Below are 60043 nucleotides of genomic sequence, written 5' to 3'. Positions count from 1 at the left end.
TTTCTGCACTTTTCATTCCCCCCGAGGAGCACCTTTTCACTCAGGAGCCTCCAAAGCTTAGTCCTCAGATCTCTACCCTGTGTTATCATTAGGCTCCTGGAGCTTCTGTTGGAATGACATGGGTCAGAACATTGTGTTCATGGTGCGTTGAACTGTAGAGATTGGTTAAGGATTCCACCAAAACACTGGAATCTTGATCTCCATAGGCTGGCTTAGGCTCACAGATATATTTTGTTTGTCCAACTAAATGTGGTATTACTTTTACATTTACAAATTTCTATATAAGTACTGTGGGAAGAATAATATCTCCTTAACTTGATACTGATCCACTCTTTCAGTGGCTTTCAACTTTATCTTCAAGCCTTTTTCCAATCAGCCTTAAAGGCATCAAGCTGTAACTGGTATAGGGTTTAGCACTTAGCCATGTGTCAACACTGAGTTAGCAGCTGTACTGGAACTTAATACTCAGTCTACCTTGGTAATCACTCAAAGAAAAGCTGGAAGACTAGAAATAATTTTGGATACAAATGCATTTAAAATTTTAATCCATTGAAGCAACACCTACCAAATACTATTGAATTGTGAATTCGTAAATATTTTAACATGAGTAGATAAATGAAGGTGTGATATTATTTTATTGATTTATAAAGAAACTATATATTTAAATAATATTTTATTAGTCATTTGTGGAAAACTACAGTTATGTGTTAAGTTACATCTCATGGAAACTTTACATTTAAACTAAACTGACTTTCTTAAATCTACTACTTTCTATCTATTGGCAAAATAGACTCTTGTTTCATTTAGGTTTTGTAACTAGTCTTATTGTCTCAGTTAGGAAAGGTGGTTTTTTTTTATTGTGAAATTGGATATAGGAATAAAATGAAATATGGATTTAATAAGCCAGATTTGATTTTGTAAATTTCCCAAAACGTATAATTTTTATAGTCATTGCAAGATAACTTGGAATGGTGATGTAATTTTTACTTTTTGAGGTAAATGTGATTCTGACAATGTAGACTTCAACATTTTAGGATCTAATAGTACCAATTTGGAAATTCGTCAAATGATGCAGTAAGTTACATTCTTTAATATAGCTACTGAATATTCTATGAGCAGTTACAATTATTAGCTTAACAATAGTTTATACGTGTTGTTTGTCTTCTTTTTGCTCTTATACTTACTGAATTATAGATGAGAAAATTTGTGTCTAAATTAAAAAGTACAATTGATATCCACGGTGTATTTCTCATTTATCAAGAGAAGTTTCCCTGAAGTATCAGAAGAGTGGATATTAGAAAGTGTGGAAAATTAATCTGTATTAAGCAGTTTTAGCTATTTCAAATATTTTCAAGGCATTATTAAAACTTACCTCAGAGGAATTATATTTATTGTTGGCTTTATTTAGGCAACTCTGAGTAATTCTCTTTTTGTATCAAAATTTAAATATTAATTATATGATGAATTAAATCTCTGAAACCCTACCAGACTACAAATTTAGTTTGCTAATAAAGTACTGTATTTCATACAAATTTTGAGTTACTTGTTGATTTAATAAATTAGTAGTTTGAAGTGTTTTCTATATTTCAACATATATGAGGGCCATACAATCCAGTTATTTGTCTTTTTGATTTAGGCTTCAAATATTTCATGAGGAAACAATCCCATGTTAGGATCAGGAGAGACCAGATGATGCATTTCCTTTGAGCAAGCTTCCTCCAACACGCCCTAACATATTGCATTTTAATTCCCAATGTTTAAAAAGTATTGCACAAAACTTGAAGCCCATGTGTACATTTCCTTGTAGAAATGTCCTTTGAAAAAAGATGGAAACAGGTGTTTTAGATGCGAGGAGCTTTATTTTCCCTTTTGTAGTTTACCAGTCTAAGTGGCATTTGGAAATCCTAAATGAGATGACAGTCATGGAGCGGTCGGTCCATAGCGGGGCATTGACCCAGCCTGTCATCTGATCCTCTAATGAGTCTATGGGAACACTGTATGCCACCAGATACCATGTTTGTCTTTCTACTTAGGGAGGAATGGTTAAGTATAGAAGGAGAAAGCTTTCTAAGAATGGATAGACTCACACATTGTGTAGGGGCTAATCAAATACGTGAACATATAATATATGAATAATATGAAATAGATATTATCTGCATAAAAGGTAAAAGCTATGCTATGTTACTTCAAATCCTTTAAACCAATAACAATAGCCATTAAATATATATGAGTATGTGTGTCTGAGAATCAGTATGAAAACCCTCTGACATACCCCCTTGTGTTTCTGATGTATTCATAATATATGTTGTGTAAAGATAAATTGTTTAAAAATCTGCATTACTTCAGTTATTAATGAATGGAAAAAAGGTACCTTTTGATAAACAATCTACAGTTACAAGTCTTTCACTGACTTCAGGGCTTGGGGAAGCAAGAGCAAGCCCTTCCTTTGGTCAACATTGGGGCCAAGAATATGAATACATAGTATTTGAAATTTGTCTCCAGTTGTCAATGTGCAGCAGCCCATACCTGGAACTGAGTAATTTTATTTCTGATATTTAGGAACTTAAACCGCATAATGTGACACTGTGAATTCCAAAATTAGGGGTTGGGGATTTAGCTATCCTACAACAGGTGTGGAGCCACCTTACATGCCATCTTTGCTCTCCTTGCTCATCTGGGAGACCAGCACCAACGGCATTACCTGAAGTTACACTGGAGGCTCTGACTTTAGGTACCCTTGGCCCTCCACTGTCCTTCACCTCAGTGTCCTGTGGTCCCAGAAACATGGCCATTGCCAGACAGTCTGTCAGGGCAGGGGCATCTCAGACGCAACCCAGCAGTATTGATTTAGAATCTGCATTTTAGGAAGAGCACCAAATGTGCATGCACAGGAAACTTTGAGAACTTCCATGTACATAATGAGGTGGAAGGAAAGACAGAACCCACAAGCAAGAAAGCCAAGCCATTAACTGATTAAAATGAACAGGGCAGTTATCCTTGTGGAGTGGATGAGGCACATTCAAAACCATCTCACATTACTTATAAAGTATCAGCCTCTCCCCTCTTTATGGAAAACTAACTTTTTGAGGACTTTGTACCTCAATGAGACCATATATTGTAAGGGACATAGGGACATACAAAATACTTACATTTTAATAAGGGACATTTCATTGCCACATAATAAATTGTTTTTTTTTCCCACCCAAGATTAGAGGAAATCACATCTAACAAAATCCTGCATGTTTTGATAGGTCTGATCAAAACAATGTATATAGTTTTATCTAATCACAAAGTCGAACAGCCCCGATGACTGGCACGGCACTGCCAGCGTCGCTTTCATGAGCAAGTGCATTGCTGCAGTCCTTTTTGTTCACTTTGTCGTTGTGCATGTTCTTAAAGTTTCATTTTGTTGGAGGTGGCTGATTCAGATTGTCAGAGGTGTGACTAAGACACTGTCCAAACCAGTCTTTTGTGTCAAGTAGTCACTTTTTGTCAAGGTAGCTCTCATTATTACTGTTGTTGTTTTGAGAAACTATGCAGAAATATACCAAGACAAACAAGGTCTAGGAAGATGACTCAGTTGGTAAAATACCTTCTGTGCAAGCCTGAAAACCTGACTTCAAATCCCCATGCCCCATCTAAAAGTGGGATGCCTACACTCCTACAACATAGATGAAAGATAGAGAAAGGAGAATTCCCACAAAACAATGTGAGACCCGTCTCACACAAGGTAGAAAGTGAGGGATGAAATCTGAGACTGTCTTCTGATCTCCACTTGTGAGTGCCTGCATTAATACACAGAAGTGTGTATACACACATTCACACACACACACACTCAGACATATATACTCATACATACACACATGTACTCACACACATAGACACATATTCTCACACACTCACATACACTCACATAGTCTTACACACTCCTACACTACATATATTCACACAACTCATATCATATGGATATTCACTCATATACAGACATACACTCACATATACATTCACATTCATGTTCTTTCTCTCTCTGTCTCTCTGTCTCTCTCTGTCTCTCTTTCTCTCTCTCTCTCTCTCTCTCTCTCACACACACACACACACACACACACACACACACACACGTGCACACATGCTTACATACTCAAATTCCACACACACATACATATACAGACAAGTTTTTAATAGTTAATCTAAACATTTAGGAGCAGTGAGAACTCATTGTATAAAGGAGCCGTGTTTAAGCCTCACAACTAAATGCAGTCTCTGGGGCCCTCATAGCAGAAGGAAAGACTGACTCCTCCACATATGATCCTTTGCTGTGCACACACAGGTGACAAAACATATGAAAAATTAGCAGTCAGATGCAAAGTTAATAAATTTAATACTGTTTAAAATGTGTGCATAACATAAACAAACTACTTAATTAAATGAGAATTATTAAAATATAATACAATTATTACTATTACATGTTAAGTTTACTTTGTGTTTTAGTGTAGTTATATTGAAAGCTGAGCAACAAGAAGAGACTTGTCACTGGTCAGCATACGCCTGCTGCCATTCACCGCAGTTGTGGCAGCGATTCCAGGGCATGGAGCATCCATCTCCTACGATCTATTTCTGAGTCTAATTTTACTGAGTGGATATGTGCCTAGCTGAGACACCATCATTTCCCAACCTCCTAAACTAAATGTGATACTGTCTTAAATTCTGACCAACGAGAAGTGAAAGTATTATGCACGAGGCTTCTGGATAGGAGTCTAAAAAGAATTAATTCTCCTGAAAGGAGCATTTTTCTACCCCTTTTACTATATTTAATATGTGATAAGATGTCTGGTACTGAGGAAGCCACATGATGTACATCAGATCAGAGACTAAGCACCAAGAGTGGCAGAAGTAAGGACCAAGAAATACTAAAGCAAAGAACAGTGGTGTATACTTTTAATTCCATCAGTCAGGAGGCAGGAGGGTCTTCAGTTAGAGATGAACCACACTACAAAAGGAGAACCTGTTTGTAAATAAATAAATAATGGAAGAAGGATGGATAAATAGATGATAAAGATAAGTAGAAAGATGATAAGTAGGTGATAGATGATAGGTAGATATATGATAGATACATGTTAGATAGATAGATAGATAGATAGATAGATAGATAGATAGATAGATAGATAGAATGAATAAAGCCTCCCTTGGTAGCTTGGTAGCACCTTGGCCATGCTGCTAAGTATGTTAATGAATTTCTGTATATCACAGACATAAAATCTTAGTTTTTTGCTATGATGCAGCTGATCTTTAGCTGCTACAGATAACAAAGATGGGTTCCAATTTATTTTACCTAAATTATGATTCAACAAAGTTAAATTTATAGACTACTCCTTTCCTCTTCCTTTGCCTCCTCCCATTCTGTCTTTGTGCCAGGGTCTCATGCAGCCCAGGCTGGCCTGGAGCTTTCTGTGTAACCACAGATGACCTTGACCTTGGGGTTCACCTTCCTCGCTCTCCCTGGTGGTAAGGTCAGAAAAGTGAGCACCATGTTGGTAAAAAACTCATTTTCTTTTGATTCAGAGCTCAAATCAAGGAGACCTGGTGACATTTTAGGGTTCTTTCAATCAATCCCAAATCAAAGTGCAGGGAAGAATTAGTCACTTACTGGAAATAAGACCAGGATCATAATAGTCAGCTAGAATGTACTGTCTTCCTGTCCTACTAAACCCAGAAGCACAAATTTGGAGGATTTAGGAGAGCTGGAGTTTTATAATAAGCTGCTGTGTGATTCTGTCAGATCCTTGAACCTCATCACTTTGACCCTTCGACTTTAAGAATAATCTTGTGGTTGATTTTCTCAACCAAATTACCATGCTCTCGAATTGAAGGACCTGTGTTTTCCTTGCTGTAAGGTAGCCCTTCACAACTAACTGGGCTCAGCAAGGTTTTACTCTTTTTTTTTTTAAAAAAAAAAAAAAAACAAACAACTTTTTGCTGGGGATAGAATCGATTTCATGCATGCTAGCCACAACTCTGCCCCAGAGCTCTATCCCAGGCCTGAGGTTTTGTTTTTACATTGTTGATCAACATGGTATTGAATATTTAATTGTTGCAATAAGTGAATCCCCTAAGTGTGAACAACTTCTTTCAGTGTACACTGTTTGAAATGCAGCATATTATATTTGCAGTGCTTTATTCTCTGCTCTTTTTATAGTATTTTTATTTTATAATTAACTTAATTTCACATATCAGCCCCAGATTCCCCCATCCTCCCTTTCCCACCCCCCAGCCCTCTCCCCAATTCACCCCCCAGCCCCACCTCTTCCAAGGCAAGGTCTCATGAACACTCCAGCTGAATGTACTGCTCTAGCTGCCTTCAGTCGGACAGACTCAGTACTCACTTGCAACTTCATAGCCCGAGGCAGGATTTTACTTTTCAATTCATTAAAAATCTGTCTCTTTCTTTCCATTACAATCCCAAACCATTTTCTGTGCTTCCTTGAACAGACTTGTAGAGTCAGTAAAGGTGAGCTTGACAGGGATAATGGCAGTTTCAGTCTGTGACAAGACAATTTTATGGTTTTGCTGTATGACCAATGCTTATTACAGCTTCCAATGAACTGCATTGGAATTCTGCTGTTCTGTGCTACAGACTATATAAAACATCTTATTTATCGAATGGAATGGCTAGGCTTTGTATTAGTCTGTAATGACAGGTAGACAGTGCCTTAAACAAAGTAAAGTTAATTTTTCTCTACTGCAAAGCAAGGCGAGCATTGGGCTCATACAGAGTCAACTTAATCAGTGTTCTTGAAATCATTCTTTTTGTTTACTTTCTTTTATACAAATTACTTCAGAAACACAAAATGATCAATGTGACTTCAGCTACGTTGATCATTTCTCTCTGAAGTGATGGTCAGGACATACTGCTACTCTATAAGACTACAATTGTCTGAGTGTATAAAGACTGGAAGATTTGAGACGGGAGATGGATTTACAAGTCTAATCATTACAGTTCTTTGGCTGGTTGTAATGAAAGAAGCAGACAAAACAAACAAACAAAAAAACCCGAAAACGTCAGACAGAAGAGTCAGGGTCTTTTTCCTCTTTGGAAAAGTGAGGCATGGCTCAAGCAAGGCAGGAGATAACATTTTGTTGATAGAGTGAAGACCAGAGCCAAGGAAAAAGCCGAAACAATAAAAAACAACTGTAGAAACAAACAATCAAGAAGCAAAAGAGCCCCAAAGAGCAGCTAGGAAAGCGGTGTCAAGAGAACGGGTGAGATGGTTGAGCTGGGAGACCAGGGGAGATGGTTACCTAAGGCGTGGAGAGTCCAGCACACGCATGATCCGGGAGCTTGGCAGAAGGCCCAGGAGAGAAGAGAGGCTGAATTCTATGACTCCAGGTTCCTGACCAAGGGGAAAGATGACAAAGTCATTAGCTTCACCCAGGAAAACAGCAGAGCTCATTTTATTTTGGAGTGATGATGGTTTTTGATTAGATATTTTGAACATGAGCTGTTTATTGGAGTTTCAGGTAAATCTTTCCTGTCTTTAACTTAGTCATGAAGGATGCACTAAATGTGCCTTTTTGCTACTACTCAGTATCTGTGTAATCTATTCCCAAGGGTTAGAAATGCATTCAGGACTGAGGCCACTTTTTATATAGCTATAAAAGTGACTATAGTGGTGTGACATATTTTCACTGTGTGGATATTCAACTGTGTGTTTTTATTCTCAAGGGCATGCTAAGAATTTTGCCCCTTGTCTGTTTCTTTCCACTCACCTAAGTTTTCCTATCCTGATTCTAGGTGCTAAGGTTCTGTTGGGAAAGTCAAGATAATATGTTCATCATCATCATCATCATCATCATCATCATCATCATCATCATCATCTCTTATATCCAAGACTAGTTTTAGACTTTACATGTAGCTGAGAATAGCTTTGAAATTCTAATCTTTCTGCCTCCACATATCTGAGTGCTGGGATTATAGACATACACCACCATGCTCCATTTATGAGATTCTGTCTACCAAATTTAGGGCTTTTGAGCTACAGCCCTAGTCCTGAGGCTGCTTTCTAGTGAAATGTAATTAACATGAGAGGGAACAAGTTGAGTTCTATCTCAGTAAAACTATCACAGAAAGAAAAACAAAGTGAGAAAAACCAAAGAGCCCAATGACCAAGAGGTGGCTTATTTTCTACTAGGTGGATGTGGTTGAGTAGAGATTGCATGGTTGGAGAGGTACATTTCAACTTCCAGGAAGCAGTAACAGGCTGTGGAAAGCCTCTTGTAGTGAGCCTCAAGATAGGACTTTCATGCTTTCTGAACACACTGGAATAGCTACATCACACTTGCCCTTCCAAATCCTGAAGATTATTGGAGATATTTGACATTTGGTGTCACTGGTATAAGAAACCTCTCTGGGATTTTTGTTTATTTGTTTTTTTTTTAATTTGAAAGAATTTTAGAACTTAGTACAATAAAATAACAATCCAAACTATTTACATTTATTTAATTCTTAGTGATTTATTGAGGAAGGTACTCTCTATGTAGTCCAAGCTAATCTTGAACTCTTGATCTTTTTGCCTCATTCTTTTGAGGGTTGGGATTACAGGAGTGTGCTGTTAGATTCAGCCCTAAATTATTTAATGACATAGACAACAAAGTTGCTTGGTTGAAAACAAATTAAAGTTAAGACAAAAAAGCCAACTAAGAATGTTTTGGCACAATCTTGAGAGATGATGGCAGTTGGAAGCAGAACAGTATTGATGGAGATGGTGAGAACTAGGTGAAGTCCAGGTATTTTTTCCGGGGTACCTTTGGTAGGATTTGCTGATTGCACCTAGAATGTAAGAAAAAAAGAACCAAAAAGTTGCCTAACTACTGGAAAGAGGGTGTTGGTCTTGACTGAAAGCAGAAAAATGAATTTTGCAAGACCTTGGAGGTACCAGAGTTAAGACTTTAATGTGCAGTTCGAACCTAAACCTGGAGAGAGATCTGTAACAGATTTAGAGAGGCTGGTCTCAGCATCCTGCCAAGATTTAAAGTTAGAGGGTGGATGAGACCAACATTGGAGTGAGGATACTGGGAACCATGATGCAGGACCCGCACTAAGTCCCACAGCACTGCAGTATTGAGAGGCTATACAAGAAAAGACATCAATTAATGATATGAAGAGAGAAAAACAGAAGTCAAGAGACAGATATGTTTCAATGATGGGTGGACCAGCTTCTTACAATTCAGATATTAAAACAAAGCTGAGAAAAAAGTCTATTCCACTCAGCTGTAAGAATATCCCTTTATTATTGGGAAGTGGTAACTGGCAGAAGAAATGGGGTGGAGCCAGGTAGGGGCTTCCCTTGTTTTTCTCACAGGTGATTGGGAAGATACAGGTGGTTTAGTGGATGAGGTGGGAAAGAAGAGGCAGAATTTTTCCTTGACCTTGAGCAGGACGGAGTAGAATGATGGCACAAGAAGAAAGTCTGACTTTAGTCATGAATGGGGTGGTGCTTACAAGGAATGGAAGAAGAGACCATACATCTGGCCCAGGTGCCCAGAGGTGTTTAATTGGAGAGAAACTTCTAGAAATTCTCTATAATTTCCAAGTGCTCTGTGAAACAGAAAGCAGATCAGTAGTGGGCCAGGCAGGTGTTCTGAAGTTAGAACAGGGGAGTGGTATACAAAGATTTCTAACGAAAAGCTCTGGGGAGATGACTTCAAACACGATAATAGTGGCAACACACACTCGGGAGGCACAGGCAGGAGGATCTCTGTGAGTTCGAGGCCAGCGTGGTCTACAAAGAGAGTTCCAGGAAAGGCACAAAGCTACACAGAGAAACCCTGTCTTGAAAAACCAAAAAAAAAAAAAAACCAAAAAACAAAAAACAAAACCAAAAAACCAAAACCAAAACAAAAAAATAGTGGCAACACAGAAGGAAGAGGGCCTGGAGGCCGAGCCCATCGACAATTACTGTTTCCACTTCCGTCTTTTCCATATGCCACTGAATGTCCTCTAGGCACAGCGACAGCTGCTTCTTTCTTCTGTCTGTCATCTGCTTCATCACACACTCTGAAACCCCACTGTTGAGGGCCTCTTCATCCACACATACTTGAAGATTAAAATATTTACATTTTATTAACAAAATTTCAAAGAACAATTTTCCTTCAGCATGTGGAAACTGATCATAAAGATTACCAGTTAAGGTTATTTAAATAATATAAGCTGTAGTTGAACTGATTGTTCATCAAAAAGTTAATATTTTAAATATTAGAATTACATAAATAAAATAATTTCAAAATATATTACTGGGTTCTTCCAGCCTATCAATTCTATTCATCAGTTTCTTCATTCTGAGTTGTTTTTATTGTTTTAGGATCACTTATCCATTCATCTGCTTAGAATTTCAGTAAGATTTTTTTTTTTTTTTTTTACTTATTATGGGGTTATAATACTCCTAAAAAGCCCTAACAAATTAGAGTTTCAGATAGGTAGTGATTATGGAATCTATCTACTGAACAACTTCTTGCTGGGCACAGAATTTAGTGGCTCCCTCTGGGTGGCTGGTTAGCATTTCAGGCATGCACCATCAAGATTATTTACCTTCTATTACATTTTTTCCAGTAAATAAAATGTTTTATGCTCAATCTTTTCATATGGATATTTACTACTTGTGACTTGAAATGTTCTTTGCACACCTCATGTAAAACATTACAATTTCCTGATTTGGTTGACCTACCTAATTTGTAGCTTGAATTCTCAGTTGCTTCTGCTATAACTACAGGCCACCTAGTATTTTAATTTTTTGTTAGTAGATTATGACAAATTGAATCTGGTCCACCTCGAGGACATGAGGTCTCTTTATCATTTGGGATATTCTGTTGAACATCTGGACTATAGGATTATGTGTGATAAAGTAACAGCCATACATATATACTACCTCCCACTGGGTCAATGTTGACGTCTTCTCTACTCACTAGGCTTATTAGTAGTTCATTTCATTATTATTCCTCATTACAGGATAGAAACAAGTCTATACTACTAACAAAAAGACATATAATAAAAAGTAATATACTCTTCAATTTTCCCATATAACAATTTTCCCATAAAACACTCCTCTTAAAACACAGTAAAATATATTAATTTCTCTTCCTCTTTGTTAGCCCCTTTTCTCTTGCCCCTATCTTGCACATCTGTGTTTCTCATGTTTTACTTCCAAGAGGAGTTTTTTAGAATATCTTTTTTTTGCATAAAAACATGTTATTGTTGTAAAGTTTTTGTTTGCTTACATTTACATTTAATTCAGAAATATTCTATTTCAGCTGTTCAACTGGATTCTGTTTTTAAGAACCATTCATGATGCCACATGGAGCCTGGTGTTTCTCACTTGGGATCAATGGGAGGTATCATAAACTGTGATTTATCTATTTGCTTTCTGAAGATGGTGGTGCAGATTGTTCCTAACTTCCTCATAACAAACGACCTTCTATAGAAAACAATGAGAATCTCTTGTAATTGTGCAATAAGAGAATGATTGCTCAATCAAAAGGATATGAGGGCATTCTTTTAAATTTGTAATTCTACCAGGGTTCTCAAATTGTTCATAACTTATCAGCTTTTACAATTATTTGGCCAAAGGATAATTTAATATTTTAGGAACTATTCTCTGATTTCTTGACACACACACTGGTAGCCTTTGAGATGTCTCTGTTTTAAAATGCTTGGTCCCTTTCTTGTTCATTTGTCTTTTGGAGCTGTTACCTTCTTGCATATGTGTTGAAGTCCCCAGTCTATCTAGATGTTTTGTTTGTTTGTGTCACAAAACATGTCTTCTCTCCATTGAAGAACTGTTACGGTGTCTTTTGTTAAGCCGAAATCTTGAATTTAAATGGATCCAAAGTTCTTCAAGATTTCTTTTTCTAGAAAGAAGAGCAAAGAAATGGGTTGTGGTAGCCAGCAGGGGAAACATAGTAGAGAGAGGTGGAGATTTCTTTTGACTTCCCACATGTGTTATTGAGAGGACTGAGATGGGTTTAGTGAATGATGTAGGAGAGAAGTGCTCCCAAAATGACCTTGAGCAGGTGGGAGCAGATGGGATGATGGCATAAGAGGAGAAGATGAGCTTAACTGTGAAAAAGGTGATGTTTCCATGGGCCAGATTTGGACTTATTTTGAAAATCCCTTTCTACCCCTTGAGACACAATTGTTTATTTGGCATTGTCTTCCAGTAACTGTGGATCTACAGCCACTGCACAGATTGGCCAATCTAGAAGCTACTTGGCATGTGGGGTTGAGTAAGGGCCCAGTTTTATTTTTATATAACCATGAGTCTGTTCTCTCAATCCCATCACTCAATGATTTCTTCTTTTCTTCATGACGACTATATCAGGCAAGATCATCCAGAAGGACAGAACTAACAGAATGCATCTATATTACCAAAGAGCAGAACTCACTAGAATAGTTTACATTCTTAGATAGTCCAGCAGTGGTTGTCTGCATGCCTGAGAAGCCAATGACCCTATAATCAGTCAGTCTATGGGGCTGGATTCCTCAATTGTCCTAACTGACACTGAGGGATGGCAGCTCTTGGAGAGTTACTGGTCTTCACTTCTCATTGCAAGGTCAAAGAAGCTGGAATCTGAAAAGAGGGGGGTAGGGCAGCTGCACAGAGAACAGATGCCCTCACCAGCCAGAGGCAAAGCTACCTGCACTGTCCCCTAAAGGTTCTTCTTGTCATCTGGGGGAGAATCATCTTTATTATGGAATTTCTCTCAGGTGACAATTGAGATTAGCCATTGTAGGGTCTGCTGTCTCCTTTATTTTTAAGATACTAAGTTCTTATTATACATTCATCTCTCTTAACTTATAAATTAAAATCAATCAGTATATTTGTCTACACTTTTACAGAAACAGTGGTTATTCTCTGTCAGCTCATCTTTATAGATTAAACATGTTCAGTATGTTTGATAAGTATTAGGAATTCCTGACCTAATAAATGTGACCCATGACATCAATCTAATATGTCAATATAGATGGAGAGTAGAAAAAGGAAAGAATTACTTGTCAAAAATCTGTCTAAATGTTCTGTGTTTTTGTCAACCTTCCATTTGCTCATTTGCTCATTCATTCCACAAATACTCACCTGTTAACTGTTTGGGAAGTGTGCTAGTGTGGGAGACACAAGGGTGAACCAAAAACAAAAAAGGTATAGTCTTTAAATGTAATCTTTGGTGAGAAAGAAATATTAACTAAAAGTTAATTAATTCATTAATGAAGTTATCATGATAATTGTGACAAGTGCTCTGAACTAGTTTAGTGAAGAGGATTCTACCTAGTTAGGGGATAAATGAAAGCCGACATTTGTAGAGTAGACAGGAGTAACCCCCCCAGGAGCACAGGAGGAGTCTCCAAGCAAAAGAAACCACACACCATAGCACTTACAGCAAAAGAAACCTATAAGTGCAAAGACCTGAAAACACAGGTGTGTGTGTGTATGTGTGTTGTGTGTGTGTGTGTGTGTGTGTGTGTGCGTGCGTGCGCGTGCATCAACACTTAGAGTGCAGCCATACTTCTAAGTCAGATAAGGACAAAGGACAGCCTATATACAATCAGAAGAGAATACACAGGCACAGCCAATAAGAAAGAAGAAATCCAGGACAGGCAATCTTGGCTTGTTTGACCTGGGATTTAAACTCAAACACACTCTTTGTCATGGCTCCTGTGCATATATTCCACTTCACAGACATTAATTTTGAAAAGCAAACTTGAAGTATGTGGAACAGTAGGAAGTAAACAGTTTATTTAACAGAAATTCAAAAATGCATTTCTTGTGTTATGAAAAAATTCATTTTTTAAAATTGGTGCAAATTTTGAAGAAGTACACAAACCTCCTATAGTCTCATTTTAGTTTCACATAATTAAGTCATAGACGCCAATGGAAGGAAGTCTTTGTGTGCTGTTGAGAAGGGACTGAAGGATTAGAAGTGATGGGTGAATCAGCACTAGAACTAAGTTCTAGACAAAATGGAGAGGCCAGAGATGGGCCTTCACAGTGGAGAAGAGGTGTGCCCATAATAACAGACACTGGAGGACTTAAGGAACATTTTGATCATTAATTTCGAGTGCATCCTACACCGTATCATTTAATCTGTAAGACAAGTCTGGGCAGTGTGCCCTTGTTGTTATCATTGGGTTGACTCTATTCCACCTCTGAGATCTGAGCAGTGCATTTCCATTTTGTTTAATTTTCTATCTTTAATTTGTGTCATAGTTGTTCTCTTGTCAATGCTATGTTAGGGACACACCTTGGATAAATAGAGTTCTCCCAAAAGCCACATTCTTTCATGAGTGTCTCTTTCATGGGCTCTGGTAATTGTGGGAGGTGGAGGTGGGATCTACCACAAATTAACCTGCTCAGTGTCAGGTGTCTTTGTGCCCACATCTGTGTAAGTGGGATTTTGGTTTGCTTGCTTGTTTACTTCAGCATATTTAGTTTCTGGCTTCTGAAATTAGAAGTCTGTGAAACTATTGGGTAGGATTGGCCCCTGGAATTCGAGATGTACATTGTTCATCTCTTTAGGGAGCCTTTGCTTCTGACTCTCTGTGATATCTATACAACTAACCTCTGTCTCCATCTATCTCTTATGATCAGTTCAGCAGTTTAGTTTTAGATAGAAGAGGTGTCATAGGATTGTTTTTCTAATCAAATGTGAGTGCTGATGACTGAGATGTTCTCAAAGCAGGGCAAGATGGTCAGGAAGCTGATCCTGACTTTTGATTCTGTTAGAGTAACAGAAAGCTGGCTTATGTGTGCAGTGTTAGTGTTCACAGCTAAATGACAGTCTTAAAAAGAGTCGCATCTCTCTGTACTTCTCATACTTTCATGGTAGGATGTTTCAAAACTGGTTTGAGGAGGAATTTACAATGTTCAGCTAGTCTAATCTATTAAAGTGGAACATTTACTTAGAATATGTAAATTTTATCTAATTCCTTGAGTAAATTTTCATGAAGAAACAAACAAAAGTTGCCATTTTATAAGCTTCAGTTATCTGGTATCTCTGAGATGAATTGTCAAATTGCTCTCACCCCTTTCTGGAATGAGAAAGAGCATGAGCCATCCCAAAGGCATTGGAAGCTGAAGGTAGGCAAGAGTTTGGCAATGTCCTATTGTCAAGAGCTGTGATGCTGAAACCAGTTGGCTTCTGTGTTATCTGGAAAGCTTGCAGCTGGACACTGTGATGCCATCACCAATGAGTTGATAGGCATTTATGAAATCATCACTGGGCAAACATGAATGAGGTTTAAGAAGTAAGAAAACAAAAGCATGACACTCGGACTCGTGACCCAGGCTTATTTTACTAGCAATGGCTGATAATTTTATGGCTATGGAGACAACAGAACACCCACTTGTGTAGCATTCATTAATAGAAAACAACAGACATTTACCATTAGACACTAATGTTCAATTTAACATGTGACTGCTATTACCACCAACCTGGGTCTGCTCATAGCAGGAAAACATTTTCAGTAATTGAAATGGCATTGAGTGTTGTGGTCATCTCTTCAAACTTGTTTTCTGCAGCTTCCCTTAAGCCAGGTGACAGGGAAGGGACACCTTTGTCTTCCTGGTGAAACTTCCCTGGTGTCTTTGAAAAGAGGTGCAGAAGGGTGAGTCAGAAAGCCCATTCTGAGGAGTGCAAAGCACACAGCTCTCAAGCTTCATCTTCCTGGTTAAGTGCTGTTGTAATTCATAGGCTTACGCACATGTCAAGTCAGAAAGCAAATTCTCCTGTTCTTCTTCACTTTTCACCATGAACTCTAATCCTGATGACAGCACAGAGAAAAATAATTGGTACCAGGATGTCTGGGACTCCCATGAGGAAGATGCTCAAGGAGAAAATCACAAGAAAACATGTTCCGATATGACAAGGTTCTTAGAGAAAATCAGTAGCACGCATTTAGCTGATGGCGGGACCTCAGTTGATGCCTTTTCTGTAGTAACTTTGTTTTTGTTATTTCCCTTTCCCTTCCTTCCTTCCTTCCTTCCTTCCTTCCTTCCTTCCTTCTTCCTTCCTTCTTCGTTCCTTCCTTCGTTCCTTCCTTCCTGGATCCTTCCTTCCTTCCTTCCTTCGTTCCTTCCTTCCTTCCTTCGTTCCTTCGTTCCTTCCTTCCTTCCTTCCTTCTTCCTTCTTTCCTGGATCCTTCCTTCCTTCCTGGATCCATCCATCCATCCTTCCTTCCTTCCTTCCTTCCTTCCTTCCTTCCTCCCTCCCTCCCTCCCTCCCTCTCACTTCCTCCCTTCCTCCCTCCGTCCCTCCCTCCCTCCTTCTCTCCCTCCCTCCCCACTTTCCTTTCTTTTCTTTTCTCCCTAAATTATCCAGGCTGTGTCACTGCCAAACTACGCAATTTCTGAACCTTGAGACCCTCTAGGAGAGAACTCCTGTTGGATACACGTCTGTCTGTCCGATTTTGATTTACATAATAGAATCTCCCTTGAGTCCACCTCTTATCAGGCTGGCCTCAGGCAGCTGTGAGTAACTCAGCGGGTTGATCCAGGGCAGTTGTGGGTCTGGGAGTTACCCCCCAGGGCAGGGACCTCCACCAGCAATGGGCAGTGCGCTGGGCGGGGCCAGGGCCAGAGTGCTGCGGTGATTATTACAATAGTCAGGGCTTCCGCTGGGCAGGGCCGGCTGCTAATCCTGCCAGACGGCCACCGGGGCGGGGTGGGTGGTGGGGGTGACAAGGGACATATAGGTGGCGTCTGCTGGTGAGAATCACCTAGTCCAGGTGAAAGGGTGGCGGTGAGAGGGAGTTCCCACCGGTTGAGTTCTTAAAGCCATGAAGACACAAGAAAAATAAGAGGGGCCTATTGGAGTCTTTTGGACTTGCCTGGAGCTCCACCCTCGGCCAGAGGAAAAGGCCCTGGGGATCAAGGCGGGAGCATCAGACTAGCTCAAGAAAAGCACTTGTGCGCGCTCCACCTCTGCGCAGCGGGTGCGGGGCGGCGACCTGTCCTTTGGGTTGGCCATGGCGGCTGCAGGACGTGCGCGCTCCGGGAGCCCAGCCCGTGGCCTTCCGCACCTACTGACCCTAGCGGTGAGCTCCGGGCACCATCCCAGGGACCCGGAGAGGGACATCGGGGCGGGGCGGCTGGCCCGGGTGGGGGTCACCCGGCCTCGAGACCTCTTAAACTGCAGTTGTTGGAGGTGTGGGAGGGCGGCCGGAAGCTGAGCGACCCGGGCGCCAAGGTCCCGCAGGGGAAGGAGTGTGGCTGCGAGCTGGAGTCGGCACGCGCGGTTGGAGACGGGGGCGGATCGCGAACGCCTAGCCAAAACCCTGGCCTCAGGGTTCCCTGGGCAGAGCGGGGTGCGCCGGGCTGTGCCAGGTTGGGAGCACGGTCCCTGGAGCCCTGGGTGCCGGCCATCCTGACTGAGGGGAGCTCCCCAGGGGACGACACCAAAAGCCAGCGTGGTGTCCTTGGTGTCAAAAAAAAGGACTCCTTGCTCTAGAGGGTTCTGTGCTAGGGTTGGGATTCGAGAGAGAAGAGTTGGAGCGAAGGAGAGAGTGAGAGAGTCTGGACTTGCTCCCAAAATTAGGAGATGGGGAACAGAGATGACCGCTGATCCCATAAAACTCGGAAATGAACTTTCTGCCCCTGAGATTTGTCCTGGGAGGAGTCTCAACTCTGCTCGGATTCATTCTCCTTTAAGAAGGAAAACAGCCCTCCCTGAGTGGGAGCCAAAAAAAGTGACTTTATTAAGGATCTGACTGATCTCCCTAGGGAGCCAGAAGACTCCAGAATTCACCCGGGGAGTAGGCCTTCGGGGAGTCAGGGATAAGAATGCCCTAGCTTGTAGTTTTATGTGGATCCCTTGGACAAGGAAAAAGCTCATTGAGTTAGGTGACCAACTTGATATGGTGTCCTTTCGCCCTTAGCCTGCAGCAGTAAGCCCAAGCTGTCCCTGAAGGAAGCCTGGAGGAACCCAGGGAACTTAGTGTGGTGTGTGTGTGTGTGTGTGTGTGTGTGTGTGTGTGTGTGTGTGTGTGTGTTTTACAAGGGATTCCTATGTTTTTAGTTATTGAAAAATCTGGCTGGTTACTGGACTTAGAATGTCAGTTTCAAGGAATGAATGGACTTTAAACTTTTGACCATGATTCCCAGGGGCTATGCATAAGCACAGGTAGGGACAGGTATTTCACAGTCAAGATTTTATGGCTGAAGAAACAGCCTAGGGCAAACAATGGTCACAAAACACATTGCTGATGACAAAGAACGAACTTTGGTTGGTATCTAGTGAGGGAAGTTGCCACTTCATTTTATAGCACAGGGCCTTATTCTTGGAAAGAAAAAGCATGCTTAGTCTTCGTTATATAGCATTGCCCAGTGCAAACCTGCACACTTAAATACACATGTCTTGGATCATTTTAAGAGAAGTGAATGCTAGGAGAGAATCAGCTGAAGTAGAACCCTCACTCCTAGATCTCTCTTAGTTTCTGAGTCTAGGGATAGGCACTGGGAAGGGGATGGGGCGTTCTGGTTACTGGCATTTTGCTTTCAAGCAGCAAAGTGTAGTGTGAGTCCCCTCAGGGTGTTTAAACACCAGTGTGGTGCATGTGAACAGAGCTTTGCCAGCCTCAGAAGGGCGTGAGAAGTACAAGGTCTACTGAAGAAGAAGAACTTTTTTGGGGTGCGGCTCCCTCCTATTTCTCATATACTCAGGTAATCCCTTGACATTCCACAAGTCAGCTTCTCTCCACTTCCTAGTACTGCCCCACCCGGTAGGGTCTGAATCACTGGAGCTTTCTTCCTGAATGCCCCAATGGCGCTTTCTTCTCTCAGCCTTCCAAGCTCTCCCTTGACAAGTTCAAGTGATGTGCTCTATTCTTCACATAAGTCTACCCTGTGATTGAGTCTTTATTCTGGAATTAACACCTTAGAAAAAACTCTTTGACCCTTAGAATCTGACTCCTTACCCAGTTTCTTCACACACACCCCATCCTCCCTTTTTCTGTGTATGATTTAAAGGCATAACCTAAGACCTTCCCTTTTGACAGGGTTTAAGGTACAGTAACAGAAAATTAGCTACAGGCACAATGCTGTGCAGCAGCTGTCTGGACACCTGTGTTTTACATGACATAAACTATGTAGCTGTTACGCAGTGGACCCTCCTCTTCCTCTGCCACGTGACCTGGCCACCGCCTTCTGTTTATTACTTTTGTTTGGCCACTGTTTTCCTCACATGCAAATGCTGATTTTCTCTGGAGCTTTGTTCTAAGTCTTGTTTTCTGGAGTGTGTGTGTCTCTGTGTGTGTGTCTGTGTGTGTGTGTGTGTGTTTTTCTGGAGGTAATGTCGTTTACGTTATGTTTTAAAATATCACATTATCCTAAGTTAATATTGCTGTTTCAGACATCCCTTTAAACAACAAGCCTTTATATTTCTACAGATATACTCTGTAGCATACCATTTTTTATGTTCTCAAATAATGTTTTTCTTTTGGTGTCAGAGATTTCAGTATATAGAATGTGTGTGTACCTTGTTGCTCCTCATGGGAAAGTCTAGAAGCTTCTTTTTCCTCATTACTCCTCTTCATCCTTTATTGTCAAAATAACTTCATCTTCAAAGATACTGCATGGGTCTGTTTACTGGTATCACTTCTGTTGCTGGCTTTTGCTGTTGCTAATAATGTCTCAGTGGATAAATCTGGCTGTATGCTGATCATCTATGAGCAGGCATATTTATGGATAGGAGCACCAAAGTTATAGAGGATGAATATAAGCCAATGACTTTGATTTTTGGAGATGTTGTCCTCTTTGAACAGGTTTTATATGGCTAGACAGAAAGCTATTTAATAGTTGAAGTTATGTTACATCAGTGATTCTCAACCTGTGGGTCAAGACCCCTGAGACAATGGAAAACACATATTTTACGTTATGATTCACCACAGTAGCAAAATTGGTATGAAGTATCAATGATAATAATTTTATGTTGGGGTGGGGCCACCACAACATGAACTGTATTAAAGGGTTATAGCATTAGAAAGGTTGAGACCCACTGTGTCATATCTTTAAGGATAGCATCAATATAAGAATTATTGAGATTGACTTTGAGGCTACTGGAGTTGGGCAGAGGTTTTTGCAAAAGATAAAATTGAACCCATGCTTTATGCAGAACACCACAGGAAACTCCAAGTAGATGAACTATTAAAATACAAGAAGACACCATGCGAATTACAGGAGAAACATGATGAATCCTGTAAATTTTCAGTTAAGAAAGCCTGCCTATGACCAAGATTTCAACTTTTTCAAGTTGAGAAAAGCAAAGGTATAAAAACAATCAGAATTCCCATAGAAAAAAAACACAAAAATAAAACCAAGTCAAACCAAACAACAGCATAAGCTATGTTAAAAGGTAAATATATTTGCCTTTTAACACAGATATGTTTTAAAGCCCAGCATAATACATTAAAAAGTTTTTATAAGTTGTGAAGAAAAATAATAGTGTGAACAAGGACAAGACAAATTCTAGAAATAAAAAAATCATTAAAATATAAAAATGAAGAAAAGTGAGTTAAAAGGAACATTGAAATGCCTCTTCACACTTAATGGTGTTTGACAACATGCTATGTAGGCAAGCATGTGACGAATAGAAAACTCACAAATTATTAGTGACAACAGTTCTGTATGTCCTTTGTGGACTGTGACTAGAGCAGGTGAAGGCAGACATGGCCTTTGTCCTTTGTAAATCATGTAATTAATACTTTTGTATCCACATTCTGATACATAGTCTTGTTTTACTTAGTAGGACTTCATATGCTCCTTTAACAACTACATAACCCTTTGTTGCTCTTCTTTTTCATATTTTTTCCCATGACCTTTTGAACCAGCTCGTTTAGCTCCAGGAAACACTGTGTTGATATTTTATGGGAATCATAAAGTTATAGCTTAATTGAGGATTAATGTATGTATGTTGCTGATTTCTCTTACGGCAGAGCGGATCCACTTTTCTTTCTGTGTAAATGCAGTAATGTGTTTAGGTTTGTCTGAAAGAGTCTTTCATGGGGACATCATGGCAGGGGGAGAGCAAGGCGTTTGGTGCCCACAGTCAGGAAGCGGACAGCATAATGCTGCCACCCCTCAGCCTTGTAGGCTTCTTACTGAATTTCCTCCCTGGCATTTCCACACATTTGATCGCTTTAGAAAACAACTTCCACTCTGTGGGACTGGTTTCATTCATGGACCGGAAGAGTAGTGATAACTGTGTTTTAGCAGTTGCTTCCCTCATGGGAATTCATTGGTTGGTTTGCTTGAGGTTTGTAGCTAATGTCAAAGCAGATGCAAATAGAGATATTTCCACCTCTTTGCAAGCTCTACCTAGCTCTTTTGTCTAAGATGTCTTCAATGTGGCATGAAGCATCTACGATGACCTTGGAAAACCTGTTATGGTTCTAGTTGAATGATGAGGTCATTGACTTTTCCTGTTGCTGTGAACAAATACCTGAGTAGAAGCAAATAAAAAGGGAAGCGTTTATTTTGGCTCTAGTTGGAGGCTACGGTCTCCTTTGGTGGGAAAGCCGTGGCAGAAGAGTGAGGCATCCGTTCCCATTGGACAGACAGTCAGGAAGTAGCAAGCAGGGTGCTGGCACTCAGTGTGTTTCCTCCTTGTTACTCAGTCCGGCACCCCTGCCCTTGGGGTGGTGTCACCCACATTCAGGATGGGTCTTCTCTCTTCATTTAAACCTCTTGGAAATATCTTCATAGGCATGTAAGAGGTGTGTTCCCACTAAATCTCCTAAGAGGAACCATCATGGTGGGGTTGCTTCCAAAGCTATCCCTGTGGCACTGTGCTTATAATATACAAGAGCTTTTTTTTTTCCCCCACTCAAACCATGGATTTGAATGAATCTCAAATCAATGCAAAGGCAGCTTAACTGTGGTGGGATCACATATGAAGGTGTAATGGAGCGAGCGTAGCTTCCTATACATTGTAGGTGTGTCCCGTGTTTCATTTCCCTCCATCTCTATTGAGGCCAGCAAACCGGAATCAATCTTGGCAGGTCAGAAGTTCTGTCTATAACTTAGTCTAGGTTTCAGCTTTATCTGCAGACCATGGCCTTCAATTCTTTGCTATTTTTGTTCGTTCTTGAATGTTGTAGGGTATTTCAAAATCATGTTATTCAGCATTGCTAGTTTATTTTTTCATACACTCTCCTAGTTTTCTTACATGTCTTCATTCAATAAAAGTTCTTTCTCCTGATTTATTTCTCCACAATATTCAGACTTACCATACTCGAATATAAACCTGCTTAGGTGATTCATTTACTGGAGACAAATCTTTGCTTTTTTGTTGGTCAGTTTTTTTTTTTTTTCAATGCTCTGAGAAATACCTGAGAAAGAGATGTTAAAGGAGAGAAGATATATTCTGGCTCAGAATTTTAAAAGTTTTAGTCCATGGTTAACTGATGCCATTGCTTTTAGGATCAGGCAAGGCATATACATCATGGATGAAGATCATGATTGAGGAAAGCTATTTATCTCATGGTAAATATTAAGCAAAAAGGAATAACAGGAAAGAGGCATTACAGGATCCATCATTCATGGCCTCACCTTCAGTGACTTCCTTACATGAATCGGGAGCCAACACAAACTTCCCACCACCTTCTAACAATGCCATCAAATGAAACATTCACCTATAGCCATTGACTAAGTCAAGCCCACACCATCCAGTTGCATTCCAGTGATGGGATATAGCACCCAGAATTCATGCCTTTGAGGTCCCAACTTATTTGTAAATCATAGCAGCTCCTTATAGTGTGTAGAAGAAAGTGCACATAGGTTGTTGACACTATTCAGAAACTGCTCCAAACTTATTCTTCAAAATCACTTTATTTTTTTTTCTCTTTGTACTATACACATCAGTCACTATACTAGTGGTTCTCAAACTTGCTAATGCTGTGACCTTTCCTCATATGGTGAACCCCAAGTGTAAAATTATGTTCAGCACTACTTCATAACTGTAATTTTGCTTCTGTGATGAATTGCAATGTAAATATCTGTGTTTTCTGATGATCTTAGGCAACCACTATGAAAGGGTTGTTCAGCCCCTGAAGGGGTCAGGACCCACAGGTTGAGAACCACTGTATGATAGATGTCTATTTAGGTTTCTGTCATCTGTCTTTCGGTACCTTTACAGTTTAAACCTTGCCTTCTCCTATCATGACTGACTCATGGCCACGCCTCAGTTGACCTCATCTGGCTCCTAGGTGAGGCTGGCTCTCCCTTCTCTCCCCTACCATCCTGTACTTCCCTACCACGGCATTTCGGTACCCTATTGAGCCTACAAATACATCTTATCATCCTGGGGTTGAATTTTCATTCAGATCATGTTTGTCTACTATATAGTAGACATTCAGTGAAATTTGTTGAATGTATGAATGAATGGATGTCAGGAACATTGTTTCCAAAAGCAGTTGTCTTAATTGGGCCATTCAACTCCTCTACCACTGAGACTTCAGTGCAAGTACCATGACCCTACCTTAAAACACTGCTACGCGGTTGGAGTTGCTCTCCTGGCTCCAGTTCCCACGTGTCTGCAGTCTTGTTGATTGACTGCTTGTGAACCCTAGATAAGGCCACTCTGCAGCTCCATGCATTGTTGCTTTCCTTTGCTCTCTGAACAAAACCTGCACTTCTCACCATGACATTATAGATCCTAAGTAACATGTTCCAGACTGTTCTGTAAGTATGGAACTGGCTTCCCCCTCAGTCCAGCTAGACTCCAGCCTTCTCTGCATTCTCTGCTTCATTTCTCCCATAACTGCTATCTGTCTTAGTGGGGTGTGACATTTGTGCACTTGTCTGTTTGTTTACTGGCGCATTGCACCGTGATCTGTAGAGGGCAAGGTCTTTGCTTTGCTCCCTGCTGGAGCCTGTGACTCAGCTTAGCACCTCCTTATCACCGAGTGTTGGTTGAATGGATAAGTGTTGGCTAAGTGAATGAGATAATCTATGTCAGGCTCCTTGAGCCACAGTCCTTAAAACACCTGGCTGTGTCCCAGCTCCCTTGGCTAGGCAGCCTGTGAAAATTCCCTTCTTCCCCTGTAAGCACCATACGCAGGGCCCTGTCCCTTAAGTCTTGAATTCTTGTTCTAGTCCTAAAGATTCGCTTACTGTCTATACATTAGATGGGGGTGGAGGGGAAAGCTAGTGCAGTTTCCAGCTACAGTGGGAACTCCGGGCTTCTTGGGTTGAGTGAGAACACTTGAGAAGTGGTTTTGGGTCGTCAGTCTCAGCCAGAGTTAAACTTTTAAATTTATTTTATGTGTATATCTGCAGCATGAGCACGCAGAATTCAGATGAAGGCATCAGATCCCCTGGATGGGAGTGTTTGAAAATGAACCAAGGTCCTATTATACTGAGCTACCTCCCCAATCCCCAGCATCCACTTTTAATCCCAATGTTAGAAAGTCAGTTTTTAAAATCCTCATGTTTAGTTGGCAATTTGGGGTTGCCACATTAACTTTGTAAAGATCAATTAAGTCTTACTTTCTTGGCAAAAAGGAAAGAAAGAAAGAAAGAAAGAAAGAAAGAAAGAAAGAAAGAAAGGAAGGAAGGAAGGAAGGAAGGAAGGAAGGAAGGAAGGAAGGAAGAAAGAAAGAAAGAAAGAAAGAAAGAAAGAAGAAAGAAAAAGATAAAGGAAAATTCCCTTCTTTTACTTTCAATTTAAAAATCTTTTTTGGGGAGAGGTATTTCAATTTTGCAATTAAAATGTAATCTCTGCCTTATTGGATAATTCCTATATAGTTTAAATTGGATATTATAGGTGCTTTAAGAAAGATTGGAAATTAAAAATTTCATCCAAATCTAGCTGATTTTAGCTTATGCTAAAGGACTTCATACTTCATAGATGCTGACTGGTTTTCTTGCTTTGGGCCTACCATTTTGGTGAACTAAAGAAAATGGAGCACACATATTTTAGAGGCATCCGCAGAAAAAGTTCACAACATAATAAAATTTAGGTTTTCAAATGCATGGATCAGTTGAAATTGGCTCACGGTAGATTACTAAATAGTTTAAAATATTTGAAGTCAAGTGTTTTCTGTCAGTGAGAAGATGTGTCTTCAGAATAAGGTTCCATGCTCACATAGACTCATACCTAGATATTGCCCACCCCTCCCATGGCAGCCACAGTGCCTTTCAGGTTTGGATCAGAAGACTGTTGCTTTGGCTCTGTAGCTCCTGGGATATTGAACATTTATGGAAACAGTGTGATGGGATGGTGAATTTATTTTTTCTCTTTTCTATGTATGTTTGGTACAGTCTAACACATATTGCTCCTGGATCCTCATTCTACTATCCCAGTCAGTGAAGATACTAGTAAATTCATTTTACAAAATAAAATAAAATAAAAACATTCCTAAAAAAGAATGTGGTTCCCCGAGTATTAAGTCCACTGTAAAGAAGGGAACCATGGGGACCTGTTACCCTTTGATCCACCTCCTTCATATATTTCAGGTTTCTTACTCTAGTACATATTTATTATTTTATTTTGTTAAATAAAATAATAAATAATTTTACATTATAAAGTTTTAAAAATAATTTTAAATAAAATTTTGTGTAGCTGAACATATACTTAAGTATTTACTTACTTAAATTACTGTTTTTTTTATGTAATTAAGTGGGTATTACTATGTAATTGAGACTTAGGAAAACTCTGTATTATTAGAATGATCTTGTGAGTGTATGATGCTAATTTGTTTGTTCTAGATCCTTGCACTTGCCTGTGATGCTTGTAAAGAAGTGATGCTTCAGGTCCCCTCTGAACTACCTGCTGAGAAATTTGTTGGCAGAGGTAAAGAGCAGCTGCAGTCTGTAATAAGTCCTAATGTGGTGTGCTTTGTTAAAAGTTATTGTGATGTTTAGGACCATGAGAGATTCATGATTAATTGTTAAAAGTGAATAGTGCAGTCATTTTTAATACATATTATATCATATTTTATTGAAAAATATGATTACCCAAAGAAGATAAAAAGATTTAAGTTCAAATAATGATGTAATTTTTGACATTTGTACTGCATGGATGATATTGTATATGTTTCTAAGCATTTGAGAAATAATATTGAAATTTTTCTTGAGTTTGAAGGTATTGTTCTTAGATTTTCATCATTAAATGTTTTGACTTCTTACTGCATTTTACTTCCACCATATTTTTTTAGGTGTGCTGGGCATCCAGCCCATTTGTACAGCATTGCACCAGCCATTGTACATGCTGAGCAAACAGTCTACCCTGAGCTATATCTTTATCCCCGTGTACTTCTTTTCATCAATCCTTTGTTTTATTTAACTTATTAAATAAGTGTGTGTCTGTGTGCATGCACATGTGTGCACATACACAAGCACACACACATAGGACAAGAGCTTTACCCCCTGATATCTTCCTGGTCTGTCAATTCTGTATAGGACTTAGTTGTATAAGGAAAGTAAATCAACCCAGTGTGACCATAATATGTTAACTCTTTTACATTTGGTGTAGACTTCAGTAGTATATCAATTTAATAACTGCTGCGTTTAACTCAGGTAGTATGTAGTCTTTAACAGCTAATTTTAGTTATGGAAAAAAAACTCATTTTTAGTGTTGTGTCAAATGTTCAAATACTGGATTTCACATTCTACCTCCAAATGGGTGTAGAACAAGCACTAGAAACAATATGTGTGTTTAGAGAGGATCTTAACCATGTGGTTTCATATATGATTTAAAACACTAAATATTCCAGTGTGAATGTGATATACGTGTTTTGCTCCCCTTGCACACACACATACTATATATTCTTCTGAACTCTCTGCTGCTAAAGTGACTGCTGTATGTGTTTCCTCAGTGAACCTGAAGGACTGCCTTAAATCGGCAAATGTAATTCATCTGAGTGATCCTGATTTCCAAGTCTTAGAAGATGGTTCTGTGTATACAACCAATTCTGTTGTCTTGTCCTCGGGCCAAAGAAGCTTTACTATATGGCTTTTTGATTCGGAGAGCCAAGAAGAAGGAGAACTATCTGTCCATTTAGAAGTTCCAGCAGAGGTAAATGAGAAGGTATGCGGGAAGTGTAATGGCATTACCTCTTTCGGGTTAACTGACACCACCAAGGAGCATGTGGAACCAGAGAAGACGTGGAGTGATGAGTGAAAGCAGTGGACAGTGTTTAATGAAGGAGGGTTGGCTGTGCAACACGTCATTACAATTCGTCATCCCTCTCATTTGTGATGAGCTACACCGAGAACTTGAGATGGGACCCAAAGTGACACTTTTTGATTTTTGGAATGGATTTCCAAAAACAAGTATGGAAACTACCACCTCTTGATTAAATTTTCCTTCCCTCAGGCATATTAGTGTTAAAGGGGTCTCTGGTTCTCGTCTTCTTGAAGACAAGAATTCAGTCAAAAGACTCAGATAATTTTGAGCAGATGTTTATTTAGCCAACCCATGGCAAGCAAACAAACACTACAGAGAGACTGGGTTGGGCAAGGCAGTCATCAGCCCAGCGAATTCCGGGTTGTGGCTCTTAAAGAAGTTTTATTAATATTCATGAGACGGGTGACATATTCTGAGGGAAAGATGATCCTTTTATGGTGTCGAGTTATGGTGGACAGTGATAAAATGGTGATGCCAGGCCTTGGAGGTTGTTAGGGCACACGTGTGGGAGATTACCCTTGTGCTTTAGTTTCTAATATAGCAGAAACAATCTAACTGCGGCTTCAAGGCTTTGAACCTCAAAGGTCTTCTGACTATCGGGAAGCTCAGCCTCTGGGACACAGCTACAACTTTCCTCCTTTGCCTTACATTTAACATCTTGCCTACCCTGTGTCAGTAGCGTGGCTTGTAGTCTTAGAGGACAGGTAACAAGGGAGAAGGTTGGGACCACGTATGTGCCTATCGATTGTGACACCAAAGGTCAAAACGACCTCTCCTCAGTAGTCCCTGGCCATTCTTCACTGAAGCAGTCGAGCGCTGTCACAATATTTCTGTCTTCGTCTGACAGATGTCTGTTGGTCCCCTGGCTCTGGCTAGTTGCTGGTGAGTGGAATCTGCTTATGCTAACTGTGGGAGTGAAGCCATCCCAGTCATTCTCATCCCATCTCCTTCTTCTTGCGTCCTCGCATGGCAATGTGGCAGCAAGAGTTTTCTTTTCAGTGTTGTGTCTGTTCTTCCAGCCCATCTCTCATTCTTCATATTTCCACCAAGGTATTTTCTCAAGAGAATGGTTGGCATAACAGCAACCACAGTCTTATTCTTTGTCGTTCTTGTTATTGCTTCTGCAGTATTGAAGATTAGTTTGCTTTTGAAGCACCGTCATGGGTTTACACTTCCCTAGCCAGTCTTTGTAAGCGGGGACAAATGTATCAACTCTCATGTCTGGGGATGAAGTCGTCATTGATTTTAACAATGAAGATTTATCTTTCTTGTCTTCTAAATCAAGGCACTAAATAAGAGACTGCACACAGAAAAAGTTCTCAGCCGTACCAAGAGAAGATGGGCGCCTATCCCTTGCTCCATGCAAGAGAACTCCTTGGGTCCTTTCCCACTTTTCCTTCAACAGGTATAGTTTACTTTGGCTGCTAAGATCTGTCATTTCCATTTTCAAAAAATAACTAATAGTTATTTAAAAATAATTGCATGAGGGCTGGAAATGTATCTCAGAATGCTTGCCTGCCATGCTCCAGGCCTTGGTTGAATCCTTATTAATTAAAAATATGTAAAATAGTTGCATGTGAATATCTGAATGGAAGGTTTAAGTATCATATCTCAACATATATGTGAAAGTATTTCTTAACAGTTGTATACACATTTTTCAGCTTTAGCCATAAAAAAGCCATCTATAAGAACTGTAAAGCTCATTTAGCATTCTAAAACATGTTTCTTTACCTTTTTTCCCAGTCAACAAGGGTATCACAGAGGCTGGGCACAGCTTATAAAATCCAAAAATGCATGCCTCAATAAAGATGAAAATTGCAGAGCCAAAAGAGAAAGACACAGGCTTTCTAGTCATTATTCCTAAGTCTGTCTCTTCCCTTCCTCCTAGTTTTCTAAGTTAAGTTGTAAATTAGTGCATACAGTAGTGAGTTCACTATTACATCTTCACTATTTCTATCATTATGCTTTGCTCATATTCATCTGATTACTATCCTGATGCTCCGTTTTCATCTTCCCTACCAGTTCCCATCTCAAGTCAATTTCTTTATTATTATTATTATTATTATTATTATATTTGTGTTTTAATTTTACAAATCAGCCATGGGTTCTCCTGTCCTCCCCCTCTCACCCCCACCCCCACCTTCCCCTCATCCCCTCCCCTGCATTCCCATCTCCAATTTGTTTTATGTGTCTGTATGTGAATCCACATGAATCTATGTGCACCACATGCTTATAGTCCTGTGGGGGCCAGAAAGAGGACATCAGATCCCCTGGAACTCAAGTTATGGATGCTTGTAGGAGCTGGGAACCAAACAGGTCTTCTGCAAGAGCAGGGAGCTTCTCCCACCCCCAATCTGTGCCAAGATTTCATCATGTAGCTCAGTTGGTATTCGTTTAATTCACTGTTAAGCTTCACAAAGACAGATCCTTTCAAGCATGTCATGTATTTTTATTGTAGTCACTCATGCCCACTCACTTTGTCGTCACACCCCATCCCCTTCCTTCAGTCCCCCTTCTGCTTTCATGTCATATATAAATTGTTACATACGGGGTTAAGGTATATATACACACACCCATAAATATTTATACATATATATACACATACATATATACAAACACACAAATTTTATATATATGGATGTGTGTGTATATATATATATATATATATATATATATATATATATATATATACACAAACACAAACATACACAGACACACATATAATTCAGATTCATAAACAAGAGAAAACGTGGTGTTTGTCTTTCAGAATTGGTCTTATCCACTTGGACAAGTCTTGTTCAGTAGCCTCAGGCTGGCCTTATCGCCTGGTTCCCCTGTCTCCACTTTCTCTGTGCTGGGACTACAGGCATATGCCACCATACCTGGTGAAACCACTTTCTAAAATACTTTGCCAAGTGCAGTTTCATCTCAGGACTTAAGTAGACTGGCGAGAGATGATCATTCACTTCCGTATTGCTATATTTCCTAACACAGAGAAGTTTGGTCCATGTATATAATGTTCAGTCTTTGCAATATTCCTTGATTTGGAAATTAAGATTCTGCTGTAGGATTTTGCAGATATCTTGTTTTTGAAATTTTTCAATCATAATTTTTATTCTATTGCTGCATTTTTCTAATACTGAATAAGACAGGGGACTATTGTTTATTCTAGTAACTGGCAGTGTGATAGCATAAACATACCCCTGAAAATTCTGCGGAAATAAAAATATGTCTCATGCTTATAATATCTACTCTCTAGATCCAATCTGATACGGCTCAAAACTACACCATATACTATTCCATCAGAGGTCCAGGAGTTGATAGAGAGCCTGTAAACTTATTTTATGTGGAAAGAGATACTGGAAAACTGTATTGCACTGGTCCTGTAGATCGTGAGCAGTATGAATCCTTTCAGGTAAGGTCTAAAGATCACATGTTGTATTAGCAGTTTTCTTGGTTTGGGTTTCTATTGCTGTGATGAAACACCGTTTACAAACGAGCTGGGGAGGAAAAGGGTTCATTTGGCTTATGCTTCCACACTATAGTCCATCACTGAAGGAAGTCAGTACAGGCACTCAAACAGGGCAAAAATCTGGAGGCAAGAGCTGATGCAGAGACTATGGAGGAGTGATGCTTGCTCATCATGGCTTGCTCAGCTTGCTTTCTTATAGAACCCAGGACACTGTCCCACCAGGATTGTTCCACCTACAATGGGCTGAGCCCTCCCCCATCAATCACTAATTAAGATAATGTCCTACAGATTTGCCTACAGCACAGTCTTACAGAGGCGTTTTCTCAACTGGTGTTCTCTCCTTTCAGAAGACTCTAGCCTGTGTTAAGCTGACATAAAATTAGCCAGCAGAACAGTTATTAGTCTCAGCCACTGTGTCTTTCACTCTCCATTTATCTACTTCTCTTTTTTCCCTGAGGTTTTCATTGGCGTTCTGGCTACAATCAATAGCAGAATTGGCTTAAAACAAACAAATTAAATGGAATAAATAAAAATTCATTTCTATTAGGTTATTCCTGGTTTTATGGGGTTTTTTTGTTGTTCCTGTTTTAATTTTCCAAGGGAGCAAACACTTTGGCAGCCCATTTGTTTGCTAGAGAAGCTCTCTGTGGAGTGGGTCTGCCCCAAGAGCTGAGGGAGGGAGACTCAGCAGTTAGCTAAACCTCAGCAGTTAGCTGAACCTCAGCCCTTTGCAGTGGGAGAGTTGATCACAGTGAGACCAGGTGGGTGGGCACCCCTTAACAAAGCTCATTCAGTCTTTCAGATGTTTCATGGATTTCCCCTGTGGGAATATGTGTTCTCCTGTAAAAACCTGACCTCATGCTGGCTTGATTTCCCAGCAGGACCTGCTTATCTTACTTATTTTCAATTATTTTATGAAGTTTTGGATGAGTTCATTCTTTATTCACGAGGAAACCAAACTAACCTTATAGATATGCAAGCTGTGAGTTCTGTGTTTAAGTTTAGAACCGTTGCAGTGTGGTTTTCTAAGTAGCTGTAATATCCTGCTGTTTCTATGATAGTTGTTATAAAACTGGTTTAGTTTGGAATCTACAGCACAAAATTTAAAGGAAGAAAATTTAAGGGAGGGTGGCACCCCAGAGTCCATACAGGACACACCCATACACTGTATTCTCAGCACAGAGGAGATTTATTACTCCGGAGGGGCAAGTATGGGGGGTGAGGGTGGGGGTGGGGAGTGGCTGCCTCTGGATTGGGCAGAGGCCGATAGTAAGCAGCAGCAAACAGCAAGTGTGTCTTTTTGGTTTTGTTGTTGTTGTTTTTCAGGAGTGAGTTTTTAAGGACAAGAAAGGGAGTCTGTGCTAGGGTGAGCTGTTAAATCCTGATTGGACATATTAGCCAAATAATGCGTTATGATTGTCAGACCCTGGTGTTCTGTTTCAGGAATGAGTCAGTGATCAAATAATGGAATGGACTTTGGGACTAGCTTTAGGAACACAACCTAACGGTTTTTAGCGGCCAAGACCTGTTGGTACCGTGTTTACCATGTTCAGAACTGTGCTTGCTCTGCTCCGGCTTGCTAGAGCCCTGCATAAATTATATCCCACACAAAATCTGTAGCCACTCATTTGTTCGCTTTCTAACTCCTGCTTTTCAAATAAAAACATTCTTAGGAAATGTTATATGTTAATATAACCACGGTAGTACCTAAAATACTACCAGAAAATAAAATAATGCCTGAGTTAATTGCGCCCAGAATTCGTAGTGTAAATTAAGAAATATCCAAAAGATGTACTTAAAATCTAAGTGTCTAAAATTGTGAGACAGAAAAAAAAATCAATATTCAGTAAATAATAATAGTAAATATCATACTTATGGATGACATACAGCAGTAGTGAGGAGGTTAAAGTTATGCACATTAATACAGTAGATTACTATAAACACACTCGGCTACCACAGGAAATCCAGTGTCTCTTTCCACATCACACTTGTGTCTGTATCCTGAAGCAATAGCAGTGGAAGGCAAGAGCTTTGAGCCTGGGTAGTCTCCAGACAAGAGCCAAAGCCATCTGGAGCCATGCTTTATCTTAAAGTGTCACCTGAGAGGTTTCTGAGGGGGTAGCTCAATGGAGCGAGCATGCTGGACCTGTGTGAGGCCCTAAAACCCATCCCCAACACCACAAAAGCGAAACTTGGTCATTTTCTGTAGATGGAGTTTTCTTTGGGTCAACAGCTCACAAAAAACAACATGGAGACTTATTATTAATTATGAAAGCTTGGCCTTAGCTTAGGCTTGTTTCTAACCAGGTCTTATAACTTAAATTATTCATCTACATGCTGTCACATGATGACCAGTGGCTTTTACCTCTCCTCCTGTGTGTCCTGCTTCCTCTGCATCCGGCTGACAACTACCCTTTCTTCTTCCCTAAGACTTCTCTGTCCCCAGAAGTCTCACCTAACCTCTTCCAGCCTAGCTACTGGCCATCCAGCTCCTTATTATGCCAGTCAGAAGGCACCTTGGCAAAAATACATCTTCACAGTGTACAAACAAGATATTCTACAACAATTTTCACTTTTTCCTGATTTTACTCTTTTTACAGCTGACTGCCTTTGCAACAACTCCAGATGGGTATACGCCAGAGTACCCACTGACTCTTATCATTAAAATAGAGGATGAGAATGATAACTACCCGATTTTTACAAAGGCAGAATACAGTTTCACAGTTTGGGAAAACAGTGCCGTTGGTAAGTAGCTATACCACAGATATAGGGCAGCTTGGATGGGCTTTGGTCATAAACTGAGCCTCTCTATGGCCTCACGAAAGCAGCCCACTGTGGTGCTAAGAACATGGGTCCTGGGAGGCATTTTCTTCTTTTGCCAGTTTCCTCATGTGAAAAGCTGCAATTTCTTATTCAGTAAATGGGTTATCTGTAGACCAGATTATCAAGCAGACTGCATGCATCCTGGTGCCTCAAGAAAGAAATCACTTTACATTCCTGTGAGAGGTAAATGTCATAATTCTAAAGGGAAGAGTCTGGAAGTGAAGTCATTCAGCATTTGGAGACTTGTCTGCTAACTCCTAATGACTAAATGGGTGGTAGTATTCTGGGCGTGATCAAAAGTCACTGAGAACAATACACAGATTTTCTCAGTCTTGTTATCTACAGGCTCCAATTGGTTGGATGTCTGTCAGACTGCAATTTGGGGGGCTTCCCTTGGGAAGACCTGGCTGAACCAATAGAATTTTTAAAGAGAATTGCCTCCAATGGGTAATTTAAGCACAGGTCTGCAAATAGAAAAAGAGCTTAAAAGTAACTAGAAAATCTCAGTACAAGTTCAGAGTTCACAGAGGGGCAGCATAATCATTTATAGGCGCCCACACAAAAAATATAGTAAAAATAGGTGCTGGGGTCACCAGATCCCCAAAATATTAGAGCGTGAGCATACTTAAAAGGAAGTGTTATTTTATGTTGGTATCAATTAACTTATAAAAGCCATAATCCTGGTCTGTGATAAAGTGCTCCAGCAGGCTTCTGAAGTAGACAGCAAAGAGCGAAATAAGAGACATAGAGCACATGTTTGGAAATTCACCAGCAGCTTTTCCTCTGCAGGCTCTGTCGTGGGGGAGGTCTGTGCCACTGACAATGACGAGCCGAAAACAATACACACTCTGCTGAGGTACTCCATCCTGGAGCAGTCACCTTCCCCACCCACTCTATTTACTATGAATCCCACTACTGGTGTAATCACGACCACGTCGTCTCAGCTGGACAGAGAGGTAACAAATGTCAGCCGAAAACGCTAGATTAGAGCGTGGCTTTTAAGAGCACACTGTCTCAGTTGGATAGAGTAGTGACAAGTGTCAGTGGATAAATGTGGTGTTTTAAGCATGCAGATACATTATCTCTAAGCCGAAGTATCTCAAGTCAAAAAGGCTCCAAAATATGAACGTTTTTGATCACTGATTTGATGTCACAGATAGACAATTCAACACCCAAGGTTGCAGCCAAAACACAGGTCTGCTAAAAACATGGCATAAGATCACCTTTGAGCTTGTGTGCTAGGCAGGAGTGGAACATACAACAGTTTTGTGTCTAAAGGTGGACCTGACACTGAGATATCCTGTGATGTTGATTCAAGTATTCTAAAATCTATAAACATCTGAAACACTTCTGGTCTCCACACCCCTTAGATGAGGGATGCTTATGCCTGCCTATCTCTGAGCATCAGCTGTGTGAACATTTCAGGGAAAGTAAGATTAGTTCCCAACTGTATTGTTTTTATGATGCAGATGAAGGCCACTAAGTGGCTACTTAATGGCATGCTAATTTAGAACATTGAGGTTATTCTCTCTGACTTTCTCTTTTATGAAATCAATTTTTTCATGGATGTATATTTGTAGTATTAAACAAGGAAGTGTCAAATAAAAAAGAGTGAACCTTCTCAAGATGGTCAGAAATGTGTTGTCTATTGAGAAAGAATTAGAATTATTTTAACGTGTCTCTTCAGAAGTCTTGTTTATAGTCTTCCCCTTACATAGATAGAAATACCTTCACACTTGTAGGCCCTGCTTCCCATCTCAGCTAACTGCTCAAATGCTTATCTGCCTGGATTTCTGAAACACACCTCAGATGCAGTGTTTATAAAATTTTACTTGTCAACAAGCTCTCTTTCCCATTCCCCTATTGATTTTTCAATTACCACCTTGGAGTCATGATTTCAAACTGTGGATGTAGTATCGTACACATTACCACTCTAGTTGTTCTTTAGTGAGTGTGCAAAGACAGGAAAGACTAACAGGGACTGAAATTATGGCATGAAGGTGGCTGAAAAGGAGAAGAGCAGTCATTTTAGTTATAATACTTTTGATTATAAAAATATACTTTGGATGGGACATAAAACATTTTCCGCATTGCTGTGCAATGTTAAATGTACTCATGACCACAGAGTTTCTCTTCCTTTTGAAAGTCAGCAAAGCTAGCTGATTATATATATATTCCTTGAGTTGATAGCGCGTTCCATTTGAGAACTGACTCAGTTTTCATATACTGATTGCACATTCCTAGAGCAAGGCATTCTTTCTAGATGTCAATGCTGTTAAACATAACAACGGTCCCTAAATTATCAGCGCAAGAAGAGCTACCGAATAGGAGTCAAGATTCTACTTGTAAAGATGCTGCATTTGCCTAACAGTTACGTTTTCTTGGTTTTCAGCTAATCGACAGATACCAGTTGGTAGTAAAAGTGCAGGATATGGATGGCCAGCACTTTGGTTTGCAGACAACAGCACTCTGCATCATTACTATCGGAGATGTGAATGACAACTTGCCAACGTTCACTCGCTCTGCTGTAAGTGTGTGCTGTTTATTAGAGAGAAATACATAACTTAGTGTTGGTTTGAGAATGTGTGCATCTTTTTGTGCTCCACGGTTGGGCATGAAATGCTCTCAAAGACGTGGAAGAATCTGGGGGTTAGAATTTTAAACATGAGAACATCGTGCTTTGGAATTTGTAAGAATGAGGCTTACTTCACATGATGATCTTGTTTTGTGAAGGTTAATTAATGAAGCTTTATTCTTTTTTTCTTTTTCTTTTTTTTAGTATGTGGCCTCAGTGGAAGAAAATACAGTTGATGTGGAAATCTTACGTCTTACTGTTCAGGATAAAGATTTAATTAACTCTCCTAATTGGAGAGCTAATTACACCATATTAAAGGGCAACGAAAATGGAAATTTTAAAATTGTAACAGATCTCAAAACCAATGAAGGCATTCTGTGTGTGGTTAAGGTAAGAATTAATTAGTAAATTAGATATTTGTAATTTATAATATAGAATAGCAGGCAAAGATTTAATGGGAAGAAAGCTATTCTGATAAATGGAGGCATAAAGTATATACCATGGGTAATTATAATTACTATTTTATTCATATGTATTAATGGAATGAACAGGTTCACTTGGGTTTTTGATTTTTTTGCTTGCACTTTAGTATTATACATGGTCCATCACCAGAGGAAGTCAGGACAGGAACTCAAGACAGGAACCTGGAGGCAGGAACTGGAGCAGAGATCATGAAAGGACACTGCTCACTGATTTGCTCTCTCTTCTTGATTAGTTTGTTTTCTGAGATACCTCAAGAACACCTTGTCAGGAGTGGCACCCACCCACAGTGTCCTGGGCCCTCCCACATCAATCATTAATCAAGAAAATGCCCCACAGGCTTGCCTACAGGCCGGTCTTATGGAGGCCTTTTCTCAGCTGAGGTTCTTTCTTCTCAGATGACTCTAGCTTGTAGGAAGTTGAAAAAACTGACCAACACAGTCACCATTGACAAAGATTTGGTTTTAAAACATGTTTATTTGTGTTTTATTCATGTGGCATAGTATCCATTTTCTAACATATATTTTAACAGTTTAACACCAGTGGACAGAGCCAATCTTTTACAGACTGTTCTTTCTGTTTCTGGATAAAGGAGTTACCACTTACTGAATTTCTTAAATGAGTCGTACCTGGTGAGACCCACAGGGAGACTATCAGTGGGTCTACTTGTCTATATCTTGTATATGGTGCAGTCTTATCATCCAGGGTCATAGCATGCGACTCAAGCAGTCAGTGACACCCCTACTTCCAAGACTTCTTTCTGATACTATTTTGCACATAAGAATTAGACCTGGTACATGAAACAATCCAAGCTGCTGTTACCTTAGATGCTTATATGACATCATAGGTCCATTTGTATGACATCATTAAATAGAACATGATTCCATCCTGGTTCTAGGGCAGTGGTTCTCAACTTGTGGGTCATGACCTCCTTGGTGGGTCACAGGGTGGCATATCAGATATTTACATTATAATTCATAACAGTAGCAAAATTACAGCTATGAAGTAGCAATGAAATGATTTTATGGCTGTGGATCACCACAACATGAGGAACTATATTAAAAAAGGGTCACAGCATTAGGAAGGTTGGGAACCACTGGTCTAGAGAGTTTTCCTATTACACATTCTCAAAGATGGGGGATCAAAGATGATGAATCCATTTTCCTCATAATACTAATTAGCTGCAGTTTCTGGGTTAATTTCTGTTTGAAAACAACCAAGGAAAGCCCTTTAAATCCCATCTTTTACTTGACCTGACTGCTGCCCCAACCCTAATACCAGACTTTATCTCTGGATCATTTCTGTTAGCTGTTCTCATCTCCCACTAACCAGGCAGAATAAAGCATGCTTTCCATTGACCTCGGTGGAAGAGAGCTCAGAAAGGAACAAATAATGCCTCTAAGCTTTCTATACTCTTGTCTCTCCACTGTTGGGGTGTTCAAGTATCCTGGGAAGACCCGAGAGTTAGACTCAATTCAGACTTGGGTTAAATGAATTTCTTCTTACCACTAGCAGAAGGATGACAACCTTAGAGTCAAACAGCATGCCATGCCAAAGGGGCTAAAGGGAGGGTTTTTGAAGGTGGATATCATAGGTGTGCATTATCATTATCTGTGGAATCCACAGCTGGGCAAGAGCATTGTTTCACCCCCTCAGTTGTCTCTCTGTCCATTACCTAGTACTAAAAGGACCATTTCATCCCAGTCCTGCAGTGATAAGCAAGTTTACAGAGGCAAAAAGAAAGTGGTTAATACTCACACCTGGAACACCATTATCTTATTCTTATCCCACCTTAATATGGTGCCATATTAAGCTTCTTTAGCCACCACAGGGGAGTTATGTGTAAATTATGACACAAGTCTGAGCACTCTGAGGGAAGTGTCACTAATGATGGGAAGAGAGCAGTTGATTTCTGAGCAGGCAATCACACAGTGCCATCAAGTTTGGGCTGGCTGTCACCTCCCACACCACTCATAAACATTTTATAGGGCTGGGGCTATAGAAGATGCTGGTCTGGCATACTCAAGGTTCTGGATTCAAATCCGAGACCAACATAAAGTGAGCATGGCGGCACACACGTATAAGCCCAGCAGCGTCTGGGAGGGGGAAGAAGCTGAGGAGTTATTGTCGTTCTTGGCCCCTGAGTGATTTCAAGGCCAGTCTTGGATACAGAAGATGAACAACACAACAACAACATAAACCTCTTGAAAAATTTGACCTAGTTTTTCACTCCCAAATCCAGTGCAAGTCACTCTCCTTTTGAAGACTCTAAGTTACTCTAAGTAACTACTGTGAAATGACTAGTTACAATCCATACCCCAAACTGGACTTAGGTTAAACAGCTAAGTGGTTGTTTTATCCAGCTCCATGATACCTTTCACTTTAAATTTAAATTTAGAATTTTTGACTTTTTTAACTCTCAAGGGCAAGTTGTTTGTTTGTTGCCAGCTCCACCCAAATTCTGATTTATTTGAAATATCCCCCCCTCCCCGATCCACCCATGCATGTGGTTCGAGCCTGTGTTGAATATTCTCTGACTGTTCCTAATCTGGTCCTTACCTGTTTCCAACTCAGCAAGCCCTATGTGGAGAACTTTACGAGCTCTTCAAGGGTTTGATCTGATTTCCTCCACATTTCCTGCAGCCTCTGGACTATGAAGTCCAGCAACAGGTGTCTCTGCAAATCAGTGTAGTTAATGAAGCCCCATACATTGTGAGAGAGGCTAGTGCCAGGTCCCCCACAAGCACAGCCACAGTGACTGTTACCGTGAAAAACCTGGACGAGGGTCCCGAGTGTATCCCTCCAACACAAACCGTGCGGATCCGAGAAAACGTGCCAGCTGGAACTAGACACGATGGGTATAAGGCGTATGACCCCGAGACCAGAAGCAGCAGTAGCATAAGGTATTTGTGTGTTCTTGTTCCTTTCACATTTACAACACGAGAGAAGCATTGGCCTTACGGTTTGGCTCATGATATTTCTTGCTGTGTTACTTCACCATGCTTCATAGGTACAGGAAGTTAAGTGACCCAAGAGGGTGGGTCACTCTTAATGAAGACTCAGGATCAATCACCGTTTCCCGAACCCTGGATCGAGAGGCTGAGACGGTCAGAAATGGCATCTATAATATTACAGTCCTTGCATTAGATGCAGGTAAGAAATTTGTTTTTAAGAAAGCTACTGCATCTTCAATTGTAAACTTTCTCAGTTTTAAAGTCAAAGAATTTGTTTTAATCTCATGGTGCAAAGGTTCAAACCTAGGTCTTCCACGTGCTAGGCAAAGCACTCTGCTACCAAGCTCTACCCCAAGCCCAACAGTATACCTAATCTTTTGAGACAGGGTCTCACTGTGTAGCTCTGGCAAGCCTGGACCCCTCTATGGAGACTTTATTGGCTTTGAACTCATAGAGATACATCTGCACCTACTTCCAAGGGCTGAGATTAAAGGTGTTTGTTATCATGCCCTGCCTACCAAACAAAGGTTTGTTTTTTGTTTTTTGTTTTTGTTTTGTTTTGGTTTTTGGTTTTTGGAGGCAGGGTTTCTCTGTGTAGCTTTGTACCTTTCCTGGATCTCGCTCTGTAGACCAAACTGGCATCCAACTCACAGAGATCCGCCTGCCTCTGCCTCCTGAGTGCTGGGATTAAAGGTGTGCGCCACCACCGCCAAACATAAAGTATTAAAACTGGCTCTATATATTCCCAGTTTACTTTTTCCCCAGTATAACATACAGAGTAATTAGTTAATAAATTAAGTTTGCTGTCATTTACTAAATCATGTCAGCTAATAGTATCTTTAGTATTAGATGCAATTATAAGATAATGTGGTTTAAAATGGGGCCAGGGAGATGGTCTGCTGTTTTAAGGTCCTTGCTACCAAGCCTGATGACCTGAGTTTGATTCCCAGGTGAAAGGAGAGAATGGATTTCTGGAAGTTGTCTTTTGACCTACACTGTCATTCTTAATAATTAAACAAATGCAATAAAAATTAAAAGAAAAATTAATTTGGTCTAAGAAGCATCAAAACCTGAGAAAACTATTTCAGAAAAATGTATTCATTTATCTTGCAACATTCAGGAGAGTCCATAAGAGGGGGAAGGTATTTAGTCACGTAGTACACTTCTAGAAAACAGAACATTGTACAGGACGCTAACAGTATACTTAGAATCCCAACCAAGTACATTTTACAAAATTAAATCAGTCACAATTAACAGTATGTTAGAGAATGAGAGGGTTAAAGTGTGCATTCACATATTCCACGTTTGTTTCTGTTGGTAAGATGAAATGACCAGATAAAAAGCAGCTTGGAGGAGAAAGGATTCATTTTAACTCATGATTCCAGGTTACAGTCCATCATTTGAGGCAGGTCAGGGCAAGAAGCTGGCAGTCATGGCCACAGTCAAGAGCAGAGAGAATGAAAGCATGTATGCTCAGTGCTCAGCTGGCTCTCTCCACCCCTGTACAGTCCAGGGCTCAAAACCGAGGCTTGGTACCACCACTTGATAGCTGGGTCTACCCACGTCAGTTAAGGTAGTCAAGAAAGTCCCCCGACAGACATGCCCAAGGTCAGTGTGATTCTACATCATGACAAGCTAACAATTAGAACTAACCCCACATAAATATAAGAACATAAAATATAATACTATGTTTTGTGCATCCTGAAAAAAAATCAGAGAAAATGAGTATAGTGATTGTTTATATAAGACCCACTTAGTGTGTGAAACATAATTTTGTTATAAGATATCTTTGTTTGGGCATGGTATATATTGACAATCCCAGTATTGGAGGCAATGGGATCAGTTCAAGGCCAGCTTCAATTACATAGTAAGTGTGAGGCCAGCTTGAGCTAAGGACACTGTCTCCAATTGAACTTTGTGCATTTGTAAAATAAATATAAAATCAAATAAGCATAACTCATTATGCTCTAACTTGCAAAATTAAGTTGTATAAGTGATTTTAGAAGATGATTTAGGTATTACAGCTCTCTCTGAATTAACTCAAATATTCTCAGCAGTGACTTTCCTTAAATATTGTTTCTTTGCTATTCCTTCCTCTTCCCAAATATGTACGAGATGAATTTTTCTGTTTGATTTCCACAAGGATTTGAGCTGTGATTTCATTTCTGTGTAATAAATTACCTTCTTCATGTCCTTGAAGATGTTAAGTGTCCTTGTTTCAAAGCTCTCATGTAGAGTGACTTTATCTTCCTCCTGGTAATTTTGTTGTTTACATTAATGTTTCTCATGTGGGACCTATCCTGGCATTGATGGGGGCACATGCTCTGCTCTGTCTTTGGCTTCCCCCCTCCAGCTTCACTCCATCTTAACTGGCAGGCAGTTTTGGAGTGACCTGAACATCCATCTCTGTGGTCTGTGGTTCAGAACTGGTTCTTAACCTGGTGGCATAAAGCACCTAGCCTGCAATGGCTCTAGAGCTACCAAGATCCAGCCACCATGCCACAGGGGCCTTGGCTAAGGCTCTGGTTGCCAGGCAAACTTAGTTTCTTTCCACTTCCTTAGGTTGGCAGCTGTATGTGGGATCTCTTCCTCCATCTCTAGTGTCCAAATCCTCCTTAATGAGTAGAAAGAACAGAAGGTTTAGAGCTAGGAATCCTGGTTTCATGTTTGGCTTTAGACTTCATAATCTCCTGGACTCTTGATTGCTTCATCTTTGTGTGTCTCAGACTTCCCAATATATGCCTTGTATAGAGTTATCAGGAAGATTTCTATATATATGAATGTCAGGTTAATTACAGAAGTTACACCCTCAGTCCTAAGTTCTGTTTATTTAATAAATAGATGACATGCTGCTTATGAGACTACACCCATAGTGATAATTCCTACATTTGGAAATGTCCCCCCACCCTTCAGACATCTCCTTGAACCATTTTCTGTTTAAATTTTCCAAATACATATCTTCTACTATTGAGCGTACCTGCTCTAAAACCTTAAGCATTCTCTTTGTGTATGCCCACATCCAAGTTCTCTACTCCAGCTTTCAGAGGTCCTTAAGCTCTAATCTGTGTCAGCTCCCATCTGCCTTCTTCTCCATTTTCTCCACATCACAGGTATGTGTGACATGCTGTCCACACCTTTGATTTACCTGCACTTTAAGCATACTGGGTACCCCTACTCTACTCTCTTTTTGTCTCTTCAAAGCAACTGAAATTTCTCTGTCTAGAACTTTCCATGCCAATGTAATGACGTAGTGAAAGGATGAAAATGTCCAAGTACCAGTGATTGTATGTATAATCCACTTGGAAGCAGTGAGATTTCCCTGTGTCATTGCTCATGGCTGTTCTTTGTGCTGTAACGTATGCATTCTAAGTGATTAATAAATATAGATATTAATTTTCATTGTATGATTTTTCTAGCAAAAAAATGAAGGCATTAAAAATGTATTCTTATTGCTCTGTGTCTAGATGGGAAAAGCTGTACTGGAACTCTGGGAATTATTCTGGAAGATGTGAATGACAATGGCCCATTCATACCCAAGCAGACGGTTGTGATATGTAAGCCCACCATGTCCTCTGCTGAAATTGTGGCAGTTGATCCTGATGAGCCAGTGAATGGCCCACCCTTTGATTTTAGTTTGGAGAGTTCTGATTCGGAAGTACGGCGGATGTGGAGGCTGACAAGAATCAATGGTGCGTGATTTCAAATGTTGCCTTTTCCTTTACAACATCAGGCTTCTCTCTCTCTCTCTCTCTCTCTCTCTCTCTCTCTTTCTCTCTGTTTCCCTCCCTCCCTCTTCCCCCTCCTCTGGAACTAAGAGAAATATTCATTGAATGAGAACCACTCAGGAAGAAGACATGAGTCTCGGCGTAATGGGCAGTGACCCTTTCCAGTGTTTGCTGTTGATGATATCAGGTATTCTGTAGACTCCCATTCACATCCAAGCACTCACCTGCATGGCCGTTTTGTAATTGCTGGCTTGGCAGCAGCTGGGATAGTGAGCCCCTCCTTGCAAGGGTATCTGTTCTCTGACAGTGTCTGCCCCTCACCGCTTCTCTCTGTGGCCATGCTGACATCTCACTGTTTTGTATCTAGTGTGTTCTTTTTGGAAGTCTTCCTTGCTTTGCTTCACAGTGGACTGTAGCCCAGAAGGGACCTATGGTGCAAAAATGGCTAAGGTTATAGCGACTTTTCCCCACTGCCACATTGCATCCCACCTACACCAGAACTTAATTCTTGTCTCCTAGATGTGCTGCCATGGACTGCGAGGTCATGGCCTCAAGCTTTCTTAACTCAAGAACCTCAGTCACCTTTTGGGTGTCCTGAAACTTGAAAACTCCAAATTATTTCAACCCTGCTCTGAGTGGTCATGTCTCAGTTTCCTGATATGACAAAATAAAAGAAAAGTTAAAAAAAAAAAAATACCAACAGAACCAGGCATGGGGAAAGAAAACCAAGAGCATAGCCGAGCAAGCCAGGCACCCTGTCTTGAACCCTGATGATCTGTAGACTGACAAGTTATGCACATTTGAAACAATGTTCTTTTGCATGTCTTGGGGAAGAAGATAGGTATTTTTATTTGTTCTTCCATAAGGAAAAAAAGTAACTTGGTTCTTGGATTTTGTCCATCCTACTTATTTGAGGTCAGAGTGTTTTAGTTTAAATGGCATTAAGAGAAAATGTGGGATTTTAAAAATCTCTCCTCAGCCAATTAACATTTTTGGAAACAATGCTCTTGTCAGAACCCTGTGTCATTTTGTCTCTGGCACCAGAACTCTGAGCCCAGGGTCCTTCCTTGTGTGTCATTTTGTCTCCATGGCACCAGAACTAAGCCCAGGGTCTAGCACATACTGAGCATGTGTTCTTCCACTGAGCTGTAACCCAGCTCCAGGACTTTGTTATTTTAAAAATGCCAGTTCTTGAACACGCATGAAAGCTTGGGAAATTCCAGGGCAAGGAGAATGTGCCCAACAGAGGTTACACGGGTTTCATGTCAAGTGCTGGAGCCACAAGTTGTTACATAAATCTGACCAAGGTATTTATTCTCTGGGAGCATCAGTGTACTCATGTGTAAAATTGGATTATTTCTAAAAGTCAACAAGATAATGAAAGGAATAGAATGTGACTCTCTCTCCGTTCTGTGTGTTGGCTTATGATTATGTCTTAAACAATACACGGAATCGATAACTGTGGTTTCTATTGAAATCCTAGTTCTGTGATTTCTTGTCCTAGGAAGCCAAATTCATATTGGGAACTTCAAACACTATACAGAAAATGAGCAGGCCACACTGGGAAGTTAAACAACACTTATTGTTCTGTGGCTTGTGGCAATCTATAGTGAGAATCATATTACATATCTCTGAGCCTGAGATCCTACTGGCATTTGATCTGGATTTTGATCTAAAAAAAAAAAGATCCATCAAAAACAAAACAAAAACAACAAACTTCAGCTGTTCCTGGTGTCCTATAAGCATAAGCATGTTTATGTTCCTGTGGTGTGCTCATGTGCTGCCCATGAAGTAAATGTGTTCCAAGCCATCGGAACCAGTTCTTATTGATAAAACACAAGCATTTGTGTCCATTTGGCACAGTTTATGAAAACAAATGAGAGACACAAAAATTTCAGATCTCTACCTCCCTGATGAGTCATACATGAATGGAAATCTAATATAACGGGTTTAATTGAATATATTAAAAATAGGACAGAAACTAACCTCTTACCACATCTATTAGTTATGGAAGGAAGGGTTTGTTTATGAGCGGATAAAGTACTTTATTCCAAGAATAGAAGAACTGCAACTGAGGTGGTGTATGAGTTTCTTCCCTGCTGCGACACAGTAACCAGGAGGAAGCTTGTGGAAGGAGGGGTTTCCTCTGCCTCGTGGTTTGAGGGCACAGCCCACCATGGTGGGAAGGCATGGCTGCAGGAGCTTAAGGCCGCTGGTCTTATTCCATCTGTAGTCAGGAAGCAGAGAGAGATGAATGCTGTTGTGGTGCTCTTTCCCTCCTCTTTTTTCCAGTCCAGTACCCCAGCCCACAGGATAGTGCCACCCACATTCAGTGTGGGTGTTCCCTCATCACTTAAACCTCTCTGGAAATGCCCTCAGAGGTGTGCCTAGAAGTGTGTCTCCTAGGTGACTTTAAAATCTTGCCACATTGGCAGTGGAAATTAACCATTGCAGGCAGCATTAGACTAACTGAAACTGCAGTGTGTTTGTAGTAACTGTGGATCAGAGGCAGTGTGCTTGCAGTGGCTGTGGGCCAGAGGCAGTGTGCATGCAGTGGCTGTGGGTCAGAGGCAGTGTGGATGCAGTGACTGAGTCAGAGGAAGTGTATTTACAGTGTCTGAGGGCCGGAGGCAGTGTGCTTGCAGTTGCTGTGGATCAGAGGCAGTGTGCTTACAGTGGCTGAGGGCTGGAGGCAGTGTGCTTGCAGTTGCTGTGGATCAGAGGCAGTGTGCTTACAGTGGCTGAGGGCTGGAGGCAGTGTGCTTGCAGTGGCTGTGGATCAGAGGCAGTGTGCTTGCAGTTGCTGTGGATCAGAGGCAGTGTGCTTACAGTGGCTGAGGGCTGGAGGCAGTGTGCTTGCAGTGGCTGTGGATCAGAGGCAGTGTGCTTGCAGTTGCTGTGGATCAGAGGCAGTGTGCTTACAGTGGCTGAGGGCTGGAGGCAGTGTGCTTGCAGTGGCTGTGGATCAGAGGCAGTGTGCTTGCAGTTGTTGTGGATCAGAGGCAGTGTGCTTGTAGTGGCTGTGGGTCAGAGGCAGTGTGCTTGTAGTGGCTGTGGGTCAGAGGCAGTGTGCTTGCAGTGGCTGAGGGCCAGAGGCAGTGTGTTTGCAGTTGCTGTGGATCAGAGGCAGTGTGCTTACAGTGGCTGAGGGCTGGAGGCAGTGTGCTTGCAGTGGCTGTGGATCAGAGGCAGTGTGCTTGCAGTGGCTGTGGATCAGAGGCAGTATGCTTGTAGTGGCTGTGGGTCAGAGGCAGTGTGCTTATAGTGACTTGGGTCAGAGGCAGTGTGCTGGCAGTGGCTGAGGGCCAGAGGCAGTGTGTTTGCAGTGGCTGTGTGTCAGAGGCAGTGTGTTTGCAGTGGCTGTGGGTCAGAGGCAGTGTGCTTGCAGTGACTGTGGGTCAGGGGCAGTGTGCTGGCAGTGACTGTGGGTCAGAGGCAGTGTGTTTACAGTGGCTGTGGGTCAGAGGCAGTGTGCTGGCAGTGACTATGGGTCAGGGGCAGTGTGTTTGCAGTGGCTATGGGTTAGGGGTAGTGTGTTTGCAGTGGCTGTGGGTCAGAGGTAGTGTGTTTGCAGTGGCTGTGGGTTAGGGGTAGTGTGTTTGCAGTGGCTGTGGGTCAGAGGCAGTGTGTTTGCAGTGGCTGTGGGTCAGAGGCAGTGTGCTTGCAATGACTGTGGGTCAGGGGCAGTGTGCTGGCAGTGACTGTGGGTCAGAGGCAGTGTGTTTGCAGTGGCTGTAGGTCAGAGGCAGTGTGCTGGCAGTGACTATGGGTCAGGGGCAGTGTGTTTGCAGTGGCTGTGGGTTAGGGGTAGTGTGTTTGCAGTGGCTGTGGGTCAGGGGCATTCAGTTCAACCACAGCTTCAGGATCATAGCATTTATGATAATCCACAAGTATCCATTTGTAGGAAAATGGATATCTGTTTGATAACTGGCCAGTTTTGCTAAGAGATTTTGGTGGCTTTTGTAACACCTGGTTTTATTTGTTTATTCAGATACAGCGGCTCGTCTGTCCTATCAGAACGACCCTTCATTTGGATCCTACGTAGTTCCTATCCGAGTTACAGACAGGCTTGGTCTGTCCTCAGTCACCTCACTGAACGTCATTGTTTGTGACTGCATTACTGAAAGTGACTGCACAGCCCGCTCAGGAGAAAGGACCGGCTATGCAGATGTGAGACTCGGACCCTGGGCCATTCTGGCTATACTGTTGGGCATAGCCTTGCTGCTTTGTGAGTCCTTTCTTGAGTTCTTTAAAGCAATTTGAAGACATATGCTTAGAATGAATGTTAATACCTATAGGTTGTAGTTTGGACAAAGATGTATTTCTATTAACAATATATTTAACATATTTCTGATTTTTTACACTGATCTATCTTATTTTGGTGAGAATATGCCCTGTGTGATGGTCAGAGAACAATTTTCAGGAGTCTGTGGGACTCTGGGAAGAAACATAGGTCATCTGTTTTGGTGGCATGCACTTTTTCCTACTGAGCCACTCACCAGTTCATGTATTTAGTACATATGTTTAAATGTAGTTATGTGTATTCTCAACAGAAGATACAGTTCACTGTAGAAATATATCATGTGGTATGTGTTTGTATCTATTAAGAACACTCATGCATTTACTCATGAAATCATATGTTCTTGAAGGTGTTCAGCAGACGCCTATTGATGCCTGACTTGTTCGTATCAGATACTGTAGACACAGCTGGACTTTATGGAGGAGAGCCCTAAAGGAGCCCCTTCCTTTCTTTCTCTCTCCAGGTATCCTGTTTACATTAGTCTGCAGTGTTTCCCAGGCAACAAAACAACAGAAAATTCTTCCAGATGACTTAGCGCAGCAGAACCTAATCATGTCAAACACTGAGGCTCCTGGAGAAGACAAAATTGTAAGTCACTCACCCATCTTTAAACCAAGTACAGAGGACCATTAGCCTGTAGGACATGTTCCTTCTAAAACCAGTTTTGTTGTTTTCTTTTTCTCAACAAACTTCTTTTGGTGTCCAGTAATTTAGCAGCAAATGTCATCCATTGAAGGCAATCAATAAAATGCATGTAGTTCCCCCAGATGTGTGGTATTTCAATTTGGCCATGCAGTGCTACTTAATATTGAAAAATCCTTTAGTGTGAATTTTTTGGCTTCAATGTTAGGCCTGGTTTTTTTGTTTGTTTGTTTGTTTTAATCTATCTAAATTGCTGTTTATACCTTAAAACATTGCTCTTAATTACTCACAGCTCATCAGTATAATTGTTCTTTTTTTGAAACCTGGCTCCAGCAATAAAACCTCTACCGACTTTGATCACAGTGGGAAAAGGTTTATTGGATTCTTCCTGACTACAATGTGGGTTAGAAATGAGTCGGAGGCGGGCGGTCTAAAGCAGTAGAGTAGCGAGGAGAGGCTGCTGAGCGGCTCTGAGTTCCTAGCCCAGTGTATGAAGGAAGAACAACTAGCCATCTTCCGAAAAGCCCAACTGATGGCAGGGCAGGAAAGGTCTAGAAGCACAAACAAACAACAGAAACAACACAAAAAAGCCTAACCATAGCTGAGAAAATAGACCAAGGGAAAAAACTTAAATTATATTGTAGGGTGTAAACACAACCTGGCAGAGGAGGGGCCGTGTATTGGCATTTCTGGTATTGTCCTGCCTGGTTATTGTTTGATTTATGAGACTGCAAGGGTTACATGTTGATAGTAAATTTTTCTTTATATTTGAGTTGGGAGGAACTAAGTTCATTGTTTCCTAAGAAAGCTTTTCATTGTTTCTGTTTCTTCTCCTACCTGATAAAGGGGAATGGGTTTAACTGAGAAAGTAAATCCCTGTGACACAGCAATGCTGCTTTCAAGGCACTGGAAGGCTGTAACGACCTTGCCCTGTATGCTAAGGAGAGTTTAAAGTGGAATCTCCATCAAGCATTTTGATTTGCACCTGCAGCTTGTTTCTTGTGTTAGACAAGGTGTCTAGTACAGGGCACGTGCTAGAGGTGCCAAGGATTGAAAGGGCAGATGGAAAGAACAGATACAGCCCATCGTGTTTTTGGAAAGATTCCCTTGTAATGCCCACCTAAAGCCGAGTCCTCACCTTCACCTGCCCTTCCTTCTTACTGCCCTTTGCTCCTCTGTATATGTAACCGATGTCCGCCATTATCGTTACAGTATTCTGCAAATGGCTTCACAACTCAAGCTGTGGGAGCTTCTGGGCAGGCAGCTTTTGGCACCTTGGGAGCAGGAGTCAAAAGTGGAGGGCAAGAGACCATTGAGATGGTGAAAGGCGGCCACCAGACCCTAGAGTCCTGCGGGGGTGCTGCATACCATCACCACCACACCCTGGATCCCTGCAGAGGAGGACTCGTGGAGGTGGACAGCTACAGACACACTTACTCTGAGTGGCACAACTTCACTCAGCCCCGACTTGGTGAAGTGAGTTCCCGAGCTGTTTCCCAAACTTATGCTAATACATTTAATTTTATAAAAGGTTCCAACTTAGTGTTTGTGTAGACTGCTACTTTTAGTTAATGATGGATCGACTCATTGGAAAGTTACTATTTTTAATTAATTTGGGTTTTAATTGTGTTCAAATTAATGTGGTCATTCACTTTCCTGCATATTTTTGTTTTGTTGCTTTTTGGTATTTTGAGACACGGTTTCTCTGTGTTGCCCTGGTTTTCCTGGAACTTGCTCTGTAGATCAGGCTGACATCAAACTCAGAATTGCCTCCCTCTGCCCCCTTCCTGAGTGCTGGGATTAAAGGCACACACCATCACCACCGATGGCTTTTATTACTAGTTAAGGAAATAATTTTGTGCTATGATTTTGCATCTGACAAATTTTGTTTTAGCAATCCAACCTCTAGCACAAGGCAATACCAGTATGTGCCGTCACTTTGCTGTTCAGAAAGAATGGAACTCATATCAATTTGGGTTCAGTTTACTGAGTGTGTGCTTTCACTTTTATCACTATTTAGAGAGAGGGAAGTAATGGCCACTTAAAATGAACACTTGGGTACTTACTGCCACTCAGGACTTCTAGAAGCATGCTAATACTGAGTTTATGGTGTGATTTTATGATACAGACCAATCATGTGCATTTTCTACACATAGGAAACCATTAGAGGACACACTCTGATTAAAAATTAAACAATGAAAGGTAAATCAAAGCAATTCTTTTTCTGTAAGTACGTTTTGGTGCTTAAAATGATAAAAGTAAACTATGTTGTGCTTTCTCCCCGACAGAAGGTTCAGTTGTGCCATGAGGATGACAACCAACGGCTCGCTCAAGACTACGTCCTCACGTACAACTATGAAGGACGAGGTTCCACTGCTGGCTCTGTGGGTTGCTGTAGTGACCAACAGGAAGAAGATGGGCTTGAGTTTTTGGACCATTTGGAGCCCAAATTTAGGACATTAGCAGAAGTATGTGCAAAGAGATGAAGGACTTCAAACAGGGTACCCAAACTAATGGACTTAATACCTTTTCCTCACTGCTTTAAATATAAACCAGGATTTTTTTTAAAAAGATATATATTTGGGGCTTCCCCCGCAACCTGCCTTGGTCTGCAGAATGTCCATGGAAATGCACATTTACAGAGAAACTGTGTACATTAGTACACTTGAACTTGAAAACTATTCTGCATGGGTTATAATTACTTCTTTTTTACCCAGTTGTCATCTATAGATGGAAACTTTGAGGGAATTTGCATTATTGTTTACATTGGGCATAATGACATCAGCCAACTTATAGTGCAATAAAATTTCATGAATCTGAGTCTATTTATGGACTACTTGACCTATAACCCAACTAGAGACTGTAGAAACAGTTGTCTCCAATCAATGAATTAATTGATTGTTCGTATGGTGCTTGGAAACTGTTGTTTTCCCAAACATGCTAAACTGTATTTACTGTGTCTTACATTTGTTGTGTTCTTGTAACATGGCCTGGCTTCATAGTGCCAAGGTAGATTGTCAGGCAGCCATTGAGTGTATTTGCAGTTCCATTCCAGTGGGGGCTGCTTTTAGGTTCTATCCTGGGTAAAATCCTACACTGAATCTACATCTCCTTTGCATCGACTTTGTCAGTTAAATTTAGATTTCAAAACTTCTTTAAATTGTATTTTTTGTTACTCTTATAAGTTTTTTTTTTTTTTTTTCTGTGAAATACCAAATGGTCTACACTGCCATCCCCACTCCACTTCTTTTTCTCTTTCTCTCTTATCTGACTTTGAAAATTGTACTTGGGTTGAAGAATCCAAAATATTCTTAAAAATTGTCTCTTCTCTTAAAATAGTCTTTCTGTGGTATGTAAGCATATGCGTTGTCAGTTCTCTTAAGGTCAATGTAATAGCAACTTTGTTTTGAAAGTTTTGGTAATTGCTTCATTTCTGTCCTTAGTAAAGAACTTCTAATTTTTCCAGGGAAACTTTAGGACTCTTTCATGATTTATTAGAAGCAACATTCTATATGACAGAAACAATAATGTGGTTAGAAGTAGGATGTGGCTACCTAGTGTAGACTAGCATATTTACGATCTGTCTTTAATTCAAGGACACTGGAAGTGGGAAATAGTGATGGTGTCTGAAGTAAGCATCTCAGCATAAGGATCTCAACTGATCTCTGGGATAATGACTTTTTTAGATGATATAGCTAGTCACAATTACATGATTGTAAAATTATTTAAAAAAAATAGTGTGTAATTACAGTTTTTACCAAATATAGAAATGGGCCAAATACTTTAAAATGTTTAAGAATTTATATGTGAGTAAACTTCATAGCCAGCCACATTCTAGATCAGAGGTCACACTTCCTGCAGTCAGTGAGCTCAGAGCTTACACTAAATGCACAGATATTCTGACGCATATGATTGTTCATGGTGTGTCTGTCTTGAATCACCAGGCTGGCTTGTAACAATTATTTTTCAGAACAAACATTTGGAAAAATTTGGAATACAACTGTGTTTGCTGTAGAGTCATTATTATTCAGTCAAAAATATTTCTGTTATTTTTAATAAATTATGTACAAAATAGTTGTGTGCTAGTGGTGATGATAAAGGAAACTAAGCAACTTTAAGCAGCTAGGTGGCTTTGTTACTTGTATGTCTCATATATGTGAGTGGTTATAACACAGGGAACCAGCTTCCATTTTCCAGCTGCTGTTATTGAGATCATAGAATTAGCTGGATTCATAGAGATACCTGGTGCACTGTGACCAACACACTCAATATTATTCCTGTGATACACTGGCTAATTTGCATACTCTGGTTTTTTATTTATCATCTTAAGCTAGAAGATAATTTTAGAATTCTTGCCTAGTATATTTAAGAGACACTTGAATTAAAAGCAAAATGTATGTGGTTCTGTCTTAGTTGGGGTTACTCTTGCTATGTTGAAGCACTGTGATCAGCAGCAACTTGGGGAAGAAAGGGTTTATTTGACTAACATAGATGAATTTTAAAAAGGGGGCAGGGTTAAGAATAGAAGTCATATAAAATGGTCTACCTAAACTTACCGCTAATAATAATAAATTCATATTCATATATAGCCCCTTTTATACCAATAACAATCAATTAAGAAAATGGGACAATGGAGGCTGCTTTGTATTGGTGAAATTATTAAGGCCACTCCATGTAGTTAAAAGGGAGGTTTATTTTATGGGGTAACTTACAAATGAAGGGATAGGTTGCAGGGTCTGGGAAAGGTATGGCACAGTCCGGCGGTGTCCTCTGGAGAACTCTGCTCGGTCTACCTCTAGTGTCCAGGGTCCTGGAACCAAGAGAGGCCTCTCCTTTTGATCCTGGGTCTTCAGCGTCCTCCCTCAGCCCTGCCTTGTAGGCATGACCATTACCGAAGCCTCAATGGGTGTTGGAACTTCCAGGCCAAAGCTGGAATGGCTACCCACTACAGCTTTGAGTTGACATTTGCCATTTGACAATGTGTATTTTCGTAATGATCAGTTATGACTGAATCTCATCTGTGCAGTTGTTTAGAACATATCTGCAAACATTGAAGCATCTGCACAGGACTGCCTTGTTGGTAATGCTGTTGACATACCAAGTTTAGGCAGATGGACAGAAAAATATCCACTCCTTATATGGTTGATAATTCTGAAGCCCACTGAATTAAAACTTTACCTGGAAGGCCCTTCCTCAGCTGCTCTCCCACCTGTCTGTCCTGCCAGACATTAGCCATGGATTGCTGCAAGTCTGTGGTTCCTTCTAGTCAGCACAGCAATCCACAGTACACAGGCTCCAGAGTAGTCTCCCTGTTGCAAATCCCATCGCTATCCTCACTGGGCACAGGCTTTGAGGTGCCACTCAAACTCTCTAGGCCTACTTTCTTTCCTACCTTGTGTCGAGAGGGGAGAAGGCAGCTCAGAAGGACTGCAGGTGAAGAGGAGTCCTTTCCTGAAGACTTGCTGCAGAATTGCACTGAAAAAGAAGGGAAGCTTCTTGATTATCCATCCTTGTGTCAGGAGGCAAACTTTTAGGGACTTTCCCAGGGAAATGGACGTGACACATCTTCACGAGGAGAAAACCAATGGTGCTCTGTTGTCAGTGCGTTTTATTATTTCCTTTTTTCTTTTAAAGACAGGATCTCACTATGTAGCCCTGGCTAGCCTCAAAATCATGATCCTCCTGCCTGAGCCTTCCAGGGAGATATTTGGGGTTTCTCTGTAACTATTTTCTACTGCAGTGGTTTTCTTGTTTAAGTTTCTCATCTTGATGTGTGTTTTTAAAGAATATTTTTTGGGGGATTTATAATATAAATTACATCATTTTCCCCCTTCCCTTTCTTCCCACCAATTTCTCCCATGTAGCCCTTCTTGCTCTCTTTCAAATTCATGGTCTCTTTTTTCCTTGTTACTGGATGCATATAAGTATTTGTATAGACACATTTATCCCTAAATATAGCCTACTCAATCTGTATAATGTTATTTGTATGTTTACTTGCAGGGCTGACCACTTGGTGTGCTCTTCCAGGGGAAAGACTTTCTCTCACTCTCCATGTTTCTTAGTTTCTGTAGTTCTTTGTGTAGGTTTGAAGCCTCCTGGACTCCTCCATCCCCCATCCATGTTACTGTGTCTATTGTCCTTGTTCAGTTCATGTCTAAACAGTCATATTGGTGAGACTTTATGGGTATGGCTTCTGATAGTACTGGCAGACACAGTTAACTCACTGGCCTTCTGACTCTTATAATCTGCCTATCCCCTCTTTTTTAATGTTCCCTGAGCCTTAGGTGAGGGAGTTGTTTTGTAGATGTATCCACTTGGGGCTAGGCTCCATGACTCTGTTTTGATTGATTGTGGTTTTTCTGTTGCAAAGAGAAGTTTTGTTGATAAGAGGTGAAGATTATACTTGTCTGGACAAGGGTTTAGATTGTTGATCATGCTGGTTTAGTAAAGTGGTGGTTTTAGATTCTCTTCCAAGATCCATAACTTTCATAGCTCTTGATAGTTGCGTAGCTTTCCAGTACCAGGCATATTTTCCTTCTTGTTTAGTGGATCTTAAGTTCAATGAGAGAGCTATTGGTTATCACTCAGGCATGTGTGCTACTACACATCCTTAGGGTTATCATGCCTTGTTGGTTGTTGATTTATAGGTAATCATGGGTCTAGGTATGACTGTTGGTTGCTTTCCTCCTTTGTAAGCCTGAATGGTCCCTTCTGGTACCAAGAAAGCTAGTCCTCAAGGAGTCAGGTCAGTGAGCTCCAGGCCCTATTTCTGAAGTGCATGGTGCCTTCAGCGGTAGGGACTTACCTTCTTCCTCTGGGGGAAAACCAAGGACAATAGCAATAGTCTCTAATGTCTTGGGATTCTCTTAGACTGCTCTCAACCAACAACTCAAACAGGCTTCTCGTGCCTGGTGTTGGGTTTTTGCTCTATGGTCTTTGGCTCTTGGAGGGAGCATTGTTAACCCAGGTCAGAAAATTCACTTAAACTATATATGTATGTTTATACTCAGACTTTGATGTAACATAGGTTTTTTTGGAAGATAGTTAATGTATAATTTCTTAAGACTTTTTCAGATGTCTCTACTGTTACTTTACCCTCCTCCTCCCTCCTTCTGTATGTATCTCCTACCCTGCCCTAATTAGAGCCCCCTCCTTTTCTCCATTTCCCTGATCAGATCACTTTTACCCTGCTATTCCGTATCCTCTTTTGCTTCCCCATCTCCTACCCCAGCAATAATCCCCTTTTTACTTTCCTGGTTTTGACAATTACTCCAAGATTTGAGTTTTTAATCTTTATTCTGATCCTCTCATATAAAATCTGACTCTGACTGTAGCCTTTTTTATTAGTCTTCTTTCTTCCCCCTTTCCTTGGCCCCAAATAAAAATTCCTTTTGGTGTTATTTTCCATTGTGGGGGTTCGACCTTGGGGCCTTTCACATGTAAGGCAAGTGCATACCACCAATTTACAGTTTTAGCCCCAAGCTGATGTCTTGACAGCAGATTTCAATACAGCCATGTTGTTTGTCTGGAGTAAAATGTTCTTTCCTCCTGTGCCCTTCGAGCCTCCTTAAGCAATAGAGCCCTAAGAGAGGACTGGGTGTCTATGGAGCTTATAGGTTGTGCTCTGTTCTGAGTTATCCCGATAACACTCTAACACTCTTCACTGTAAAAAAGAGAAATACATTTTGCTACCCTATCAGAACAGGTCCTACCCTATCAGAACAGGTCCTCCCAAGCTTCTTATGTCCACGGTGTCCTTCCAGCTACATAGGCTTGAATGTAGGAACCTTTGATTTCTCAGTTTCCTGCCCAGCACATCTTATTTGTTGCTTGCATTGTCAAACTTTCTGAGAATTTTTAAAACAGTCTCATCCATGAAACCATTTGATGACTTCCTTGTGCAGTCATCCATGGCTTTCTATAATGTGCACACAAGGACTGCACCCCATGAAAGAGGACATGATGAATCAGCTTCTCAACCCTCCCAAATCTCTTTCTGCATGTCAGGACATGCAGGGTGTGGAAAGGGTATGGGCTAAAGCCTGTAAAACTCATATGATGCCTAGAATATGGTAAACACTCAACGTATGTGAAACAACTCTCAACAGTACAAACAAGCAGGTGTTGTAGTTGGAGAAGGTGAACTTCTCTATCCAATGCTTAAAGAAATACATTCATACATACATATACACATAGACATATGTGTGTGTGTATATATATATATATATATATATATATATATATATATACATACATATATATGTATTATTTTTAATTATGTGTGAGTGTATGTGGGAGAGTGAAGTACGTGTGAGTGCTGGTGTCTTTGAAGACCACAGGAGGGCTTCAGATTCCAGGGTACTGTAGTTACAAACAGAGGTGTACTTCCCTATGCAGGTCCTCCTCAAGGGCAGTGCTCACTCTTAGCTGCTGAGCTGTCTCTCCAGCACCCCTGGCCTCAACTACAGTCTTTTCACTAATACTTCCTCATTCAAGCACTCACAGCAGCATGTCAATAACTAGAGTGTGAGTGTATGGCTCTCAGCTTCTCTATGCCTTCTTCCAATTGTCTTTGAAGAGCAGACAAGGTCATAGCATTTCTCCCACGTGCTCCAGCTTACTGTGGGTCTGAGACATAGAATCACACTGAGCTACTGACCTCTGTACTTTACACGATCTCTCCTGTGTAAGTATGGTTGTGCAGTTATTCCAGGTGGGAGGTGTTGAGCTGACCTCGATCATCACGCGCAGACAGCACTGCCACAAACCCATCTTGCTCAAACTGGGCTCACTCACGGTCCATTTCTTCCTTTGTCAAAACAGGACTCTGGGGCTGCAGAGATGGCTCAGGGGTTAAGAGCACTGGCTGCTCTTCCAGGGGTCCTGAGTTCAATTCCCAGCACCCACATGGTGGCTCACAACCACCTATGATGAGATCTGGTGCCTTCCTCTGGTGTATGGGCATACTATATATGTGGTAAATAAATAAATTAAAACAAAACAAAAAACAACAAAAAAAAAACCAGGACTCTGATGATATGTGGTTCAAATATCATCTCCCAAAGGGAGGACATCTGCATGTCTAGAGCACAGTACCATAGCTTTCACTTGTAGATTTGTACATATGTATGTATATGTGTTTCTTCCATGGAAGAAATTTATGAAGAACAGAATGGCGTTCACATTTTGATGTCCTTAGAATGTTGCTGTCAGCACATTTTAATGAGATCAAGTTGTATTGCCTAAGTCACAAAGGGCCAACACATTAAAAATTACACATTAGAGGTTTGGTTTGCTCATTTTCTCTTGGCATAGACTTTTGTTTTTGGACAGACATAACCCATGTGCTATTCTTCCCTCATATAGGGACATTAAATAAATAGAACACAAAACATTTGCACTTGCCATTCAGCACAGGAAGGAGACACACTGGGGTTTGGAATTCCCATCCTGCTTCTGTGTTGTGTGGTGTGGGTGGCAGAGAGCAGGACTTCTAAGCAGTCTGACTCTGAGTATGGTGGTGGCTTCCAGTCACCTCACTCCCATCGCCATTAATCACGTAAATCACATCAGAGAGCTGTGACACACAGGGACCTTGCCTGTCTTCTCCACAGCATCTAAGCAGCTGGGAAGTGTTGATGGGCCAAAGGACAAGAGGAGGCATTTATAATGGTTAGGTACCTGACCAAGACTGGCTGTGATGACTTAAAATTCTTTGCCCCCTTTACTCTGAAACCCATTTATCATCAGGAGAATTACACCTGAGACTCTCTCTACTGTCACACGTTCCAACATGCTAGTGATTTTTTTTTTTTGAACCAAAGCATCACCTCTTGGAGAAATACAACTAAGAGCCTGTTGTGTTGGAAAATGCATGAACCAGGACCTGAGCCACCTATTCCCCTCCCACGGCCTCTCCACGGGGGACTTCCCTCCGCCACCTCACTTAGTCTAGACAAAACATTTGTCTCCTAGTAAGCAACCCAAAAGAAAGCAGCTCAGAGGACAATTCTGAAAAATCCGATGAGGAAAAGTCAACTTCTGAGGAGCAAGATGGCTTGGGAAGGGAGGCAATGGACCACCCTACCCCCAGAAGCCTTCCCCTGCAGCGCCTGGGTATGCACTCCACATGGCCCCCTGAATACACATAAAAAGAATTGGCGGGAACCTGTGGGTTGTGCTGCAACTGTTGTCAAGGCCAGTTACAAGGCAAATTGCTGGGATGCTTCCCCATAATTAAGGTTAATGCAGAAAAGGATGATGCCCCCCCCCCACTGTGGGAAGGAACCCCTTCCCTTTAAATCACTTAAAGAAATTAAACAGGCTACATCTGTCTATGGGCCAACTTCTCCATGCACACTTACTCTTGTGGAAAGTTTAACTTCCCAATGGATGACCCCATATGATTGGTTTCAAGTGGCTAAAGCTTGTTTAGCAGGAGGCACCTACTTATTATGGAAGGCTGAATATGAGGCATTGGTTCATGAGGTATCTAATAGAAAGAATGGAAAAAAGGAGTTTATATATGATATGCTTATGGGTGCTGGAGATATGGCTTGAGATAAAGCTCTGGAAAAAAAATGATCAAAGGTAGTGTTGGAGGCAGCTTCAGCAGCAGTTGAAGGCATTTGCCTACAGCCGATGCTAATATCAAGGGGCTTGCTAATGTAAAACAGAGACCAAAGGAGCTATTTGCAGAATTTATTGCTAGACTAACAGAGGCTGTGGAGAGAGTGGTTCCTAGCCCTGAAGCAAGAGATATAATCCTGAAACAACTGGCTTTTGGAAATGCTTCTCCTACTTGTCAATCTCTACTGAGGACAATAAGGAAATGTGGGAGCATTTTTAATTATATTAAAGCATGTTCTGAGGTTTCTGCCTCTTATCTTCAAGGTGTAGCCATAGCAGATGCATCACAAGGACAGACAACTATTCAATTTTTAGCTAAACAAGAAAAAGAAAAGCCTAATCAAACAGGCATGGGACTTAAATGCTATTTATGTGGAAAATTGGACATATCAGAAATCTTGTCCCCTTTAAAAAAAAAAAAAGGAACAATATAAGCTCAAACGCTTCAGCTTTAACTCAAAGCACAAACCAAAATATGCCTTCTACACCATGTCCCCACTGCCAAAAGGTTATCACTGGAAAGGGGAGTGTTGGTCCTGCTTCCATAAAAATGTCAGCCCTCTGACTGATGCTAATGCCTCTTCTGTCACAAGATCCTTGGCTAATCAGGGGAACTTCAGAGGGGCTCGACTCCAGGCCCCCAGAGTAATATAGGGCAACTCAACAACCCCAGACAAACAACCCCTTCCTCAATGGAGGATTATCTAACAATTATAAAAAGCAGCTCCCAGAAGATAGTGCTGGACTTGTGCTCCTCCACCGCTGTAGTAGTAACCTCTGCCTTGCCTCATCGGTGGCTTGCCTCAACATGGGGGTCTATGACCACCCCTGCTGTAGATATCACTCTGTATAAATAAAGTGCTGATTGGCTAGTAGCCAGGCAGGAAGGATAGGGTAGGCGGGACAAGGAAAAGGACATGGCTGGGAACAGGAAGGCTGGGAGGAGACTAACAGAAATGGGCTAAATATAAGAGTAAGAGCTAGACAATGGTAGGCCTGAGCTAATGGCCAAGCAGTTTAAATAATATAAGTGTCTGTATGATTATTTTATACGTGGGTTGTGGGACCACGGGGGCTTGGTGGAACCTGGAGAGAAGCTCTCCAACTACACATCCCCACCCCAAGGAAATGATGGGTTTGATTACAGGCTGTAGCTCCTCCGTACAGGGTATTAATATGGTTCCACAAGAAATTGGTCCTGATTTTACTGGAGAAATCAATATTATTGTGTAGTCCCCACAAAAACAGTTCAGATTCATTCAGGTTAGCATATAGCACCAC

General features: G+C 40.9%; 1 protein-coding gene across 1 annotated transcript; it reads left to right on the top strand.

Annotated features, from left to right (window-relative positions):
• The first annotated feature begins 17005 nt into the window (after positions 1–17005).
• On the top strand, positions 17006–51258 carry LOC118594782 (desmocollin-2). The gene is made up of 16 exons (XM_036204966.1): positions 17006–17074; positions 25743–25827; positions 26852–27063; positions 28448–28567; positions 30422–30577; positions 33235–33379; positions 34247–34413; positions 35850–35984; positions 36237–36422; positions 39156–39415; positions 39523–39665; positions 42931–43155; positions 47183–47419; positions 47955–48079; positions 49346–49609; positions 50422–51258. Exons 1-16 carry the CDS (start codon positions 17006–17008, stop codon positions 50617–50619), a joined length of 2727 nt encoding a protein of 908 aa, XP_036060859.1. The 3' UTR covers positions 50620–51258.
• The last annotated feature ends 8785 nt before the right edge of the window (positions 51259–60043 follow it).

The sequence above is a fragment of the Onychomys torridus genome, chromosome 13, assembly GCF_903995425.1.
Source record: "Onychomys torridus chromosome 13, mOncTor1.1, whole genome shotgun sequence".
Lineage (NCBI taxonomy): Eukaryota > Metazoa > Chordata > Mammalia > Rodentia > Cricetidae > Onychomys > Onychomys torridus.
The sequence above is the reverse complement of the archived record's forward strand: the minus strand, read 5'-3'. Positions and strand labels throughout refer to the sequence as shown.

Coding starts and splice junctions, on each gene's coding strand:
- LOC118594782 (XM_036204966.1), top strand. CDS start 17,006: ATGGCGGCTGCAGGACGTGCGCGCTCCGGGAGCCCAGCCCGTGGCCTT. Junction 17,075..25,742: donor CGCACCTACTGACCCTAGCG/GTGAGCTCCGGG, acceptor TGTTTGTTCTAG/ATCCTTGCACTTGCCTGTGA. Junction 43,156..47,182: donor GAGGCTGACAAGAATCAATG/GTGCGTGATTTC, acceptor TTGTTTATTCAG/ATACAGCGGCTCGTCTGTCC.